Source organism: Rattus rattus, chromosome 4 (assembly GCF_011064425.1).
Source record: "Rattus rattus isolate New Zealand chromosome 4, Rrattus_CSIRO_v1, whole genome shotgun sequence".
Lineage (NCBI taxonomy): Eukaryota > Metazoa > Chordata > Mammalia > Rodentia > Muridae > Rattus > Rattus rattus.
Window position 1 is genome coordinate 42,998,666 of NC_046157.1, and position 72,089 is coordinate 43,070,754.

At 37.4% G+C, this 72,089-nt stretch overlaps 4 protein-coding genes and 1 pseudogene across 4 annotated transcripts; 1 reads left to right on the top strand and 4 right to left on the bottom strand.

The window, feature by feature from the left end:
- Positions 1 to 2,070: 2,070 nt before the first annotated feature.
- Positions 2,071 to 2,991, bottom strand: LOC116897942 (olfactory receptor 5AC1-like). Its single transcript, XM_032899342.1, has one exon. The coding sequence runs from the start codon at positions 2,989 to 2,991 to the stop codon at positions 2,071 to 2,073; it is 921 nt and encodes a 306-aa protein (XP_032755233.1).
- A 5,196-nt stretch (positions 2,992 to 8,187) lies between these two features.
- LOC116898332 lies at positions 8,188 to 8,862 on the bottom strand (annotated as a pseudogene).
- Positions 8,863 to 29,742: 20,880 nt separating this feature from the next.
- On the top strand, positions 29,743 to 30,669 carry LOC116897943 (olfactory receptor 5K3-like). The gene has a single exon (XM_032899343.1). The coding sequence runs from the start codon at positions 29,743 to 29,745 to the stop codon at positions 30,667 to 30,669; it is 927 nt and encodes a 308-aa protein (XP_032755234.1).
- A 16,666-nt stretch (positions 30,670 to 47,335) lies between these two features.
- LOC116897944 (olfactory receptor 187-like) lies at positions 47,336 to 48,271 on the bottom strand. Its single transcript, XM_032899344.1, has one exon. The coding sequence runs from the start codon at positions 48,263 to 48,265 to the stop codon at positions 47,336 to 47,338; it is 930 nt and encodes a 309-aa protein (XP_032755235.1). The 5' UTR covers positions 48,266 to 48,271.
- A 20,899-nt stretch (positions 48,272 to 69,170) lies between these two features.
- On the bottom strand, positions 69,171 to 70,091 carry LOC116897946 (olfactory receptor 5AC1-like). The gene has a single exon (XM_032899345.1). The coding sequence runs from the start codon at positions 70,089 to 70,091 to the stop codon at positions 69,171 to 69,173; it is 921 nt and encodes a 306-aa protein (XP_032755236.1).
- Between the last annotated feature and the right edge of the window lie 1,998 nt (positions 70,092 to 72,089).

The window sequence follows — 72,089 nt, forward strand, 5'->3', positions numbered from 1 at the left end:
ACCAGTGAAGATAAGCCAACATTGCAAGGCCAACCAAAGTAAGGACATTGTCAGTGAAGATCAGTGAAGTATTACAAGGTAAACCAATGCAAGAAAATCCTTATATTGTCTGTGGGGATGTGTGTTTGTGTGTGTGTGTGTGTGTGTGTGTGTGTGTGTGTGTGTGTGTGTGTGTGTGTGTGTGTGTGTATTCTTTCAAAACATCAAGTATCCTCTCAAATATTAGCAAAACATCATATGCCCTTTTACAAGACAGCCTCCAAGGGGAAAAAAAAAACACTTGTTTTTTCAACAAAACATCCTCTCACATGCCTGCTTCTGCAAAGCATCCCCTCATAACACAGCTTCCAAAAAATAATATTATACAACTGAGTCTCCAAAGAAACCAGAAATTTCCACTTAATATTTCTCTTTCTTTGACAACAGGGCTTTTCTCTAACATTACCAATTTACATACAATAGAAATAATTATAAGAACCATAAAGCTAGAACTTTACATTACATTTTAAATAAACTACTTGTGTATATTATAGTCAAACAAAACAATCTTAAATTTCTACCAATATAGAATAATTCAAATGAAGCAACATTAAATTTCTATCAATATATAACAATTAAACAAAATAATCTTAAAGTTCTATCAATTCTTGATCATAACCAATAACAACCTACTACCCTAGATAACAAACTATAACACAACAACCAATTCATCGACCCCAATTTAAGGGAATGGGACATAGCTTCTTATAATTGCTTCCTGATGAATTGGACCAAAGAATTTCTATTTGGGGCCAAAGGAGGAAAACGTCTGAAAAAGGTAGCTATAGCATTTGTTGTCCAGTCTTTGGGTTGTCCAGTCTTTGGGTTGTCTGTTCAGTTTTTGTGCTGTCCACTCTCCGTTTTCTGTCCAATCTATGTGTTGTCCAATCTTTTTGTAGTCAATCATTTGGGCTATCCCTTTTGAAGTCGATTTGCATTCACATTTTGGAGAAATCGGTAACTGAGACAATCTAGGGAAGTGAATTACTTGGGCTATTTGTTTTATGAAGACATTCATGTCTCCACTGATAAAAGGGTTTCCCAAGTCAGATCTAATCTTAATAAATTGTGGTGGTAGCCATATATTTTCATTTCCTGTAGATACATAAGCATAATGACATTTCCATTTTAAAACTATTGCAGCTTTCCATTTTAATGTTGTCACACCCTTATACTATATTGGTTGGCCTGGTTCCTTGGTTATGTCAATAACCCAGTGTTTCTCTGATGCTGCTGTTCCTTTTTCACCAACATTAAGAAAATTTGGAGTTAACAAACCATTATTTAGTCTGTTCCTGGGGGTTTTACACTTCCTTTTTGCTTAATAAATATCACTTTTAAAATATGATATATCTTTCTGTAACTACCTATTCTGTAGCATTGTGTGGTATATCAGTAACATGTTTTATTTTGCACTATGCAAAGAATTGTTTCATCTTATTAGATATATATTCAGGAGCATTATCAGTTTCAACTTGCGCAGGTATCCCCACAATTGCCATCATTTACAATTAAATGTATAACTACACAATCAGCCTTTCCAGAATTTGAAGCAGCTGACCATTGAAGCCCTGAGTACATGACAATGGGATGTTGAATATATCTCTGTTTTCCATGTTCTGCAAAATGAAAAACATTTATCTGCCAGATATCATTTATTTTGATATGCTTGGTGTTGCTACCAGCAGGTAGTTATAGAAACACAGAATTTCTTAAGGGAATAAATATTCAATGCACTATTAAAAATTGCATATTATATATAAAATATATCTGAAAAGACCATAGTTTGTTTATGTTATGGATATTTAATTTGCTGATCTAATTTTAGTATATCGTTATGGGTTTGGAATAACAAGTAATTGAAAACCGCCTTCAAAGTGCACATTTATGATTTGAAAATCTATGAAAATTATACAAACTAAAGATTATACTTCATCATTTAGCAATATATCAGTTTCCTATATTTGATAACTCAAGATCGGAAATTTTGATGTATATAATAAATGAGCACCAAAATTTTCTGAAAAACATTTATGACTTTATGATTTTTCTCAGAGCACCTAAAACTTCCTTGTTTCTTAAGCTGTAAATGAAGGGGTTTAGCAGAGGAATCACAATGGTGTAAAACAGAGAATACATTTTATTCTTATATTTACTTGGTCCAGACCCAGGGCTCACGTACATGAAGAAGAGAGTTCCATAGAACAAAGAGACAGAGAGCAGGTGGGCACTGCAGGTGGAGAAGGCTTTTCTTCTGCTCTTCTGAGACTTTGTTTTCAGGATGGAAAAGAGGACATGGGCATAGGAGACTGCAATACTCATGAAGGTAATGGCTTGTATCACGGCAGAAAAAATAAAAACCACGAATGCATTAACAGATGGGTCAGTGCAAGAAATTGTATAGAGAGGCAGAATCTCACAGTAAAAGTGATCTATTACATTGGACTTGCAAAAGGTTAATCTAAATAATAATCCTACATGAACAAGTGGATGCAGAAAACCGATTATATATGAACCACTTATGAGGCAAGTGCACACTCTGTTGGACATCACCACAAGATAGAGCAGAGGGTTGCATATGGCTACATAGCGGTCGTAGGCCATGGCTACCAGGAGGAAGCATTCTGTGGTTGCACTGGATCCAAAAACATAATATTGGGCCATGCATTCAAAGAGGGAAATCATTTTACCATTGTCTAAGATGTTGACAAGCATCCTGGGAGTCACTGAGGATGAAGTGCAGGCATCAGCAAAGGCTAAACTTCCAAGGAAATAGTACATGGGAGTGTGAAGATGGGAATCCTTCCAGATGAGTAAGATTAAGCCAAGGTTGCCCACCATGGTGGTGACATAGATGATGAAGAACACGAGGAACAGAGGGACTTGCAGCTCTGTACGATCTGTTATTCCTCTGAGAGCAAACTCAGTTATCTGGCTTCTGTTCACCTCCATAACATCTCTTCAAGCTGCTCACTGAAAAGAAAATTAGGTGAAGAAAACATTACCAAGGTTCAAACGAGATGAATGAATGTTAATATCACATCTTCTCTCTTATATGCACATTAATCAATACTTAAGAATATAGAATGTTACTATTTTTATAACTATACCTAGCATACAAAGAATTTTAGAAAGGTTTTGAGATATAAAAATTTTAATATTTTTTATGAGAAATATTGAAGAATACTCTAAAGACACCACTAAGGTCTTACAGTATGTCATAGTAACTCTAAGTTGCATAGTTAGCTATATTTTGTTCACCAGTAAGAGTCAAAATTATTTAATGCATTATACGTCACAGCTATTTTAAATAATACTGATAATATTAATTACTAATCAATCTCTCAACCATTTTTTATGTTGTTTATACTGAACAGTGTAAACATGGAAAACTATAATATGTCATTAATTTTTCCTAAAACAAACAAAATGATAATAAATCAAATTCATATTTCAAGTAAATATTTTTAATTTCCTCAATAAAATTATTCTGAGTAGTCACTACTTCACTTTGAAAACTAATAATTTGCTATCTTCTATATTATGACACTGCCATTCTGAGCTTATGACATAAAAATGATAACTGAGATAATGTAACCAAGATGTTAGAGTAACTGTGATAAGAGGAAACAGACATGCTCACATGTATACTGTTGATTTGTTTGCATATTAAAGGTCAATACAAGAGCTCTCCTTACACTTGACATTTCCAAAAGGTATTCAGGTGACAATATCTTTTAACAGTTCAATAACATATGCTTCTAAAGAGGTTGTAGCAATTCTCCTGTTGTTCCTATAGTGGTGACTACAAGGGATATTATGAAAGTTAGAATATAGTAATAAAAAAATCCACAATCCTGCAAAAACAATCTCATGTAAATAAGGAATGCTAAGTGGGAAAAAGTCTTCCACAAGAAAGAACACACCCATTGATTATCCAATACTAAATGGTCAGCTGTGAAAACACATACCTACAAGTAACAATATATGGACTGAGAAGATTCTTTTTATGCACCTAGGAATATAAATATGTTTTATATATATTATATATGTGTGTGTATGTGTGTGCATACACACACACACATACACACACACACACACACGAGCATAGCATCAGTTAATGAAAAAGCAATGAATTTGAAAAAGAGCAGAAAGTATATAGGAAGAGTTGGAGAGAGAAATGGGTAAATACATAATAATTATATATTTTTATATATATTATATAATATATAGTCTCAAAAATAAAAGTTAGGATTAAAAAAATAAAAACACATTAGGAAGAATTCCCAGTATCATCAGTGTCATTATTATCTGGATTCCATTTAAGTGTTCCCATGCTAAATTTTTTAATAGAAAATTAGACTACAATGAAGCAAATTAATAGATAGCTATATTTTATTCACCAGTAAGAGTCAAAATTATTTAATGCATTATCCACCACAGTTATTTCAAATAATTCTAATAATTCTAATTGATAATCAATCTCTCCACCATTTCTTATGTTCTTTATACTGAATAACAAAGATAAACAAAGCAATATGGTTTGTCATAAAGTATTTGAAAGTTTCATAAACTACAACATAGTGGAAAGGATATATTTTGTTGAAATTTCTTTTGAGAAAGGGAAGTCCTAGTGGCATCACAACCCATCACTTAGTCATAGACATATTATGCATGATTATGAACATAAAATATTCTTCAGATCTTGAAATCCTGTGCCAATTATCTACAACAAAAAGAACAGCCCTAAGTGTCTAACTTTCCATGACTGCATGGACAATTCTTGGATTCACAGGACTCTGGTTCCTATGAAAAAAGCAGTGACCTGGTCATCCTACCTTTTGCTTCTATGTCATTTTTTTTCAGTTCTTTATCAAGTTAGTGATATATTCCACAGCATAATCTGTGACTAACAGAAATATGTTTTCTCAAACTGCCCCATCCTAAAACATACAATATGGAAAACTGAAAGGGGAGTTAGTAAAAATAAAAAGATGAATAAATCTTGAGACAGAAAAAATATATGCATGCCCAAAATTTTTTCTGAAAAAATATACATTATAAAATTTATTCTTTTTTTCTGTTGAGAATTTGAATAGAATGGAGGTTCATTGGGCATAGTAGCATATTCACTAGACAGAGAAGCTGATAGTAAATTTAATAATTATATATGATATCCTACAATAAATCTCCAAAGACATCCGATTATCCCCATTTAGTATTTTCAATGTATTCAGCAGTAAAACTGACCCTTTAGATAGTGATTTCACACCTTCTGCATATTTCCAGCAGTGCTATCCGAATGATGAACTAGGTGAGAGCAGAAATGGGAGAGCTGAGGTGTCACTCACTTCTGTGATTCTCGGCAGTTGGACAAAATATTTCTGATATCAGAAGACTTGAAATATTAGTATCAGAATATATTTAGTTAATAAAATATTCAGCATATTTGCTCTGTAGCATCTTCTAACATAAGCCTTTTTTACATGTTACATAAGCCTTTATTTAACTGACAGAATTAATAACAGATTATGAGGTAAGTGTGACCGAATAAGAACAAGTAGCCTTCTGTCTAGAATGGACTGCAGGTGGGAGCGGGATATATGGCCAGTATGTAAGCATGCACTTTATTATTATTTTTACAAAAGCCTTTTTTTTATTTTCAAAAATTTTGAGTCTCAATTATATCTCTGAATTACTGGGTTATCTGCTTTGTCCAATTAATGAATCTTGTCTTACATTTTTCTCTGCGAAGTATTGGACTCATCAAGGTGCATAACCTCAGCAGTCCATAAGCCTACATTTTGTTATTGATGTCAATAAGCAGCGTAACTGAGAGGCTAATCATAGAGGCCTTCCTAGCGTCACCTGACTGAGCTCAAATTTCTGGCCTATGTATACCTACGTGTGTTTTCATAAGACTGAGAGAAACAGACAAGATATTTCATTTCTTTTCAAACCAGTACCGCTTTTTACTACACTTTAAAGATAAATCCTTTCAATAGATATATTCCTTGCATATTAGCACTTTTATGAAAAAATAGTATTAAAAGATTGCACCTTTTTTAAAAAAAATTACATTCAAATAAAATACAGTATCCTCACCTAATCCCGGTACAGAGATGCATGGATGGGAATGCTGTGAAAATTAAATCATCATGAAGAACTCTTAAGATGGACGACAAAGAGCACAGACAATTGCTCTCTTCAAGGTGATCTTCCTTAAGAGGAGTTGGGACAGAAAGATATTCTTTTCACATCTTAAATGCTACCTGTGATGTTAACAATGAAATTCCCTCAATGCTCCTAGAAATATCCCAGTAGAATAGCCAGTCCCCAGGTAGTTTGCAAAAATTAAGAAGTCACTGCTAGGGAGTCTATTATAACAATTGCTTCTCCTGTTTTCTTTCTTTTGAAAACAAAAGCATTACAAATTAATAATAATAAAAAATCTATTCCACTGAGATCCTTCTGAACTTTTAAATAAAACTGGCTTTCCAGGTAAATTTGGTTTAGGATAAAACAATTACTACAATTTCTGGAGGGAGTTTGGGACAAAGGGAACCCTCATTCACTATTGATGAGGTTGCACACTTGTCCAGCCTGTGTGTAACTATGCATGTAGAGTTTAAATGAATATTTTCCATCTGAGATTTTAATACTCCCTCCAAGAACCAAAGACTAACAGAAACCTCAACATCAGGGAGGAGAAGCCTTCATTTGAGTTATTGGTTAGCCTTCTCTAAAATTTTCCTAAAGAATTGATAAACATTGTAGGCTATTGCTGTTGCCCTTGGTAGCATCCAAGAGGGAGAAGATAAGGCCCTATCATTGAAGGTATCATGATTAACTAGAACTGACCTGAAAGCCTCCTCACGGACAGGATTTCATGATTTCAGAAGGTCCTAAGTTAGCTTACAATAATCCTACCTAAGAATGATGCCTATGAACCACCACAATGACCAACAGGATACAATAAGATATAAGGATGCAGTTGGAGAATGTGTACCTTGACAGTACCTAACATTTCTCTAGTTGGACATAAGACATGTACAGCAATCGGGAAACCATGCTTAATACTGGAAACCTAGATAAATACCTAGAGCTAGTGAAGTCAGAGTTCTTGAAGAACCTACAACTGCCACTTTATTAAATGAGCAGAATACCTAACTAAACTCTAAACATTTGCCAGCATACCCGCAGGTAGCCCTCATGAACTCCTATTTGCAATAGACAGAAACCACTACAGAAAACCACAACCAATCAAAGGGCAGCTGTGATGACCAGCCCACAACCCCAGCTAGGGCTCAGGAAACATTGTAGAAGAGGGGGCCAAAAGATTGTAAGCAGGAGTGTGCTGTGAGAGTGTGTCTCCTAGTAACATCAGAAGTTACTGCCATAAAGTCTCAGCAACATGACTGCCCTAAACAAGGACAAGGACAGGCATTCCAAAGTGGATGGAGGAAAGCCCATGAGGTCTCAAACCCACACAAAGCATTACAGCAAATAAGGAATGCTGAGCATAGATGAAATCATCTTTCCTATTGATATCAATTAGTGAAAACAGAGGGCATAGATCTGAATAAAGGCAAAGATGGGTTTATAGGAGGATTCAGAGGGAGGAGAGGGAAAGAGAGATGATACAATTATATTATGATTTTGAAAGTAAAGGGGAAAAGAATGAAGGAGAAATAGAATCAGAGTAGAAGAAATGAAATCTTTCTATTCCTATTATTTGTAGGTTTGTTATTTTCATAGTGCCCCACATTTCTTGCATGCTTTGTGTCTGAAAACTTTTAAATTTAACATTTTCTTGGACCAATATATTGATTTTTTTTCAGTCCTATCTTCTATGTCTGAGATTTTTTTCTTCCATCTCTTGTATTCTGTTGGTGATGCTTGCTTCTGTAGTTCCTGTACTCTTCCCTGAGTTTTCCATCTCCAGGATTCCCTTGTTTGCGTTTTCCGTATTGCTTCTATGTCCATTTTTCAGGTCTTGAACAGTTTTTTTCTCAATGGTTTGATTGTATTTTCCTGTATCCTTTAAGTGATTTATTCATTTAGATTTTAAAATACCATGTTACCTTTATAAGATTGAATTTAAGGTCATCTTCATGTGCTTTGGCCATGCTAGGATACTCAGGGTGTTCAGTAGCTGCTGTCTGCAGGGTGCTGCCTGCCATGGACAACACACCATCTGAATCCAATGGTTCATGGCAGAAAGGAAAGGCCTCTATAGAAGTGGGAAGACGACAGTGATTCACAGACATTGACTGAGCAGCTCTCAGTCAGTTCTTCCTCAGGTTGCAAATGTGGACCCCTGAGGTGAAGTTAGAATTTCCAGTATACCATTCTCCTGCTTTGGCAGCTGCACGGAAGCCCAATTCCTCTGAAAGTGATCTTGGGTTTCTTGGGACACAGCTTCATTCTGGCCTCATGAAAGGTGTTGGGAATATAACATTCTTGTTTATAATATGAATGTCTTCGAAGTCTCAAACAAACCTCAACTTTCTTGCCATTCGTACTCAAGTTATGATAATGACAGCACTCCCAAAGAGTGCTCCAGGACACATCATTAATAGGAGGCAAGGTAGCTGAGAGACAAGTGCTTGGTATGGTTCTTGTTGGGTGTTGATTTTCTTATGCCTCTCCAGAGAACAGACTGGTGGTTTGCCTTCTATGGTTGAAGAAACATTTGATTTCATAGGATATTCTGTGTTTGGCTCCTCAGTAAATGGGACAAGTGTTAACAACCACACTTTCTTCATCCAAAACTTCCTCAGATTGGTTCTTGTTGTAAATCTCCTGGCCGAAGTATGACATTTTCAGGCAGGCTCGGGAGAAGACTAGCCTTGAGACTTCTGTCTGTCCCTGGTGTTGACTGGATGTTCCTGATATCAGCAGAATTCTTCCAGGAAGCAGGCAGAGCCATGCCTAAACATGAAGCTCAGAGAACTGAGCACTGCTCAACTCTTCTGTCTGTGTCCCTGGTGGACCTGAATGTTTCTGAGGGCTCTTTGGGAAGGAAGAGCTCTGGGCCTGATAGATCTCAGGGGATAGAACTCAGTTCACTGCTACTGGCTATGTCCCTAGAGGAACTCAGCAGGTAGTGAATTGACTTAGAGAGGGTCTCACATGGATGTACCTGGGGCCTAGCAGGTCTCCTTGGAAAGGCAGGCAGAGCCATGGCCTGGAAGATGGAACTCAGGGGATATCCTGCAGCTCAGCTCTGCTAACTGTACCCCATGAGTACCCTTCACTATGTTTTCAATATTGTTATGGTGTCAATGCATGAGTCGTTCAGGGTTCTGCTTCTCCCTTAGAGTATCCAGGTGCCACCATACACCAGGCTGAAAGAATGAAGTGGAGTTTGGAATGTTTGGGGTCTGCAGAATCCCAGTCTTGCTGGGAGTGAGGGCCAAGGGTAGTGGGGGTAGGGAAGACCTTCTCCAAGGATTTTAGCATTCTGCTTCTTTTAGATGAAGGACTTCTCTGACAATCTTCAGTGAAACTGTGTTGGGAGCGATGCCCTTGAAGCCCTCCATTGTTGATGTTATTATTATGGTTAGAATTAAGTATGACTGGGTTCATTGAAAAATCCCCAGCCAGCTGCAGAAGACTAATATAAATCTGGTGGTCAAGATAAATAATAATATGATAAAATTCTCCTGCTGACTAATAATATGACAAACCTGTGACCTTTCTAACATCCTGTCAACATCAGCCGATTCCCTAACCACACAAATACTGTGTCCTTGGCCTGTGTAAATCTTTCACACTTCCCCCCTCCCTCTGTTACCCATGTTATGGTATAAATTCAACCTTGGGAAAAAATAAAATTGTCGCCTTGATCAGACTCTTGTCTTGGCGTCCTTCTTCATGTCTCTTGTCCCCCATTCTCTTCCAGGTAACCCCCCACCCACCCTTCGAGTACAAAACTGCTTGTACACAAACACTTTAATCAGGGTGAACAAAGGCTGTAAATGAACCTTGGAGAGTAGGAATTTGTCTTCAGGGTGAATCTAATTCATTGACTAGAGTTTAATAGGAATGCTTCATTTGCATAGGGAGGCCTTCCAGGAATCTTGGTGCTTTATGATCAAGTTCTTATCAGGAGAAAGGAAGTTGATCCTGTAATCTAACCAAAGCCATGGGATATTCAACAGGTAAAGAGTATGGGGTTTTCGAACTCCGAAGACAAGTTCAAAGGAGAAACCATCTATTTTGCGCCAAGCTCAGAAGGCTGTGCTGGCAATGGAAGACTTTGGCCTTAATTATCAGGTTTTCTGCCCTGTTTTAAGTTTTAATGGAGAAATGTCACCAAAGAGTTTAACCTGTGTTATGGGATAGCTTTGTACTGAACCAGAACCTGATTACCAGTATTTATATTTTTTATATCTCTACTATCTACTATTTTAAAAACTGTATGAGTATCAAATAAAACATAACACAAAACAGAGAGTTGAATGGGTGGAGTAGCCAGAAAGACAGGGGATTATTGAACCAATTTAATTGCTTGGTGGATTGAAGTCTTGAGTGCAAGTCTGCCAGGGTATATTGGTCTCAAACAACATTTCATTTACATAGACATAACTTTTTTTTTCTTAATACTATGTAAGTTCTCCCAAGCTTATCAGTCATTAGTCCCTAGAAAGAGAGTTCATCTGTTGCTGGAGGGACCCAAGGCTGTTATCTGTGGATGCCATCACCAATTAAGCTTGTCTTGAAGGTCTCCAGTCAACTGGGTTGTCTGGACAAAGGCAGGTTCATAGCCCCAGTGTTGTTGTAAAATTATAGAAATGGCTGTCTTTTCCCCCCACTAGATCCAGTACTGCAGTACCCCAAGAGACCTGGTAAATATCTTGCCAGAAACATCATAACTCTGTGGCAGACCAATGTCTCTGACAACACACACTCTCCCAAACTCAATTCTCCACAAGAAAGAAACACACAACACAATAACTTTTGATCAATTGATGAGATATAATGCCCATCTAAACATACAAAGCCCTGTACACATCCATCCCTTAAGAATATTCATGTTCGGTCCCCAGCTCCGAAAAAAAGAAAAAAAAAAGAATATTCACATCAAGCTGTGAATACACAGAGTAGAATCTTAACATCAGCCTCTATGTTCTCTCTATGGCTTCTTCTGCAGTCTCCCCCAGTCTCCTGTTTCCTCCTGTTCCAATCTCCTCCTCCTCCCTCAAACTTTTCTCCCTCCCATCCTTCCTTCTTGTCCAATGATAGGCCTCATCCTATCTTCTACCTGCCTCACCTGTATGACATCATCCTACATTTTACCCTTTTTGTCTAATTAAGCAAAAACTTTTCTCTCAAATATAAGCTGAGCTCAACTATTATCATTTTGTTATTAAAAGTATAAAATATATCTAACACCCAGTCGAACACTTTATCAGTTAAATAGAACATTTAGTTATCCATTCCAGCTTAAGAAAAGCTTAAAATCGAGTTGGGATTTAGCTCCAGTGGTGAGCGCTTGCCTAGGAAGCGCAAGGCCCTGGGTTGGTCCCCAGCTCCAAAAAAAAAAAAAAAAAAAGAAAAGAAAAGCTTAAAATCTATGTTATATTCTGGCTAGCTTGTATACTATCTGATAACTATGTAATAAAATATGTATTTTCAGAATTAAACTGCCTAATAGGCTATGAGACTATAATCAGTCTGCAACCCTGTCAGAAATCTGAGAATGACCAACTATCTATACATATAGGAAGCCTAACATAGCTTCCAGAACTGAGAAGTTGTAGAGACAAATCTCCACTAGCACACTCCTCTGTTAGCAAAATGTGAGAGCAAGTCTTCAGCCTTCTGGCCCCAAATCAACTGACAGATTCTTGAAATACAGAAATCTTGAGGGGCTGATAATTTTGGTGTGGCACAATTATCAGTCAAGTATTCTGCATAAGGTGTCCCTTTTGGACAGTATTAGTCTGTAGATGAAACAGGCAGTTTCTGCCCAATGACTGCCTAGTCACAAAGTATTATCTCACCTGGAGGTAGACATAGATGTTCAATTTCTTCATTAAATCCACTAAAGGGGAACTGTTGGGAGCAGATACGTCCCAACAAAAGATAAATAACTTTAAATCTCATATTTTGTGGATTTCTGACTTTTTTGAAAAACATCTACCTATATAAAGTAATCTAGACTTTTGTCTTCATACCTTAAATATTATCTTTGAAAGTACTTTCTACAAACTAAGAGCCATTAATTTTGCTATTTGGCCCCAACTCACATGCCCTAATCAACAAGTTTCTAATGACATCAATGGAAGGACTGGCTTAAACCCTGTACTTTTAAACGTTTTGACAAATAAATTCTATACCAAAGCAAAAAGATATGATTTTATCTTATTACCAAATGAGACTATGACTGTACAACTCAATCTAGCTAATTCCTAATGTAATGTAATGGTTAAATTACAACCATTTCTAGATTTCTCATAAAACAACCTTAGAATAACCACTTTCAGCCCCCCAAAAGTCCAGGGAATTGGGGTGATGACTCTTCTATAACTTCTTCAAGCTGTACATGGGCGTTGAGATATCCTTGGGGGTAAGAGGTAGGAAGAATGAAGCAAATGTTGTAGCCAGATGTATACTGATTGAACCCAGCTGAAAGGCCTTGAGACCAGGAATCTAAGTAGGCACACTCTATAAAATACAACTCTCAAGACGAATGTTTAGAATCTTTTTGTTTGATTCTCTTGAATCTAGTTTTTCAGGCAGTCTCCCTCTCTCAAATCTGACCAGTATGACTCTTGAGGTTTCCAAAGACTAATCATACTTTTTCAAAACACTAAAACAAAACCTTTTCCCCAGAATACTGTGATCCTTAGTCTGTAATGAGAAAAGCTTGTATCTTGCACTCTCTCCCAGAATAATAATATAACCATAAAACTCAAAGACACACCTATTATGAAGATTAAACAATTTTTAAAAAGGAAGTAAGCTAAACAATAGTGTTAAACAATGAGCCTGATAGGCCTTTGTACTCTGTCATATCAGGAAATTAACCCAAAATTCCCGTGGAACCCATGTTAAGAGAAACTGTTGTGGTAAATATAAAAATTAACGACAAACCCTCGCTCATCGCTTAGCTTACATCAACGAGCCATATGGCCTTTAGCAGTATAATTCATAAAACAAACTAAATAATTTCTATCAATTCAATATCAATAAGCAATTTATCAAACCAGGACTTTAGCCTCAAAATATATCATTCTGTTAAGCTCTCTACCTGGAGCCACAGATTTTTACTTAACCCAACAACTTCAAATATCACAATTTCACTTGGAGTCATGATAACTCTCCCTATCTAAGTTTTGAACCGACGGTGAAAAATCCTAATGATTCGGGTAATCTCTTGTACTCTCTTCTTAAAAATAAACAAATCACCTTTTAATAATACATGTCATTAAGAAGTAGCTTGTCTAAGTAGGATTTCAACCCAAAATTCCCATGGAGCACATGTTAGAAGGAATATGAGTATCCTGAAAGACTTTCTTTAAAAAGCAGCTTTTATCTCTAACTCTCTGAGCTATATATAACTACTTATCACTCAGCAGGGGACCTACAGCCTGCCAGCCCAGGCTGTTGCTGTTTTTTGCTTAAATTCACGCCAGAGACATCAGAATGACTCAACATGGCGGGGCCTCCTCTTACTTAGAAATTAAACTTTCTCAACACTTAGGATTACTAGTGGGATTCTTGCCCCGTTAGGTGCCATCAATTGTTGTAAAATTATAGAAATGGCTGTCTTTCCCCCCCCACTAGATCTGGCACCACAGTGCCCCAAGATACCTGGTAGATATCTTGCCAGAAACACACATCCCAACTCCGTGGCGGTCCAGTATCTCTGCCACCACACACTCTCCCAAACTCAATTCTCCACAAGTAAGAACACACAACACAATAACCTTTGATCCAATTGATGAGATATAATTGCCCACCTAAACATACAAAGCCCTGTACACATCCATCCCTTAAGAATATTCAAAACAACCTGTAAATACACAGAGTGGAATCTTAACGTCAGCCTCCATGTTCTTTCATTGTCCTCTATCACTCAGTCTCCTCCTCCTCCTTCTCTCTAAAACTTTTCTCCCACCCATTTTTCCTTCTTGCCCAATAACAGGCCTCATTCTGTCTTGCACCTGCCTCACCTGTATGACATCATCCTACGCCTCAGCATATCCACGAAAGATGGTGGGTGAATCTCCATCTGACCTGCAACAACAGTGCTGCCTTCCTTTTATCATAGAGATAACCCTGGGGAGTAGTCACAGCAGGGGTACAGAACCATGACAGGAGGTCTGTGTGGGGATACACACACACACACACACACACACACACACACACACACACACATACACACACTGCTTTTACACCAAAAGAAGATAGGGATAATGCATACATTGCTTCTGTAATAGTTTGACAGCACATTGGTGATGGATTATTATAGACCTAAGGGAAAGGTAGGTAATGAGTAGGCATTAGAGGAAGCTTAATCCTAGTCTGGCATCCTTTAAGTGGAAAGTCACCTGTGTTACATTAAGGAAAACAGAGGAAAGGATCATTTATCACTTTTACTTAAGGTAGCTAAGAAGGCAAATGCCATTATGTATACAGAGTAGTCAGTAACAGGTTGTCTGTGAAAAAATAATGGCCTAAACATATTCTTATTTTTATTAATTAAAGATTAAACAGTAGCTATTAATGTAGTTTGTTTGACTGGTGAGGGGTGGCCCCAAGATGATTCTCTAAAGTTTAAGAGAATTTTCAAAAGCAGTAGATATATATATCTTTGTGTCCTTGTAGAGTCTCAAGAAAAAAATCTTGGGTTAAAAGCATGAACATTCTTTTAGTTGTTTTTGTTATTAGGGAAGAAAATACTGTTATTCCTTATTTAATACTGTTATTAAAAGAAACAAGGATTCAAAACTTTTAGTTATTCCTATTATTAGGGAGAAACAAGCATCCAAATAGAACTTTTCTTTAGTTGTTCCTCTTGTTAGGGAGGAATAAGCATCTTTTAAAAATTCATTTATTTATTCACCTTACATTATAGTATCAAACCCTCTCCTCCCAGTACCCAATCAGGCAGATCCTCCCCCATGACCCTTCCCCTTCTCCTTAGAGAATGGGAGCCCCCTCACAGGCCCCTAACTTCCCTTTCCCCTATGCATGTCAAGTCATTTCAGTACTAGGGGCACCATCTCCCACTCAGGCCAGACAAGACAGCCTAGTTAGAAAAGCAGGATCCATAGGCAGGCAACATACTCCCTTAAGGATAGCCCCCATTCCAGCCTCCATTCCAGTTGTTGAGAGAACTACATGAAGACCAACTTGCACGTTTGCTGCATTTGTGGGGGTGGGGGTCTAGGTTCAGCCTGTACTCAAATTTTGTTTGCTGGTTTAGTCTCTGGGAGCCCCCATGTGTTCAGGTTAATGACTCTGTTGGTCTTCCTGTGAAATCCCTGTTATTTTCAGGTCCCTCATTCTTTCCAATTCTCTAAGAAGACTCCTTGAGCTCCATCTAATGTTTGGCTGTGGGTCTCTACATCTCTTTCCATTAGTTGATAGGTGGAGTCTCTCAGAGGACAGTTATGCTAGACTTCTTTCTGTCTGCAAGGATAACAGAGTATCATTAACAGTGTCAAGGATTGGTTCTTGCTCATCAGATGGGTCTCGATTTGGGCCAGTCATTGACTAGCCATCCCTTCCATCTAGGCTCTATCTTTGTTCCTGCAAATCTAGTAGGCAGGACACATTTTGTGGGTAGGTTGCTGTCCTTATCCTTCCACTGGGGGTCCTGCCTGGCTACAGAAAGTGACCAAATGAGGATCTATATCCTCAGCTGCTAGGAATCTCAGTTAGAGTCACCTCCATAGACACCCTGGGGTCTCCCCCATCCCAGGTCTCTGTCATGTCCTAGAGATGGTTCCTCCACCACAGATTTATGTTCTCTCTTCTCTGTTCTCCTTACACCTGCTCTCCCTGCCCTCCTCCCCTTCCTATCCACTTTCCTACACAGTTCCCTCTTTCCATTCACCTCTCATATCTGTTTTATTCCCTTGAGAGAGACTCTACCACCCCCTCACTTGTTATTTGGCTTCTATGGGTCTGTGTATTATAACATGATTATCCTGTGTTTTATGGCTAATATCCACATATAAATGAGTACATACCATGCATATCCTTTGGGTCTGAGTTATATCACTCAGAATGATTTTTTTGTTTGTTTAGGATGATCTTTTCTAGATCTATCCATTTGCCTGCAAAATTCATGATGTCCTTGCTTTTAATAGCAAAGTAGTATTCCATTATGTAAATGAACCACATTTCTTTATCCATGTTTTCAGTTGAGGGACATCTAGGTTGTTTCCAGTTTCTGACTATTATGAGTAAAGCTTCTATGAACAGAGTTGATTGAGTATCCTTTTGGGATGTAGCATCTTACAGATATAGCTGGGTCTTGAGTTAGAACTATTCTCAGTTGTGGCAGTTAGACCAAAACCATTTTTGACAATTCTTTCTTTTTTCTATTGTATGGTTTTGATTTTTTTGTTGAAAATCAAGTGTCAGTAGGTAAATGAGTATATTTCAGGGACATTGATTTGATTGCATTGATCAACCTGTCTGTTCCTACACCAATACCATGCAGGGTTTTTGTTTGTTTGTTTGTTTTCGTTTTTTTTTTAATTACATTTTATTTCAATCTGTCAATATATTGACTTCTATGTTTAATTTTCTACTTATAGAAATTAGTGAAATAGTAAGCAGCATCAATTTTTTCTCCATCTTTATTAAATTGAGTATTTCTTATTTACACTTCAATTGTTATTACCTTTTCCGGTTTCCAGGCAAATATCCCCCAGCCCCTCCCCCTCCCCGTCTATATGGGTGTTCCCCTCCCCATCCTCCTCCCATTACCACCCTCTCCCCAACAATCCCATTCATTAGGGGTTCAATCTTGGCAGGACCAAGGGCTTCCCCTTCCACTGGTGCCCTTACTAGGCTATTCATTGCTACCTATGAGGTTGGAGCCCAGTGTCAGTCCATGTATAGTCTTTGGGTAGTAGCTTAGTCCCTGGAAGCTCTGGTTGGTTGGCATTGTTGTTCATATGGGGTCTCAAGCCCTTTCAAGCTCTTTCAGTCCTTTCTCTGATTCCTTCAACAGAGGTCCCGTTCTCAGTTCAGTGGTTTGCTGCTGTCATTTGCCTATGTATTTGCTGTATTCTGGCTGTGTCTCTCAGGTGAGATCTACATCCACGTCCTGTCAGCTTGCACTTCTTTGCTTCATCCATTTATTATTATTGATCTATAGTATAGCTTGAGCTCAGGGATGGTGTTGCCTCCAGAAGACCGTTTAGTATTCAGCATTGTTTTAGCTATCCTGTTTTTCTCCATATGAAGTTGAGAATTGTTATTTCAAGGTCTGTAAAGAATTGTGTTGGAATTGTGATGGGAATGACATTGAATCTCTAGATTGCTTTTGGTAAGGTGGTCATTTTACTATGTTAATCCTACCAATCCATGAGCATGAGAGATCTTTCTGTCTTCTGATATCTTCTTCAATTTCTTTTTTTCAGAGACTTAAAGTTTCTGTCATACAGGTCTTTCAGTTGCTTGGTTACATTAGGTTACAGCAAGATATTATATATTATTTGTGGCTATTATAAATGGTATCGTATCTCCTTCTTCTATTCTTTGAGTTAATTTTGTAGCCAACCACTTTGCTGAAGCTGTTTATGAGCTGTAGGAGTTCTCTGGCGAGTTTTGGAGGTCACTTATGTATACTATCATACATATCATTTGCAAATAATGATTCTTTTTACTTTCCAGTTTGTACCCCCAATTTTCTTTAGTTGTCATATTGATCTAGCTAGAACTTCAAATACTAAATTGAAGAGATAGGAAGAGTGAACAGCGTTGTCTTGTTCCTGATATTAGTGGAATTGCTTTATGTTTCTCTACATTTAATGTGTTGTTGGCTATTGGCTTGCTGTATATTGCCTTTATTGGACATAAATATGTATCTACTATCCATGATCTCTCTAAGATTTTTAACATGAAGGGGTGTTGGATTTTGTCAAAATCTTTTTTCAGCATCTAATGAGATGATCGTGTGATTTTTTTCTTTCAGTTTGTTAATATAGTGGATTGCATTTATGTATTTTTATGTATTGAATCACCCATGTATTTTCATATATTTAACCAACTAGGATGAAGCCTACTTGATCATGGTGGATGATGTCTTTGATGTGTTCTTGCAATCAGTTTGTACTTTATTGAATATTTTTGTATCAATGTTCCTAAGAGAAATTGGTATGAAATTCTCTTTTGCTGTTGACTCTGTGTGACTTAGGTGTCAGGGTGACTGTGACCTCATAGAATGAGTTTGGCAATGTCCTTTCTATTTTTACTGTGTGGACTAGTTTGTTGAGTATTGGTATTAATTCTTCTTTGAATGTCTGGTAGGTAGAGTTCCTCACTAAAAGCATCTGCTTTTTTTTTGTTGAGAGACTTTGAATGAGTGCTTCTATTTCCTTAGAATTTATAGGATTATTCACATAGTTTAACTGATCTTTATTTACCTTTAGTAATTCCTATCTGTCTACAAAATCATTCATTTCATTTAGATTTTACAGTGTCATGAAGTAGAGGCTTTTGAAGTAAGACCTAATAATTCTTTGTATTTTCTTAGTGTCTCTTGTTATGTGCCTGACCTTTTTTATTTTTGATTTTGTTAAATTGGGTTCTCTATTTATCCACTGCTTTTAGTTAGTTTGGCTAAAGTTTTGTCTATCTTGCTGATTTTCTCAAAAAAAAAGCTGTTGGTTTTCTTTATTCTTTATATTGTTCTTTTTTATTCTAACTGATTTTAGCCCTGAGTTCAGTTATTTCCTGCTGTCTAATTTTAGTCGTTTGCATCTTTTTTTTTTCTAGAGCTTCCATATGTACTTTTAACTTGTAGTATGTAGTATGAGAGCACTCCAGTTTCTTTATGAAGGCACTTACTGCTATAAACTTGATTCTTAACACTACTTTCATCATGCCCCATAAGTTTGGTTAAAAGTCTATTTTATTGGATATAGAATGGCTATTCCAGCTGGTTTCTTGATCCAATTGCTTGGAACACCTTGTTGTTCCCCTTTATTCTTAAGTAATGTTAAGTAATGTTCTTTGTTGCTGAAATGTGTTTCTTGTGTAAAACAGAATGATGGATTCTATGTTGGATTCTGTTTATGCACCCACTCTAGCCTGTGTCTTTTTATTGGGGAATTGAGTTCATTGATGTTGAGAAATATTAATGACCAATGATTTTTAAGTCCTGTTTTTTTGGTATTTTTGTGGTAATGTGTGTGTGTGTGTGTGTGTGTGTGTGTGTGTTTTCTCTCAGTTTTAAAGGTGTGAAATTATTTCTTGTGTTTTCTTGAGTGTAGTTTGCCTCATTGGGATGGAATTTTCCTTTCAGAAGCCCCTGTAGGGTGGCTAGTGGAAAGACATTGTTTAAGTTTGGTTTTGTCATGGAATATCTTGGTTTCTCCATGGAGGGTGATTATTTTGTTCCACCTTCTAAGTGGGATTGAAGCATCCTCACTTGGGCCTTCCTTGTTAAACTTCACAAGGTCTGTGAGTTGTGTCATGAATGTTCTGTACATTTTGATTAATATCAATGTATTATCAGTGAGGACATACCATGCATGTCTTTTGGGTCTGGGTTATCTTGCTCAGGATGATATTTTCTAGTTCTTCCATTTGCCTGCAAAATTCATGATGTCCTTATTTTTAATAGCTGAATAGTATCCCATTGTGTATATGTGATGACGTTCTAGGATTTGGGGGAAGGAAGTAGTAATATCCAGGGTGGGGAGAGATCATTAGCTGAAGGCTAAGGTGCTGAGATGCCTCACTAGCATAGCAGCCTGATCCAGTTCTTATCAGGAAAAAAAGTAGCTGAACCTGTAATTTAACCAAAACAACTTGACATTAATGGGTAAAGTGTTGGAGGTTTAGTTCTCCACAGACAAGTTCAAATAAAGATAAGCCCTGCTGATAAAGGGAGTGTGTCATTTTGCACTGAGCTTAGAAGGCATTCTAGACAATGGTAATTAGCAGAATTTCTCCACACCAAACTAACCAAAAAGCAGAGAGAGAATAATCAAATTAATAAACCAAGAATGAAAAGGGGTACATAAAATACACTGAGGAATTCCAGAGAACCATAGGACATACTTTAAAAAGCAGTACTCCCTAAAATTGAAAAAGAAATAGATAATTTTCTAGGTAGATACCACTTATCAAAAGAAAGTCAAGGTCAGGTAAACAATTTAAATAGTCCAAGTGTAATAGAAGCATTAAGTCTGTCAACCAGGAAAAACCCAGGGTCAGACAGATTTTAAGCAGAATTCTACCAACTTTCAAAGAAAAGTTAATGCTAATATTCATCAAATTATTTAAAATAACAAAAATAGAAGGGATATTGACTAATTAATTTCATGAAGCCACAGTTACTCTGATAACCACACCAATAAAGATTCAACAAAAAGAATTTTAGACCAATTTCTCTTATGAATATGAATGAAAAAATACTCAATAAAATACTCAAACATTGAATCTAAGAACACAACAAAAAGGCCATCTATCATGATCAAGTAGGTTTCTATCCTAGAGAGAGGACTGGCTTAACATGTGAAAATTAGTAAATCTAATCCACTATATAAATAAAATGAAAGGAAAAACATATAATCATTTCATTAGATATCAAAAAAGACTTTGAAAAAATCCAACACCCCCTCATAATAAAAGTCCTTGAGAGTTTAGGGATATAAGGGACATTCTTTAACATGACAAAGATAATTTCCAGCAAGAATAAAACCAATATTAAATTAAATGGAGAGAAACTCAAAGCAATTCTACTAAAATCAGGAGTAAGACAAGGTCATCTCCTCTCTCAATACCTATTCAATATAGTACTTGAAATTTTAGCTAGAGAAGTAATAGAACTGTAAGGTATACAAATTAGAAAGGAAAAGCTGTTTGTGATTTGAATTCACACTCAAAAATAGAGATCCACATGGTTAAATGTCTGGCTATGTTGCAAAAGGAAATGGAATGTATGTCTATTTTGGGATTAGTGGCTAGTGGGGTGGCAAAGGTGAGAGAGACCAACTATGTGTGGTTATGGATGAGGGTACTGGCACAGACCAATATGACCAAAACATATAAGAAGCATACAGAATTCCAAATAGATTGGACCAGAAAAGAAAATCCTCCTATCACATAATAGTCAAAATACCAAATGCACAAAACAAAGAAAGAATATTAAAAGCAGTAAGGGAATAAAGTCAAGTAATTTATAAAGGCAAACCTATCAGAATTATACCAGACTTCTCAACGAAGACTATGAGAGCCAGAAGATCCTGGCAGATGTCATACAGATCCTAAGAGAACACAAATGCCAGTCCAGTCTACTGTATCCAGCAACACTAACAATTAAGATAGATTGAGAATGCAAGATTTTCCATGACAAAATCAAATTTACACAATATCTTTCCACAAATCCAGCCCTATAAAAGATAATAGATGGAAAACTCCAACACAAGGAGAAAAACTACACCATAGAAAAAGCAAGGAAGTAATCTTGCAACAATCCCAAAAGAAGAGAGTCACATAACATAATTCCACCTCTCACAACAAAAATAACAGGAAACAACAATCACTATTCCTTAATATCTCTTAACAGCAATGGACTCGATTCTCCAATAAAAGGCAGAATGTATACATAAAGAGGACCCAGCATTTTGCTGCACACAGGAGACATATTTCAGTGACAAAGACAGACACTACCTCAGAGTGAAAAGCTGAAAACAACTTCTCAATCAAATGGTCCAAGAAACAAGCTGGGGTAACCATACTAATATCAAATAAAATTGATTTTCAATCAAAAGTTATAAAAAAGATAAGGAAGGGCACTTCATATTCATCAAAGGAAAAACCCACCAGAATGAACTCTTAGTCCTGAATATCTATGTTCCAAATGCAAGGGCACCTACGTTCATAAACGAAGCCTTACTAAAGCTCAAAACACACATTGTATTGAACACACTGATAGTGGGAGACTTCAACACCACACTCTCAGCAATGGACAGATCATGGACACAGAAAGTAAACAGAGAGAAAGAGAAACTAACAGAAGTTATGGACCAAATGGTTTAACAGATATCCTAGAACATTTTATCCTAAAAAACAAAAGAACATAGCTTCTTCTCAGAACCTCATGGTACCTTTTCCAAAACTGACCATATAATTGATCACAAAACATGCCTCAACAAATACAAGAAGATTGAAATAATACCATGCATCCAAACAGACCACTGGAGAATAAGGTTGATCTTCAATAACAGCAAATAGGACAAAAAGCCCACATAGATGTGGAAGCTGAACAATGCTCTACTCAGTGAAAACTTGGTCAGGAAAGAAATAAAGAAAGAAATTAAAGACTTTGTTAGAATTTAATAAAAACAGAGGCAAAACATACCCAAACTTATGGAACACAATGAAAGCAGTGCTAAGAGAAAAACTCATAGCTCTAAGTGCCTCCAAGAAGAAACTGGAGAGAGCATACACTAGCAGCTTGACAGCACACCTGAAAGCTCTAGAACAAAAAGAAGCAAATACACCCAAGAGTAGTAGAGGGCAAAAAATAATCAACTCGGTACTGAAATTAACCAAGCAGAAACAAAAGAACTATACAAAGAATCAACAAAACCAGGAGCTGGTTGTTTGAAAAATCTACAGGATAGATAAACTTTTAGGCAAACTAACCAGAAGGCACACAGAGAGTATCCAAATTAACAAAATCAGAAATGAAAAGGGAGACATAACAACAGAATCTGAGGAAATTCAGAAAAATCATCAGATCCTACTAAAAAAGTCTACACTCAACAAAACTAGAAAATCTGAATGAAATGGTCAATTGTCTAGACAGATACCATGTATCAAGTTAAATCAGGATCAGATAAACCATCTAAACAGTCCCATAACTCCTAAAGAAATACAAGCAGTTATTAAAAGTCTTCAAACCAAAATAAGGCCAGGACCACAAGGGTTTAGTGCAAAATTCTACCAGATTTTCATTGAAAACCTAATACCAGTACTCTCCAAAATATTCCACAAAATAGAAACAGAAGGAACACTACCCAATTCCTCCATGAAGTCACAATTATGCAAATCTAAACTACACAATGAACCAACAAAGAAATAGAACTTCAGACCAGTTTCCCTTATGAATATTTATGGAAAAAAATACTCAATAAATTTCTCCCAAACTGAATCTAAGAAGACATCAAAAGAATCATCCATCTTGTTCAAGTAGGCTTCATCCCAGGGATGCAGAGATGGTTCAATATACGGAAATCCAACAATGTAATCCACTAAATACACACACTCTAGAAAACAACAACATGATCATCTCATTTGACAAAATTCAACGCCCCTTCATGTTAAAAGTCTTGGAAAGATAAGGATTTCAAGGCCCATACCTAAACATAGTAAAAGCAATATACAGTAAATCAGTAGCCAACATCAAACTAAATAAGAAAAATTTGAAGCAACCCCACTAAAATCAGGGTCTAGACAAGGCTACCCACTCTCTCCCTACTTATTCAACATAGTAAACTGAAGTCCGACCCAGAGCAATCAGACAATAAAAGGAGGTCAAAGGGATACAAATTGGAAAGGAAGAAATCAAAATATCACTATTTGCAGATGATAAGATAGTATACTTAAGTGACCTCAAAAGGTCACTTAGTAGTATGAACTACTAAGCCTGATAAACAACTTCAGCAAAGTGTTTGGGTATAAAATTAACTTAAACAAATAAGTAGCCTTCCTGTACTCAAAGGATAAACAAGCTGAGAAGAAATTAGGGAAATGACACCCTTCACAATAGTCCCAAATAATATAAAATACCTCAGTGTGACTTTAACCAAGCAAGAAAAAGATCAGGATGGCAAGAAGTTCATGTCTCTGAGGAAAGAAATTGAAAAGATCTCGAAGATGGAAAGACCTCCCATGCTCATGGATTGGCAGGATTAATATAGTAAAAATGACCATTTGCCAAAAGCAATCTACAGATTCAATGCAATCCCCACCAAAATTCCAACTCTATTCTTCATAGAGTTAGAAATTTGCAAATTCATTTGGAATAACAAAAAACAAAAACAAAACAAAAAACAAAACAAACAAACAAACAAAAAAACAGGGTAGCAAAAATTATCCTCAACAGTAAAAGAACTTCTGGGGGAATCACTATCCCTGACTTCAAGCAGTATTACAGAGCAATAGTGAGAAATACTGTATGGTATTGGTAGAGAAACTGGCAGGTAGATCAATGGAATAGAATTGAAGAGCCAGAAATGAACCTACACATGTATGGTCACTTGATCTTTGACAAAGGAGATAAAACCATCCAGTGGATAAAAGATAGCATTTTCAACAATGGCGCTGGTTCAACTGGAGGTCAGCATGAAGAAAGAATGCAAATTGACCCATTCATATCGCCTGTACAAAGCTTCAGTCTAAAGTACCAACGACCTCCACATCAAACTAAATACCCTTAAACTAGTAGAAGAAAGAGTGGGGAAGAGCCTCAATCATATGGACAGTGGGGAAAATTTCCTGAACAAAACACCAATGGCTTGTGCTCTAAGATCAAGAATCAACAAGTGGGACCTCATAAAACTGCAAAGCTTCTGTAAGGCAAAGGACACTGTAATTAGGACAAAAGGACAACCAACAACTTGGGAAAAGATATTTACCAATCCTATATCCGATAGAGAAAGGGCTAACATCCAAAATATACAAAGAACTAAATAAGTTAGACTCCAGAGAGCCAATGACCCTATTAAAAATGTGGTATAGATCTAAATAAAGAATTCTTAGCTGAGGAATATTGAATAGCTCAGAAGTACCTAAAGAAATTTTCAACATCCTTAGTCATCAAGGAAACACAAATAAAAAAAAAACCCGAGATTCCACCTCACACCAGTCAGAATGGCTAAGATTAAAAACTCAGGTGACAACAGAGGCTGGTGAGAATGTGGAGAAAGAGGAACACTCCTCCATTGTTGGAGGGATTCCAAGCTGTTACAACCACTCTGGAAATCAGTCTGAAGGTTCCTAAGAAAATTGGACATTATACTACCTGAGAACCCAGCTATACCACTCCTGGTCATATACCCAAAAGTTGTTCAAAGTGGACCATGTTTCACTATGTTCACAGCAGCCTTATTTGTAATAGCCTGAAGCTTATAAGAACCCAGATGTCTTTCACCAGAGGAATGGATACAGAAAATGTGGTACATCTTAGCTATTAAAAATGATGACTTCATGAAACTCATAGGCAAATTGATGGAATTAGAAAATATCATCCTGAATTAGGTAAGCCAAGCATAAAAACCCACACATCATATGCACTCACTGATAAGTGGATATTAGCCCAAAAGTTCAGATTATGGAAGATACAATCCACAGACCACACAAAACTCAAGAGGCAGGATGACTAAAGTGTGTATGCTTCAGACCTTCTTAGAAGAGGAAACAAAAATATTCATAGGAGGAGATATGGAGACAATAGTTGGAGCAGAGATTAAAGTAATGGCCATTTGGTGAGTGCCCCACCTGGGGATCCAGCCCATATACATACAACCACCAAATTCAGACAACATTGCTGATGCCATGAGGTACATCCTGACAGGAGCCTGATGTAGCTGTCTCCTGAGTGACTCTGCCAGAACATGACAAATAAAGAAGCTAATGCTTACAGCCAACCATTGAACTGAGAATGGGATCCCCATTGGAGGAGTCAGAGAAAGGATTGAAGGACCTGAAGGGGTTTGCAACCCCATAAGAACAATTCTGCCAACCAGACCTTGCAGGGACTAAACCACTACCAAAAGACTACACTTGGACAGACCCATGGCTTCAGCTGCATATGTAGCAGAGGATGGCCTTGTGGGCACAAGTAGAAGGAGAAGCCTTTGGTATTGTCAAGGCTAGACTCCCCAGTGTTGGGGAATGTCAGGGCAGGGAGCTGGGAACAGGTGGCTGAATGGTTGAGGAACAACCTCATAGAAGAACGAGGAGGAGGGTGGGATAGGGGATTTATGGACAGGAAGCTGGCAAAGTGGATAATATTTGAAATGTAAATTTAAAAAAATACAATAATAGTAGGTAATTCTCAAAATCAATGGCTTCCCACATTACCTGGTTGGCTAAGTTCACTTTTTGAATAAATATTTTAACATTTTCCATTTGCATTTATATCATTTCCCCAGTTATTTTAATGCCTTCACACCATATTATATTCTGTCTTCACCTTGTTTCATTGCTTCTTTTCTTAATATTGGCATCATATTTCTTATTAATTTTTATATTTCTCTATGTGTGAATGTGCATATACTTGTATATGCATGTACATTAGGACCCTAGGCCACCTCAAATATCATTCTTCAGGTTATCTTCCACCTCTTTATTTGGGGTACAGGTTCTGTCACTCTCCTGGAGTTCAGTGACTATACTAGATTAAGTAGCCTCTCTCCTTTATCCATTCTCCCTCTTCCTCTCCCTCCCTTTCCCCCTCCCCCTCCCCCTCCCCTTCCCCTCTCCCTCTCTTGTTCTCTCTCCTCCCCTCCCCTTACCTTCTCCCTTTCCTCCTCCTCCCCTCTTCCTCCCTCCCCCTCTCTCTCTCTCTCTCTCTCTCTCCAGCTGTACTCCTGTTCATATCTCTTTTCCTATTCCTACACCTATTCTTCTCTCTCTGTGTGTCTGTCTCCATCCCTCAATCTACCTCTATATAAGATGTGTTTGGTGTATGAAAACATATATGTATGAGAGTACTTGTATATGTTTAAGCACACAGAGGAAATAGAAGAACATTGGTTGCCCCATTCTATCACTCTCCATTTTATATGCTTGAGACAAAGTTTTTTCTTAAACATGAAGCTAGGCTGATGGGCCAGCAAGTTCTAGCAATACTCTTGTTTCCATTCCTCACCAACAATACTAGGATTAGTGCATAAGGCCACTCCCAACTTTTTTAATGTGGGTGCTGGAGATTTTATCTCAAATTCTCATACTCGGACAATACACAGCCTTTTCTGCTGAGCCAACTCTTTGGCACAATGCTAATTGTTTTTATAACTCATTAATTTTACATCCACCACTAAGGTATTAAACTAGCTTGAAACTATTAGACTATTTTCTGTTTTAAATTGTTTGTGCAAACGGTGAAGAGGATTTTAAGAGTTAGATCAATTGCAGCCAAATTACCAAGGTAATCTTCAAGTTGACTTCAGTAAAGAACATGTTCTCATTGGGAAGTTTTAATCAATTTCAAATATTTCATATTTGTTAGGACTTAAAATCTCTGTAGAACCATATTGATGTCAGAGTTGGGAAATCCTCTTAGGATTTGGCCAATGTCTTTAAGATTGTACTGCAAAGGCCATAGCTAATATCACCTGTGATAGCCTGTGATCTTCATTTCTTCCTCCCACTTGAGATCAAGGGACATAGTTATTCTTAAATTCTGAGACCTTCACTATAAAGCAAATATGAACTTTCAGAAAGCACAACTCAGTGAAATGCTGGTAAGAAAATTAACTTTTTAACCTTAAGTATAAGGATGATAAATGTTTACTTTTCTGATTTTTTTTTTTAGTTCTTTTTTTTTTCTTCGGAGCTGGGGACCGAACCCAGGGCCTTGAGCTTCCTAGACAAGCGCTCTACCACTGAGCTAAATCCCCAACCCCACTTTTCTGATTTTTAAATGAATGATCTTTTTTCCTAAATTTTACTCCTCTCTTGACAATCTATTCCATCTCAAATTCATAGATATGTGGGACAAAGTGAAGCTTAATGCTGTAGTTAAGATCACTTTATGATTGTAAGGTAGAATTCCCATATATATATATATATATATATATATACATATATATGTGTGTGTGTGTGTGTGTGTGTGTGTGTGTAAGAACACAAATGGATTAATTAAAGGCATGTGTTAAAAGTACGTTTTTAATAAGGTCTTATATATATCATCAGGTAAATACTTTTAAAAAGTGAGTTTCTATTAACATCTCTCAATGTTTTGATGGCCAGAGAATAAAACCACTTTGGCCATAGAATTTATATTACTCAGTTTGTCAGCCAATGTGTTCCAGAGAATCACTAAGTATTGACAGTAACATTCTAAAACAAAATGAAACTTAAATTCAAAACTTTACAATTTAAACTTTTTTTTAAGGTTTAAAAACATAAGTAAAGAAGCAAACCTATCTTCCTGGGGCTCTAATGTGCCATGCACACTTTAGAGAGCATAATTTTCTAAAGAAATAAAATCATAAAAGTCAAGTTAATTTTTTAGAGAAATCTTCGTAAGGTAGTGATATTAAAATTTCCTTTGTAGATACTTCCTCACATTACAGACTGTGCAGAAACAATGAACTGATAAAGGGTTCATAAAGATGCTGAAGGCAAGATTGCCCATCCCAGGTCATCAAGATGAAGGTAGGAGCATATTCCTATCTCTCCTCAGAACACTTGATGACATGTTTCACAGAAGTAGAATACACCTAAGCCCAGAATGCATTCAACGTAGTAAAAGTATTCAAATACATATAGAAAAATAAAGTAATGTAGATCGTAGACAAGAAATTGTGACTTTTAGGTAATCACTGGTCCTGGTGTATAATCCTTGCTATTTAGAAGACTAAAACATGGGGATTAAAAATTGAAAGTTTATCTGAACTTCAGAAAATCCTGAAGAAAGAGTGATTAATAATAAGATTGTCTTAAAATCAAAAAGTTTTTTTTTAAAAAAAATGGACGGGGAGATCAGCTCAGTAATAGATAAGACAGGCAAAACCATAATTAACAGCATACATTAATTAACCTTGCAAAGCAGAGGAAGGATTTAGATATTTTTAAAAAATTAATATGTTTAATAGAATAGAATTGGTATTTACAAAACTGTGTGTGAAAAGGGATGAAAGAAGTTAAAATCATTATTCTTTAATTTTATTTTATGTAGAAATTTAGATATCTAAATTTAAACAATGAAATATCTTCAATTTTATTTAGATATATGTATGCACACATTGGTCCATAGTAATTCTTTGTGCAATTCATAGAAATAAATTTAATCTATAGACAAAATATTTTCAAGACAGTATTTCTCTTTCTCACTGAATACATTAAAAAGTATGTGAAATAAACACACATTTATAGAAAATGTTATTCTAAATTTATTTTGATGATCTTCAAGTAACCTGGCATGAGAAGTTATTTTGCAACAATAAAAGTCAAATATGTGTGCAATAATTTTTTATGATATGGTTACATAAATGCATAAAAAACTTTTTCTATGAAAAGAAGTTACTGTTTACAACTATAAAAGTACTCCTATAAATTTTGAGTTAAAGAGCATAGATTCCAAAATTTTAGGAAATAAATACTCTTAACTAGCATAGTTAGCTTCATTCCTGAGACAAGAGCAGGTGCACTAAGAAATTTTCCTTTTATACCAAAAAACAAAAAAAAATAAGTAGGAAATTATATTCTCACCATCACAGTTTTTTATATCTTTGTGATTTCAGTGGCAACAGACCAAGTGAGATGGCTGAGGACAACTACTCCTTGACAACAGAGTTCATCCTGGTGGGATTCTCAGATCACCCAGACCTAAAAACACTTCTCTTCCTGGTGTTCTCTGTCATCTATCTGGTCACCATGGTGGGGAATCTGGGGCTGGTGGCCTTGATCTACATGGAGCCTCGTCTTCACACACCCATGTACATCTTTCTGGGCAACCTGGCCCTGATGGACTCTTGCTGCTCCTGTGCCATCACTCCCAAGATGCTAGAGAACTTCTTTTCTGTGGACAGAAGGATCTCTCTCTATGAATGCATGGCACAGTTCTATTTCCTCTGTCTTGCTGAAACTACAGACTGCTTTCTTCTGGCAGCCATGGCCTATGACCGCTATGTGGCCATATGCAACCCACTACAGTACCACACCATGATGTCCAAGAAGCTCTGTGTTCAGATGACCACAGGAGCCTACATAGCAGGAAACCTGCATCCTATGATTGAAGTAGGGCTTTTGTTGAGGTTAACTTTCTGTAGGTCTCATGTAATCAAGCACTTCTTCTGTGATGTCCTTCCATTATATGGAATCTCCTGTACTGATCCACATATCAATGAACTGATATTACTTGTCTTGGCAGGGTCAATTCAAGTCTTTACTATTACCATAGTTTTAGTGTCTTACTCCTGTATCCTTTTCACTATATTTAGCATGAAATCTAAAGAGGGTAGAGGCAAAGCTTTATCAACTTGCGCTTCCCACTTTCTGTCTGTGTCAATATTCTATGGCTCTCTTCTTTTTATGTATGCTCAACCACATTCAGTCAATGAAGGAGATAAAGACATGCCTGTAGCTATTTTTTATACCCTTGTAATTCCTTTATTAAACCCTTTCATTTATAGTCTAAGAAATAAGGAAGTAATAAATGCAATGAAAAGAACTATGAGAAAGAGATGATTCTGCAACATTACAAAACGAGGATTACCTGATTTGGACAACTTTTAAAATAACTTTTTCTAAACCCACAAATAAGAGAAAGTGGTGAAATGAAAGTAAAATTTTGCTTAAGTTTATAAAGCACAAGAACACGTGAATAAAATTAGTTCGTAATGAAGAAACATGTTTGCAATTCTCAGGAATAAATTAAAGAACTGTTGAAGTATTGGAATGTATCGAGCCACAGTTAACAACACATCTAATTAATTTTGGGAATAAAGTTAGTACTTCTAATGGTAATTTTCATTTAATATCATTAGCAACTTTATCAATTTCAGATAATAAAATTTTAAGCAAATTATAAGCTTTTATTTATAATCTTATAAGCATTACCATCAAAGGAAGTTGTACTTTATGGTTAAATTTGAATTTCAATTTGACATCTGATTTCAAGAGATTATGTTTTAACATGTACTCATACAAAGTATTTACTTTCTAACAAGAATGTTTTCACTTTTATTATTATTCATTTTTACTGTTACATTTTCTGAACTATAGTATATGTACAAAGTTTATCAATCTGTATTTAAAATGATGCTATTACAATGTAATATCTATATTTTTAATTTTTTCCTTTATTTGATTATTTGTCCATCATATATGGTACTGCAACAGCCAAATGTACCCATTAAATCATTTGTTTCTTCTCAGTCATATTATCATTGTTTGTTGACTATAAGGAATAACACCCTCACCAATTCATATGAAAATCATTGATATGTTCATCATTTAAAAAACAGTGCAATGTCATTCAAGCCAGATGAGTTTAAAAAAAACTGGTGAAAACTCTAAATATTTAAAATGTGTAAATAAAACTCATCAAAATACAAAAAGAATTTCCCAGCAACCTACAATTTACTGTGCTAAGTTTTTGGTATTTATCTCTTATTGACTAATTAGGAATTTTTTTTGTTTTCCTCAAATAAAAAGTCTTATACACTGAAACACTCAGTAGTATTCCACTTTTCCTCTGATTCTGACAAGAGTTTGAATTAATAATACCTTTTCTCTAGATGATTGAAAGCTGGGGAAATAGAAACTATCTTTTAAATTCTTCAATCCTATACAAATAACTATAAAAAATTTTGAGAAATTCTAAGGACAAAAGAACTGTCTTCCCCACAGAAGAAGATTTAACTTGGTTACCCAGTAGCAAATAGTCACCTCAAAAAATTTATCTTTGAAGATATTTATGAAGATATTTTACTGTCTCTGTGAAGATATGTCTTTGTGAAGATATATGTATATATATATATGTATATATATATACACACACACACAATAAATAGACTAAGCAGGTTATATTATATAGTTAAGAATATATATTCTTATATATTCTACTTAATAAATAATATATTTATGAGTATACACAATCTATTTACATAAATAGAATGTATAGAAGGTATATTCTATTTAAGTGAATAGAATATATATATAAGTATATACAGAGAGAATATATAGTCACAATTTTCAACAGATATATATGTAGAAATAGATGATAGACTGACTAATAGATTAGTAGATGATAGACTGATAAATAAGAATAAAGATAGATGATAGAAATAACGTAATAATATAATCTCAAAAATATTTTTAAAAAAGACTTGGTCTTTATGTAACATCAGACATAAAATATAAGTTCAAGTTAGTCTTTTAGGAAATGAATGCCTCAGTGGGAATGGATCCTGTGTGTGAGCCATGGGACAAAACATATGTAGTAGGCCTCTGTCTAGAGGACAAGCATGCAAAGTCACAAGCCATGTTTCCTTTAGCAATTGCTTTCCATTCTGGTTTTTATTCCACTGTCTCCATGAAGATATTGGGGAATTTCATCTCTGCTGTGCCTTATGAAATCACAGATAGTATTTTTTGATATTTTTCATTATTTACTTACACATTCTATATCCCAATTGCAGTCCCCCTCCCTCCTCTACTCCAAGCTCCACCTTCACAAGCCCCTTCCCTCATTATTCCCTCCCCTTTTCCTCACAGAAGGGAGCCCACCCCCACCCCACGGTATCACCCCGATCTGGGACATCAAGTCATAACAAGACTAAATGCATCCTTTCCCTCTGAGGCCCTACAAGGCAGAGAAGCTAGGAGAAAGCGATCTTATGGCAGGAAAAGTCAGATACAGCCCCTGCTCCAATTGTTAGGGGACCCACGTGAAGACCAAGTTGTGCATCTGTAAAAAAAAAAAAATGAAACGTGTACAGGCCTAGGTCCAGTCCATGCATGCTCTTTGGTTGCGGTTCGTGCCTGTGAGCCTGGTGGGCTCAGGAGAGTTCGCTCTGTAGGTCTTCTTGTGATGTCCTTGACCACTCTGGCTCAATCTAACCACTCACTCCTCCACATGACTCCCTGACCTCTGCCTAATGTTTGGTCTGTGGTTTTTCATCAGCTGCTGGATGAAGCTTCTCAGAAGAGAGTTATGCTAGGCTTCTGTCTGCAAGCATAGCAGAGAATCATTAATAGTTTCAGGGATTGGCTCTCTCTCTTGAGATGGGTCTCAATTTAGACCAGTCATTGGTTGGCCATCCCCACAATCTCTGCTCCATATTGATCTCCCTGCACCTGATAGGCAGTACAAATTATGGGTTGAAGGTTTTGTGGGTAGGTTAATGTCCCCTCCTCCCTCCACTGGAAGTCCTAATTGGCTATAGGAAGTGGCCAATTCAGTCTCTACATCCTCCACTGCAGGGAGTCTCAACTAAGGTCACCCCCATAGACTGCCAGGAGTCTTCCTCTTCCCAGGTCTCAGACTAGTTCAGAAATGCACCCTACCTCAATTTCTATTCTCTCTCCCCATCTCTCACCCCCTCAATGCACCTGAACCCCATCCCGCTTTGCCTCCTCACTCCCACTCCTACAGAGTTTACTCCCTCCGTCCACCTCTGATATCCATTTTATGTCCCCTTCTGAGTGATTTTTTTATCCCATTTTTTCTAGATTATGATAAATTCATCTTCCTCCTTCTGCACTCTTTGGTTTTTTCTCTACCTTCCATCTCCCACTTTTTCCCTTCTTTGCCTCCATTGTCTCCCATTGTCCTCACAGAAGAGCTCCCTTGGTTCCTTCCTCTTTTTCTCCCCTCAACTTCTTCCCCTCCTTCACCTCTCCCCCTTTCCATTTCCTCATCTGGCCTCTGTTTTACTAATCTTCTGTTCCTCTTCTCCGTTCTCTCCTCATCTCTCTTCCTGGCTTGCCTTCCTTCTACTTCCCCTTCCCTTCTATACCTTACATGAGGAAGAGCTTGCAGGTATAAAACATACACAACTCAACTAGAAACACAGACTCTATCAAGTTTATTCTAATTTTTGGAACATTATTTGAACATTATTACATTTTTGAAAAATATCTCTGTAAATTCCTGAAACTTAACATATATTATTACTTTAAGTAGTACCTAATTATGATTCTTCAGCTAATATAAACTCAACTGGAGAATATCAAGGTTGTTACTGAATCACTCTGCTATATCAGTAGTTTTTGAAACACTTCCAGCTGTCAGTCATGAGAATCTGGTACTAGGGTATTTTTTTCCTTCCCAAGAACAAGAATTGGGCATTTCCCAAAGAGCTTATTCAAATGACATTTTTTTTTATTTTCCAGTCATCATTTTATGTGCATATTTAAAAACAAACAAACAAGCTGTTTATAAAAACACTCACATTCAGGGAATGGATGTAGTTTATCTGGTAAAGGTACCTGTCTCAAAATCAAGTGATGTAAGTGTGATTCAGAAGGTGCACACACATGGTACCTTCTGAAGAGAACAGACTACAGCAGATCTCAACTATGGCATGAACACGTACCCACATGCACAAAGCACAGGTAAGTAAGTATGTAGATAAGTAAGTATGTAGGTAAGTAGGTAAGTAGGTAAGTAGGTTAGTGTAAAATATTTAAGGCTCACAGTTGTATACACTCTTCTATCTTTTGCCAATAGTCACATTCCAAATTTTGTTGAAATTTACAATATTACTTTGTACTCTTTCTATATTTGTATGTAGGAATATATGAATTGCATTGCTCCATTTTAAAAATATTTTCATATAACTTTTTTCTGTGTGTTGAACTAGTGTATGATAGATAGTGAACCATTTGACCACACACTTTAGCTCCTGTATCTCTATAGATCATTTATTTATTTTTGTTTATTATTATTAATTTTATTAATTTACACTTCAAACATGTATGGGCCTCTCCATAAATCTTCCCCATCTAGTCCCCACTCCCCCCTACCCTTTGCCTTTATGAGGGTGCTCCTCTACCAATACCCAACTCCTGCCTCACCACTCTAGCATCGCCCTATGCTAGGTCATCAAGCCTCCACAGGACCAAGTGCCTCCCCTTCTATTGATATCAGATAAAGCTATTTTCTGCACCATATGTATCTGGAGCAAAGAATTCCTCCATGTGTATTCTTTGTTTGGTGGTTAGGTCCTGGGAGCTCTGGGTTGTCCAGTTAGTTGAAATTGTTCTTCCTATAGGGTTGCAATTTCCTTCAGCTCCTTCAGTCTTTCTCCTAGATCTTCAATTGGAGTCCCCAGACTTAGTCCAATGGTTGGTTGTGACTATCTGAATCTCTATTGGTCAGGTGCTGGTAGAACCTCTCAAAGAAAAGCCATACCATGTTTCTGTCTGCAAGGTTTTGGTGTCTGCAAATGGGATGGATATCTAGGTGGAGCAGTCTCTGAATGGACTTTCCTTGAGTCACTGTTCCATTTTTGTCTCTGTCTTTCTTTTGTACAGGGACACTTCTGGGTTAAAAATTTTGAGATGGGTGCATGGCTTTGTCCCTCAACTGGGGCCATGTTTGTCTATTGGAGGAGTTCTCTATAGCATAGGGTCTCTGGGAACCAGAAGATAGGGGAAATCAAGGGGCAGGTCCCCTGCAGTCCAGACACCGCCCGGATGTGAAGGAACCCAAACAAAAGCTCCCTGCACCCAAATCCCGTGGGAGGGAGAGCTAAACCTTCAGAGGGGCAGACACACTTGAGAAACCAGAAGAGACTACACTCTGCCGACATTTCTGACTCCAGAGGAAAATACCTAATGCCATCTGGGACCCCAGTGAAGGGGGCCTGGGAAAAAGGCAACACAGGCCCTCCTGGTTGCTATCCTAACGGAGAGCTCAAAATCAGCTCCCCACAGCAACTTCAGCTGGGGGACCACAAGTAAGACCAACTTTTCTACTCCAAGTGACCTGCCTGGTGGACACAGGACACATGTCCACAGGAACAGCTGAAGACCAGTAGACAGGAAAGACTACACGCCCAAAAGCAGAACACTCTGTTACCATAACTGGCTGAAAGAAAACAGGAAAACAGGTCTACAGCACTCCTGACACACAGGCATATAGGACAGTCTAGCCACTGTTAGAAATAGCAGAACAAGGTAACACCAGAGACAACCTGATGGCAAGAGGCAATCGCAGGAAACCGAGCAACAGAAACCAAGATTGCATGGCATCATCGGAGCCCAATTCTCCCACCAAAGAAAACACTGACTATCCAAACACACCAGAAAAGCAAGATCTATATTTAAAATCACATTTGATCATGGTGATGGAGGACTTCAAGAAAGACATAAAGAACTCCCTTACAGAAAAGGAGGAAAACATAAATAAACAAGTAGAAGCCTATAGAGAGGAATCACAAAAATCCCTGAAAGAAATCCAGGAAAACAAAATCAAACAGGTGAAGGAATTAAAAATGGAAATAGAAGCAATCAAGAAAGCACAAAGGGAGACAACCCTGGATATAGAAAACCAAAGGCAGAGACAAGGAGCCATAGATACAAGCATCACCAACAGAATACAAGAGATAAAAGAGAGAATCTCAGGAGCAGAAGATTCCAGAGAAATTGTCGATACAACAGTCAAAGATAATGTAAAAAGGAAAAAGCTGCTGGTCCAAAACATACAGGAAATCCAAGACTCAATGAGAAGATCAAACCTAAGGATAATAGGGATAGAAGAGAGTGAAGACTCCCAGCTCAAAGGACCAGTAAATATCTTCAACAAAATCATAGAAGAAAACTTCCCTAACCTAAAGAAAGAGATGCCCATAAACATACAAGAAGCCTACAGAACTCCAAATAGATTGGACCAGAAAAGAAACTCCTCCCGTCACATAAGAGTCAAAACACCAAATGCACAAAATAAAGAAAGAATATTAAAAGCAGTAAGCGAAAATGATCAAGTAACATATAAAGGCAGACCTATCAGAATCACACCAGACTTCTCGCCAGAGACTATGAAAACCAGAAGATCCTGGACAGATGTCATGCAGACACTAAGAGAACACAAATGCAAGCACAGGATACTGTATCCAGCAAAACTCAATTTACATAGATGGAGAAACCAAGATATTCCATGACAAAACCAAATTTACACAATATCTTTCTACAAATCCAGCCCTACAAATGATAATAAATGGTAAAGCACAACATAAGGAGGCAAGCTACACCCTAGAAAAAGCAAGAAACTAATTGTCTTGGCAACAAAAAAATGAGAAGAAAAGCACACAATCATAATCTCACATCCAAATACAAATAAAACAGGAAGCAAGAATCACTATTCCTTATTATCTCTCAACATCAATGAACTCAACTCCCCAATAAAAAACATAGATTAACAAACTGGATACGCAATGAGGACCCTGCATTCTGCTGCCTACAGGAAAAACACCTCAGAGACAAAGACAGAACCTACCTCAGGGTGAAAGGCTGGAAAACAACTTTCCAAGCAAATGGTCTGAAGAAGCAAGCTGGAGTAGCCATTCTAATATCGAATAAAATCGATTTTCAAAAAAGATAAGGAAAGACACTTCATATTCATCAAAGGAAAAATCCACCAAGATGAACTCTCAATTCTAAATATCTATGTGCCAAATACAAGGGCACCTACATACAAAAAGTAAGCCTTACTAAAGCAGAAAGCACACATTGCACCTCACACAATACTAGTAGGAGATTTCAACACCCCACTCTCATCAATGGACAGATCATGGAAACAGAAATTAAACAGAGACATAGACAGACTTAGAGAAGTCATGAACCAAATGGACTTAACAGATATTTATAGAACATTCTATCCTAAAGCAAAAGGATATACCTTCTTCTCACCAACTCATGGTACTTTCTCCAAAATTGACCATATAATTGGTCATAAAACAGGACTCAACAGATACAGAAAGATAGAAATAATCCCATGCGTCCTATCAGACCACGATGGGCTAAAGCTGGTCTTCAAAAACAATAAGGACAGAATGCCCACATATACATGGAAGATGAACAATGCTCTACTCAATAAAAACCTGGTCAAGGAAGAAATAAAGAAAGAAATTAAAGACTTCATAGAATTTAAGGAAAATGAAGGTACAACATACCCAAACTTATGGGACACAATGAAAGCTGTGCTAAGAAGAAAACTCATAGCTCTGAGTGCCTGCAGAAACAGGAGAGAGCATATGTCAGTAGCTCAACAGCACACCTAAAAGCTCTAGAACAAAAAGAAGCAAATACACCCAGGAGGAGTAGAAGGCAGGAAATAATCAAACTCAGAGCTGAAATCAACCAAGTAGAAACAAATAGGACCATACTAAGAATCAACAGAAGCAACAGTTGGCTCTTTGAGAAAATCAACAAAATAGATAAACCCTTAGCCAGACTAATGAGAGGACACAGAGAGTGTGTCCAAATTAACAAAATCAGAAATGAAAAGGGAGACATAACTACAGAGTCAGAGGAAATTCAAAAAATCATCAGATCTTACTATAAAAGCATATATTCAACAAAACTTGAAAATCTGCGGGAAATGAACAATTTCCTAGACAGATACCAGGTACCGAAGTTAAATCAGGAGCAGATAAACCATTTAAACAACCCCATAACTCCTAAGGAAATAGAAGCAGTCATTAAAGGTCTCCCAACAAAAAGAGCCCTGGTCCAGATGGGTTTAGTGCAGAATTCTACCAGACCTTCATAGAAGACATCATACCAATACTATCCAAATTATTTCACAAAATTGAAACAGATGGAGCACTACCGAATTCCTTCTATGAAGCCACAATTACTCTTATAACTAAACCACAACAAAGACCCAACAAAGGAAGAGAACTTCAGACCAATTTCCCTCATGAATATCGACACAAAAATACTCAATAAAATTCTGGCAAACCAAATCCAAGAGCACATCAAAACAATCATCCAACATGATCAAGTAGGCTTCATCCCAGGCATGCAGTGATGGTTTAATATACGGAAAACCATCAACGTAATAGGCTATATAAACAAACTGAAATATAAAAATCACATGATCATTTCATTAGATGCTGAGGAAGCATTTGACAAAATTAAACACCCCTTTAAATGGGGAAAAATAATACCCTTTGCAGGGAATAGGGAGCCAAAGTTTAGAACAGAGGAAGAAGGAACACCAATTCAGAGCCTGCCCCACATGTGGCCCATACTTATACAGCCACCCAATTAAACAAGATGGATGGAGCAAAGAATTGCAGGCCGACAGGAACCAGATTTAGGTCTCTCCTGAGAGACACAGCCAGAATACGGCAAATACATAGGCAAATTCCAGCAGTAAACCACTGAACTGAGAACAGGACCCCCGTTGAAGGAATCAGAGAAAGGACTAAAAGAGCTTGAAGGGGCTCGAGACCCCATATGAAAAACAATGCCAACCAACCAGAGCTTCCAGGGACTAAGCCTCTACCCAAAGTCTATACATGGACTGACCTGGGTTCCAACCTCATATGTAGCAATGAATAGCCTAATAAGAGCACCAGTGGAAGGGGAAGCCCTTGGGCCTGCCAAGACTGAACCCCCAGTGAACGTGATTGCTCGGGGAGGGCAGTAATGGGGGGAGGATGGGAGGGGAACACCCATAGAGAAGGGGATATGTAGGGGTTAGGGGGATGTTGGCCCAGAAACCAGGAAGGGGAATAACAATCGAAATGTAAATAAGAAATACTCACGTTAATAAAGATGGGGGGGACAAAAAACAAACAAACAAACAAACAAAAAACCCGACAGGATCATTTCATTAGATGCCGAGGAAGGATTTGACAAAATTCAATACCCCTTCATGATAAAAGTCCTTGAAAGAATAGGAATTCAAGGCCCATACCTAAACAGAGTAAAAGCCATATTCAGCAAACCAGTTGCTAACATTAAACTAAATGGAGAGAAACTTGAAGCAATCCCACTAAAATCAGGGACTAGACAAGGCTGCCCACTCTCTCCCTACTTATTCAATATAGTTCTTGAAGGTCTAGCCAGAGCAATCAGACAACAAAAGGAGATCAAAGGGATACAGATTGGAAAAGAAGAAGACAAAATATCACTATTTGCAGATGATATGATAGTATATTTAGGTGATCCCAAAAGTTCCACCAGAGAACTACTAAACCTGATAAACAACTTCAGCAAAGTGGCTGGGTATAAAATTAACTCAAATAAATCAGTAGCCTTCCTCTACACAAAAGAAAAACAAGCCAAGAAAGAAATTAGGGAAATGATACCCTTCATAATAGTCCCAAATAATATAAAATACCTCGGTGTGACTTTAACCATGCAAGTGAAAGATCTGTATGATAAGAAGTTCAAGCCTCTGAAGAAAGAAATTGAAGAAGGCCTCAGAAGATGGAAAGATCTCCCATACTCATGGGTAAGCAGGATTAATATAGTAAAAGTGGTCATTTTACCAAAAGCGATTCAATGCAATCCCCACCACAATACTAATCCAATTCTTCAAAGAGTTAGACAGAACAATTTTCAAATTCATCTGGAATAACAAAAAACCCATGATAACTAAAACTATCCTCAACAATAAAAGGACTTCTGGGGCAATCACTATCCCTGAACTCAAGCAGTATTACACAGCAATAGTGATAAAAACTGCATGGTATTGGTACAGAGACAGACAGATAGACCAGTGGAATAGAATTGAAGACCCAGAAATGAACCCACATACCTATGGGCACTTGATTTTTGACAAAGGAGCCAAAACCATCCAATGGAAAAAAGATAGGATTTTCAGCAAATGGTGCTTGTTCAACTGGAGGTCAGCATGTAGAAGAATGCAGATTGATTCATTTGTATTGTCCTGTAAAACTTTAAGTGCAAGTGGATCAAGGACCTCCACATAAAACCAGATACACTCAAATTAATAAAAGACAAAGTGGGGAAGCATCTCGAACATATGGGCACTGGAGAAAATTTCCTGAACAAAACACCAATGGCTTATGCTCTAAGATCAAGAATTGACAATTGGGATCTCATAAAACTGCAAAGCTTCTGTAAGGCAAAGGACACTGTTGTTAGGACAAAGTGACAACCAACATATTGGGAAAAGATCTTTACCAATCCTACAACTGATAGAGGGCTTATATCCAAAATATACAAACAATTCAAGAAGTTAGACTGCAGGGAGACAAATAACCCCATTAAAAATGGGGTTCGGAGCCAAACAAAGAATTCACAGCTGAGGAATGCCGAATGGCTGAGAAACACCTAAAGAAATGTTCAACATCTTTAGTCATAAGGGAAATGCAAATCAAAACAACCCTGAGATTTCACCTCAGACCAGTGAGAATGGCTAAGATCAAAAACTCAGGTGACAGCAAATGCTGGCAAGGATGTGGAGAAAGAGAAACACTCCTCTATTGTTGGTGGGATTGCAGACTGGTACAACCATCCTGGAAATCAGTTTGGAGGTTCCTCAGAAAATTGGACATCAAACTACCTGAAGACCCAGCTATACCTCTCTTGGCTGTATACCCAAAAGATGCTCCAACATATAAAAAAGACACATGTTCCACTATGTTCATAGCAGCCTTATTTATAATAGCCAGAAGCTGGAAAGAACTCAGATGCCCTTCAACAGAGGAATGGATACAGAAAATGTGGTACATCTACACAAGGGAATATTACTCAGCTATCAAAAACAATGACTTTATGAAATTCATAGGCAAATGGATGGAACGGGAAAATATCATCCTGAGTGAGGTAACCCAATCACAGAAAAACACACATGGTACGCACTCATTGATAAGTGGCTATTAGCCCAAATGCTTGAATTACCCTAGATGCACAGAATACATGAAACTCTAGAAGGATGACCTAAGTGCGAATGCTTCACTCCTTCTTTAAAAGGGGAATAAGAATACCCTTGGTAGGGAATAGGGAGGCAAAGTTTAGAACAGAGGCAGAAGGAACACCCATTCAGAGCCTGCCCCACATGTGACCCATACATATACAGCCACCAAACTAGATAAGATGGATGAAGCAAAGAAGTGCAGGCCAACAGGAACCAGATGTAGATCTCTCCTGAGAGACACAGCCAGAATACAGCAAATACATAGGCGAATGCCAGCAGCAAACCACAGAACTGAGAACGGGACCCCTGTTGGAGGAATCAGAGAAAGGACTGAAAGAGCTTGAAGTGGCTTGAGACCCCATATGAACAACAATGCCAAGCAATCAGAGCTTCCAGGGACTAAGCCACTACCCAAAGACTATACATGGACTGACCCTGGGCTCCAACTGCATAAGTAGCAATGAATAGCCTAATAAGAGCACCAGTGGAAGGGGGAAGCCCTTGGTTCTGCCAAGACTGAATCCCCAGTGAATGTGATTGTTGGGGGGAGGGCAGTAATGTGGGAGGATTGGGAGGGAAGCACCCATAGAGAAGTGGGGGGTAGGGATTAGGGGGATGTTGGCCTGGAAACCGGGAAGGGGAATAACAATCGAAATGTAAATAAGAAATACTCAAGTCAATAAAGATGAAAAAAAGAATTGCAAATCATAATTTCTCAATAAAATTTAATCAAAGACTTTTTCCATTTTCTAGCAATATGCTCTAAGTTTGTATTTGTTTACAGAAACATAGCACTTCCTCATCCTAAAATATAAACATGCTGTGTCTCTATGGTGTCAATTAAATCATATTCATGTCTTTTTCATGGGTATTATACTACTACAACAGCTAATATATGTATAATCTCATAATGAGTAACATATGAACCCCTATTAAATTGTTTTTTTTATTTCTACTACTTTTATTTTATTATACTAGAACATTTTATTAAAACTCTTTTGATGTGTCTTAGGGTTTTAGAGCTGTGAGAAGACGCTATGATAACGGCATCTCTTGTACTGACAACCATTCAATTGGAGCCAGCTAACAGTTTCAAAGGTTGAGTCCATTATCATCATGGCAAGAGGCATGGCAGCGTGTAGGCAGAGATGGTGTTAAAGAAGGAGCTGAGATGTCTACGTCTTGATCTGAAGGCAGCCAGGAGACTGACTCTTCCTCACTGGACAGGGCTTAAGTACTAGGAGCCCTCAAAGCCCTTCCCACAGTGACCTACGTCCTCCAACAAGGTCACACATCCTAGTAGAACATTCCATGAGCCAAGCATGTTCAAACCATCACATTCTAGTCCCTGACTGCCGTGGGTTTGTTTATATACATGAGACTATGGAGGCCTAACCTAGCCATAGCATAATGCAAAGTATATTTAGTCCAACTTCAAAAGACTCATAGTCTATAACATTCTAACAAAGTTAAAAGTCCAAATTCATCCATTTGCCTGCAAACTAGAAAATACCATCCAGAGTGAGGTAACCCAGATGCAAAAGAACAGACATGGAATGTACTTACTAATAAGTGGATATCAGCCCAAAAGCTCAGAGTACCCACTATACAACTCAAAGATTAGATTAAGCTTAAGAAGCCGGAATACCAAAGTGTGGATGCTTCAGTCCTCGTTGGGGGATGGGTCTGTAAAATAATCATGGTAGATAGAGGGAACGAGAAACCTGGAAGGGAGAGAGGAAGGGGAGGGGAAACAGGGGGAGATGTAGGATCAGGTATGGGAAGAGAAAAGAGAGAAGTACAGAGGGTCAGGAAGATGAATAGAGATATGTAGCAGTGTGGGGTGGGGAACTAGGGGAAGCCACTAGAAAGTTTCAGATACCAGGGAAGCGAGGGCCCAAAGGGGATGACTTTAGCCAAAATACCTAAAAGGGGTGAGAGAGAACCTAAGGAGACCACCTCCATTAAATAGGGACATTCCCCAGTTGAGGGGTGGTGTCACCCACCTTCTCAAATTTTTTAACCCAGAATTATTCTTGTCTAAAGGAAACACAGGAACAAAAAAAAAAAGGAGCAGAGACTGAATGAAAGGCCATCAAGAGACCACCCCACCTAAGGAACTATCCTATTTACAGACACCAAACCCCAACACTATTGCTGATTCCAAGAAGCACTTGCTGACAGGAGCCTGGTGTAGCTGCCCCCTGAGAGGCTATGCCAGCACCTGGCAAAAACAGATGCACATACTCACAACAAACCAACAGGCTGAGCAAGGGATCACAATGGAAGAGTTAGGAGAAGGAAGAACAATAATAACAACAACCTGGACCTTCCAGAGCTCCACAGCCAAAGAGTATACATGGAGGGATTCATAACTCCAGCTACATATGTAGCAGAGGATTGCCTTATCAGGCATCAATGGGAGGAGAGGCCCTTGGTCCTGCAGAGGCTTGATTCCCAGGTGTAGGGGGATGCTAGAGCAGTGAGGCAGGAGTGGGTGGGTAAGTAGAAGAAAACCTTCATATAGGTAAAGGGGTCAGGAAATGGGAGGTTTGCGGGGGGACACTGAAATATAATGTAAATAATGTAAATAAATAAAATAACCAATAAGAAAGCAGTCCAAGTTCAAAGTCTCTTCTGAGATTCATCCAATCACTTAAATGTAATCCCCCATAAAATCAAAATAACAAAAGCAGATAACAAACCTCCAACATCACAAGACATACATTACATTGGTAATCCCAAAACTTCATAGTGAGGCAATATTGGACCAAAGCAAGACCCAAACCCAGATGGGCAAACTCCAAACTTTGTATCTTCAATGCCTGATGTCAAAGCACTCTCTTCAGATCTCCAACTCCTTTCATCTTTGTTGACTGAAACAAACTTCTTCCTCTTAGGCTATTTCATTCCCTATTAGCAGCTTTTCTTGGCAGGGAGACATTCTGGCTTCTCTAAAATCTTAGGATCTCTAAAGCAACATAAATTTTATACCTTCTTGTTCCAATACCTAAGATCCACACAAGATATTCTGGGGTCCTCGAAAGGGATTGGATCATATCCTGCTTTGCCCTCTGTAGCACTCTAGTCACAGGTTGACTCCATTGCACTGCTACTGTGGGTCTGCGTTCTTGGTGGTCATCCCATGGAACTGGCATCTCCAACATGGTAGCATCTTCTACTGTAACTAGGCTTCACCAGTAGTCTTTCATAAGCTCTCTTCATGATATCAAGCCTTCTCAACTTTTTTGCATGAGCCCTCAGTCCTGGGCCATCCACTACAACTAGGGCTGTATCTTCACCAATGGCCTTTCCTGGCCTCTCACAATGCCAAGCTTCAGATGATCTCTCTGACCCCCTTATGCCAACTGACTTGGGTGATTTTTACATATTATCAAGACCAATTGCAGCATGAAGTACAATCTTGGCTATCTCTGAAACACAGCTTCTTTGTGCTCTCAGAAAACACATCCTAGAAGATTTTACTGGTGATGATTTTTTCCCAATCACCACAAATTTCTTAGTTCTAGCTAATTAGCATCAACTGTCCCAGTAACCTCTTGATTCCCTGACTTTAGGTGCCAAGTTCTGCTGCTGCCTGGGGTTGGAACATGGCCCCTTTGCCCTATTACATTATCATCAGCTTTTTCTTTCCAAACTTCTTCACAACCTATGCTTGGGAGTCCTGGAACTTCTCTGTAGACTAAATTTGAACTCAGAGACTACATGGCAATTTCTCCTGATTCTGGGATTAAAGACATTTACCACCACCTCTGGACTGAAGCATTTTTTTCTGCTTGAAATTGGCACTGTCATAGGCTAGCCATGAAGTCAGAAATCAGTTTGTTTCTGTCTACTGGGATAAAAGGTATGTACCACCATGCCTAGACATAAATTTTTCATGTCAACTATGCCTCAAGATCTGGATCAAAGCCTATGTCTTCCAACCTCAAATTCTAGATCACATATGTGCCCCACATTCTGGGATTGTAGTTCATTTCAGATTTAAAGTCCAAATGAAAATAATAGCAAGGTAATAATTTCTAAGGTGATATAACTATCCCTGTTCAATTGTAAAAACATAAACAATGAATTTATCTGAGTGCAATCTTGCCCTTGGGTCACCACTCCCTTAATTCCATTTAATATTCTTAAATGAGGGATTTAGCTCTGTGGCACCTCCCAATGTCCTTTTACTACTTGAACCATACATTTTGTATTTCTCTGTTCTAAGTCTGCTATGCTTGTTCAAAACATTATTCATGAGAATAAAGCAGATGTCGAAGTCTATGCCAAGGTTTTTTGAGTATTCCTCTGTCAATGCAATTAATTTGAACCTCTTCACCTTAGTCTTAGGCATACTCTTCAGTCAAGAGCAAAAAGAAGCAACATTTTTCACCAAAATATTATAAGAATGATCTCCAAAATTCAAATCATCCTTAGTATCACTGTCTTCCATATTTCTACTAGCATGATGCATTAAATCCCACTTCAATCATTCCATTACTTTCCAAATTCAAGGTCTCCAATCCACATTCCTTGCAACAAAAACATGGTCAGGTTTATCATAGCAAAACTCTAGTCACAGATACAAACTTCTGTCTTAGAGTTTTATTGATGTGAAGAGATACCATGACTAAGGCAACTCTTATAAAGGCAAACATTTAATTGGGGCTGGCTTACAGTTTCAGTCCATTTTCATCATGGTGAGAAGCATGATATTATGCAGGTAGATGTGCTGCTAAAGAAGAAGTTGAAAGTTCTACATCTTGGTCTGAAGGCAGCCAGAAGGAGACTGACTCTTCATCTTATGGCAGAGTTTGAGCATTAGGACCTCTCAAAGACTTCCTAAACAGTGACGCACTTCCTCCAACAAGACCACACCTCCTAATAGTAGTACTTTCCATGTTACAAGCATATTCAAAACACCACAATATAATTTAAAATTTAATTTAAATATTTTAAGGAAATGGATATATACACAAGAGTTCATTTAAGTTCCAGCTCTTGAGAAGTGGGATATGTTCAGAAGGTAAGAGCATTTACTGCAGAAGATGAATATGAATAACTGTGTTTACATCCCCAGCAGTACATCATACAAATGCCAGTAGAAAAAGACTTCAGATTTCACTGTTGGTAAGATCAGGACTTCACATATAGCATTATTGGTGTTGGGAATATAGAAAGGAGGATTTCTGGGGTTAGCAGAATATGAACCTAGATCTGGAGAAGGATGTCTTTCAAGAAAATAAGGTGATTGAGCAGGATACCCGGTAAATTCCATTAGCCTTCCCATATGTGTGCATGGTCAAATGTAACTATGTACATAAGTATACATACACTCTACATATATACTCCATACATTCATATGCATACAAGACAGCAACAAAAACATTCTAGGGTAAGTGCAATGCAAATATTTTTATCAAGTAAACAAAATCTAGCTACATACAGCCACATGATTTCTGTGGTATTTTAATAACAATATACCTGATAATAATATGAAACTTAAGTGTTTCTCTTTAGGAATTTTTGCAGTGATTTTTTTACTTGCTTATTTCTCAAACTGTAAATAATTGGATTCAGTACAGGAATTAAAACAGTGTAAAATACAGAGTCCATCATATCTTGATCATCTACATGTGGAGATGCAGGACGCAAATACATGAAGAGAAGAGAGCCATAGTATAAAGATACAGAGAGGAGATGGGCTCCGCAGGTGGAGAAAGCTTTCTTTATGCCTTTGATAGATTTCTGCTTTAGGATTGAGAACAGAACAAGTGTATAAGAGACAAGAATAGTCAAAATACTGAATACTTGAATTGAGCCAGAGAAAATAAAAATCATCAGGTAATTGATAGAAGGGTCACTACAGGAAATCTTTAACAGTGGCACAATATCACAATAAAAGTGATATATTATGTTAGAATCACAGAATGTTAGTCTGAATAAAAAGACTGCATGAATCAAAGTATGAATAAATCCACCTATAAAGGACATTGTTAGAAGACGTACACAGAGCCTATTTGTCATGATGACTGGGTAGAGTAAAGGTTTGCATATAGCTACATAACGGTCATAGGCCATTGCTGCCAAGAGAAAACATTCTGTGGTCCCACTGATTCCAAATGAAAAAAACTGTATCATGCATTCAGAGAAAGAGATCAGTTTACTCTTGGTGAAAAAATCTAATAGCATCTTTGGTGTCACTGTGGATGATAACCAAGTATCCACAAATGCTAAACTCGCAAGGAATAAGTACATGGGGATGTGAAGGTGAGGGTCATTCCAGATGAGAGTGATCAGACCAAGGTTCCCCACAACGGTGATGAGATAGATGACCAAGAACAGCAGGAAGAGGGGGATTTTCCACTGGGGCAGATGACTGAGTCCTGTGAGAACAAATTCTGTCAGCAGTGTTGCATTCTCTATTCCCATGTCCTTACTGGATGTCCCTGAAATGAAAGGCACTAAATGTCACACATCATTTACTCTGTGTATGGAAGAGGAATTTCTCAATTGTATAATTTAAATCCAGCAAAATAATTATACTATTGCCCTCTTATATTATCTAATGTTATGATAATGATGGAAACTATCCTTGAAATTGGTAAATGATGTAAGTTTGAAATCCAAATTCTAAATGTGACTATACCAACAGATTCCTGGAAAACAAAATCTCTTCCAATGTTTGTAAAATGTGTAGAAGTCTCATTTGCTTGTGTAGAAATTTTCTTATCTAAGTTGTATATTATGAGCCTAGATAAAAAAAGTTTTATGTACCTGCATTATAAAGTAGACAAAAAGGAATGTTTTCCACCAATTAGAATTATAGTGACTCACTTGCTGGTGATTATTAAGAATAAATAGTCAGAGGCAAAATGCTTCAAAATTAGTTCTAAAGTAATTACACAGTAGTGAAACAAAACAGGTTTCTTGGAGGAAAAACTCTAAACAACAGTATTAGAACGCCCTTACTATATTCAGAGACTCCAAAGCAGAGCGTATATCAGGATTTTCTGGGAACATTTGTGAGAAATGGAACATAGAAATTGATGCATTAGTATAAAAAGGGATTAAGAGTCTACCTTTAAACAACATCCCTAAATGGCTTTAAATTGTGAAAAATCAAATGTACTTGTGGTAGGATACTCAGGGAAATTAGACAGAAGAATGGAAAATCACAAAACATTCACAATACAGACCTACTACTAAGCAGTGATGTATGGGATGCTAAGTAGATGTTCAATGAAAAAAGGAAACAGTAAACTATTTGTGAACTTTGTAATGAGTCTCTTAAACTTGAGCTTGATAGATTACATGAGATACTCTGCCATTTTTATCATCAACAAGAGAGTTGATCCACCAAGGCTTAAGAGTAACCCATGACCTGGTCTTTTCCCTCTTGTTCAATCAGTCACTCTACTTGCCACCAGAATTTATATTTTAGAACCAATATCATTTCTAAGAAATAGTTCTTGTTGCAATGAAGAGCCTGGTACTCCAGTGAAAATATACAAATATACCCTGGGCAGAACATAAATGGATAATTAAGGTTTTAATCCCTAAGAAAGAAAAGGTAATAGGAGTAAAATGGTGAAGTTCAATTGACTATGGATCCCTTCATGTAAACACATAAGGATTTTAAATGTCTTTTGTGAAAAGTTTTCTGCACATGATAGAGTCAATGTTGGAAAATAGGAGAAATATGGGAAAAATAAGAAGGAAATGGGGTACAGGAATGCTAAAATTAGCCTAAGAAATGTAGAGGACAGTTGGCATTTGTCAACCACGTATTTGTCAAGGCTGTAGAGCGCTAATTCTAACTAAGGATAGATGAGTGAGACTACAAGGAGAGGGCACTGTGGTAAGGAAAAGCATGAGAAAGATAAGTAAAAATAAACAAATGAATAAGAAAGAAGGGGAGGGAGGGAGGGAGAAAGGGAGAAAGGGAGAAAGAAAGGGAGAAAGGGAGAAAGGGAGAAAGGGAGAAAGACAGTAGACTGTAAAAGAAAATTTAATGTAGTTTCCCTATAGTAGAGAGTGCACAAAGCCCTAAACAGACATCTTATACCAGCAAATAAAAACTGCAGTGCTATGAAAGGTTACCTTTCCTTTGCTTGTTTGCCACTAAGGTCACATAGAGGACACCCCATCTCACCTCCACCAAGCATTCAACCTACTCCTATTACTCTTAGCTACCCTCCAGAACCTGATAACAAGATTCTGTTTTCACATAAATCACATACTTTAGTCACAGACCATGGAGAAATCAATTAAATACTAGCTTCAACAGATCTTAAAGGTCATTATGCTAAAATTAAAACATTTTTAAAAGCACCTTTAAATAAAACAATTCATGTTATTTTGATTATTCATATTTAGTAATAAGGTTAAAATATCCAGGTAATTCTTTGCTATCATCTTTATTTATATATAGCTGTAGGAATCAAACCCAAATAAACTATAATGGAATAAAAAGAATTCTCGAATATTTATGGAAAACATGATGGATATTATAAAATTCATTTCTCACTTACGCGTATCTTGAAAGAAACCACTGAGATCTTTAAAATGTGCTGGCCTCTCTTAACCAGAAAAGAATACAATATCACAGGAAGGCAGTAATGTTTGTAGCAATTCTTTTCACCGTGAGGCATTTTGGAAATTTAACTACCGATACATAAATATAATATTTTGTTTACATGAACTCTGCCCTTCAACACAAGAATCAATTGTACCCTTGCTAGCTTTTCATAGAAGAGGATGTATTGGAGAATTAAAATTCCCATTTGGCTTAACTGTTCTCTGGAGAAGAAAGTAAGGCTGCTCTACTGGGCACCATTGTTTGGACCTCAATGAAATGTCCAAATTGGTCCCACAGAGTACCACAAACTTTAACATTATAAATTTCTAATGCTTTAAGAGTCTTGGATATTAAATATTGAAATTTCAGAGACATCCTACTTCCTTCTCAAGGGCATAGGGTGGTAAGAGTGATTCTTCCTTGTCAACAAGGGGGTACAGAGTACCTGGAAGAGAATGGGAGACAAGAGACGTGAAGAAGGATGCCAAGACAAGAGTCTGATCAAGGCAACAATTTTATTTTTCCCCAAAGCTGAATTTATACCATAACAGGGGTAACAGAGGGAAAGGGGAAGTAAGAAACATTTACACAGGCCAATGACACAATATTCGTGTGGTCAGGGAATCGACAGATGTTGACAGGATGTCAGAAAGGTCACAAATTTTTCATATCTATTAGTCAGCAGGATGTTGGTTTTTTAGAAAGGTTATAGGTCATCACATTAGGTATCTTAACGTCAGATGCATTTCTCAGCAACATCAGAGCTTTATCATATTATTATTCATTTTGACCAACAGATTTGTATTAGTCTTCTGCAGCTGGCTGGAGATTTTCCATGAACCCAGTCATACTTAATTCTAACCATAATAATAATATTAATAATGGAGACTTCCATACATATACAGCCACAAAACTAGATAAGATGGGTGAAGCAAAGAAGTGCAGGGCAACAGGAACTGGATGTAGATCGCTCCTGAGAGACACAGCCAGAATACAGCAAATACATAGGCGAATGCCAGCAGCAAACCATTGAACTGAGAACGGGACCCCCGTTGAAGGAATCAGAGAAAGGACTGGAAGAGCTTGAAGGGGCTCAAGACCCCATATGAAGGACAATGCCAACCAACCAGAGCTTCCAGGGACTAAGCCACTACCCAAAGACTATACATGGACTAACTCTGGGCTCCAACCTCATAGGTAGCAATGAATATCCTAGTAAGGGCACCAGTGGAAGGGGAAGCCCTTGGTCCTGCCAAGACTGAACACCTAGTGAACGTGATTGTTGGGGGGAGGGTGGTAATGGGGGGAGGATGGGGAGGGGAACATCAATAGAGAAGGGGAAGGGGATGTTGGTCTGGAAACTAGGAAGGGAATAACAATTGAAATGTAAATAAGAAATACTCAAGTTAATAAAGATAAAATAAATAATGGAGGGCTTCAAGGGCATCGCTCCCACACTTCCTTACCTCCATTTCCATACTTCTTGGCAGCCCACAAATCTATCCTGGATCCCACATCCAGTGGCCAAACTTAGTCTGGCCACTCCCCCTGCATCCCATCAAGTCTGTTCTGGACCTACCCTACATACCACTTCTTTTCTATATTCTACCTCTCCATCCAGACATAAATCTCACAACCTTCTCCAGTGTTTAGACTGGACTCAGTGTATCTGTCATGATAAACTTCTCTGTATACAAAGTCTATACCTGGTCATATACTCCATAACCTTCTCCAGTGTCTCTCTCAGACCCACTATACCTGCTATAGTTCCCTTGTGTTACTTATATGACTTTGATCCTTTCTTTTATGTAGGCACTTAGTGCTGTAAACTTGCCTCTTAGGACCACCTTCTTAAGGTTTCTATTGCTCTGAAGAGACACCATCACCACAGTAACTCTTATAAATGAAAACATATAATTTGGAACAGTTTACAGTTTCAGAGGTTTAGTCCATTATCATCATAGTGGGACATAGCAATGTTCAGGCAGACATGGTACTCAGAGTTCTACATCTTGAGGCACAGGCAACAGAGGAGACTGTGATGGTTTTCATATGCTTGGCCCAGGAAGTGGCACTATTAGAAGGTATTGTCTTGTTGGAGGAAGTATGTTACTGTGGGAGTGGGCTTGGACACCCTCCTCCTATCTGCTGGGGGATGCTCAGACTGTTCCATGCTTCCTTTGGGCAAAGATGTAGAACTCAACTCCTCCTGCACCATATCTGCCTACATGCTGCCAAGCTCCAGCCTTGATGATAAAAGACTGAATCTCTGAACCTGTAAGCTAGCCCTAATTAAATGTTGTCCTTTATAAAACTTATATTGGTCTTGGTGTCTGTCCACAGCAATAAGACCCTAAGTAAGACAGAAGTTGGTACCAGGAGTGGGGTATTTCTGTGATAGGCCTGACCATGCTTTTGTTTGAAAGAATGTGTATTTTGGGACTTTGGATTTGTAAAGCACTCAAATTCTTTAAATGGAGCTTAATGGGCTATCTTCGTAGAAATGCAGAAGACTTTGTTACTGAGAGTAATTTGAACTGTTTGGACCTGGCCCAAGATGGTTCAGTGAAGAATTTCAGTATGTGGCCTAAAGACTGTTTTTGTGGCATTTTGGGGAAAAATGTGACTGGTTTTTTTTGTTTGTTTGTTTTGGGTTTTTTTTGCCATTGTCCAAAGACTGTTCCTGAGGTTAAGGTGAAAAGATTTAGATGAATTGCTTTGAAAGAGGAAATCTCAAAACAGCCTGGTGTAGATTCTGTTGTGCTGTTACTAAAATTCACTCTCATCAAGAGCATTTTAATGAGAAAAGGTTAATTGAGAAAGGAAAAATACAAACTATGTTGTCAGAGTATTAAAGAGATACCCAGAAGGGAAATAGAGCTGAATCCTGTGTTCATGGATATTAAATTTAATTAAGGGAGTAATGACCTTTGGGCAAGATCCCACCCAGCTAAGTTAGCTCCAGGCAACTTAGTACAAACCTTTAATGCCAGGAAACACACATACAGATCCCTAAATTCAATGTCAATCTACAGAGCAAGATCCAGGACAGCAAGCTTAGGCAGTGAAGGAGTTATAAAAGAGGAAGTTAGTGATAATATAATAGAACAAGGGGGCCATGGTCCAGCTCCTGCAAGAAGCAGAACTTAGCAGCTTCAGCCATGTGTCTCTGGCTTTATATTGAAGAGGAGAAGGAGACTACTGAGACAATTGATGCTGGTCAGCTGGAGCTAAGAAAGAGATCAGCATCACTGAGGTGAAATCTTCTAGGAAGGGTTTTTGAGAGCTGTGTTCCAAAGATGCCAAGGTTGTACCTTGTGCTGTGGCTTGACTTGATAATGTGTAAGAGTCACCCAGGTGGCACAGGTTTCGAAGGCATGAAGGGGTCACAAGAGCAGCTGATGCTGAGCACTGTGAGAAGTCATGGAAGGCCACTGGTGAAGGTGTACCCTCAGTTGCAATGATGCCCCAGGACTAAAGGGGTCAGTCAGGCAAAGGAATTGAGGCTTAGCATCATGAAGAGAGCCTAAGAGAGGCTATTGGTGAAGCCTAGATGCAATGGAAGACCCCAGTGTATTAGAGATGGGATGATCCCCAAGAACAACAGCAGCAGTGTAGTGTGGATCAACCTGAAGCTAAACTGCTACAGAGTACAGAGCTGGAGAAGTGAAGCCAGCCCTTTGTAGGATCATGTATGGATCCAAGACATTATAACAAGCTGTAACATTGAAGCTGCCTTGGAGACCCAAAGATGTTAAAGATACCAGAGCCACAGGATATCTGCTGAGAAAACTGCTAACAGGGAGTGGAACCAACTCAGAAGAGAGAAGTTTGTTGTAGTCAAAAAAGATAAAAAAGGAGTGGAAGATCTGAAGACCGCTTTGACATCAGACATGGAGATGACAGGGTTTGAAGTTTGCCTAGCTGCTTGCTTTCTTAATTCGGGGATTACAGTTAAGTGATTGGATGAATCTCAGAAGAGACTGAACTTTGGACTTTTAACATTGTTGATATTGCTAATTATAGACTATGGGGACTTTGAAAGTTGGACTAAGTGTACTTTTTTACTATGCTAAGTTTAGGTATGCCTCCATAGACTCATGTGTTTACCCAAGCCTACGTAGGCCAGAGAGTGGAATGTGATGCTTTGCATATGCTTGGCCCAGGGAGTGGCACTATTAGAAGGTGTGGCCTTGTTTGGAGGAAGTGTGTCATTGTGGGAGTGGGCTTGGAGACCCTCCTCCTAACTCCCTGGGGATGTTCTGACTTTTTCTGGCTTCCTTTGGGTGAAGATGTAGTACTCAGGTCCTCCTGCACCATGCCTGCCTACATGTTGTCATGTTCCTGCCTTGATAATGAACTGAACTTCTGAGCCATCCCCAATTAAATGTTGTCCTTTATAAAACTTATATTGGTCATGATGTCTGTTCATATCAATAAGACCCTAACTAAGACAGAAACTGTGTGCAACACTGGGCATAGCTTGAACATATATAACCTAAAAGCCACTTCCATTGCAACACACTTCTTCCAACAAGGCAACATATCCTCATACTGATACTCCCTATGGCCAAGCATTCAAACACATGATTCTATGGGGGCCATACCTTCAGATAATCACAACCACATTCATTGTACCCCCATAGGTTTGGGTATGCTATGTTTTCACTTCTATTTCATCCTTTAAATGTTTTTAATATTCTTAATTTCTTTCTTAATCCATATTTTATTCAATAATGAGTATGATTTCCACAAGTTTGTATTTGTTGTTGTTGTTGTTGTTGTAGTTGTTGTTGTTGTTGTTAATAGGTAGCTTCAATATGTGTTGGTCAGATAAGTTTCAAGATGGATTCAAATAGGATTTCCATTGTCTTATATGGGTTGAGACTTACTTTGTGTCCAAATTTGTAGTCAATTTGGGGTAAAGTTTCATGAACTGCTGAGGATAAACTATATTGTCTTATGTTTGGTTGAGATGTTCTTTAGATACCTACCAGATCCATTTTATCTATGGCATTATTTAACTTTAGCATGACTGTTTAATTTTTGTCTGAATGACCAGTCTACTGACAAAAATGGGGTATTGAAGTCTCCCAATACCCACTATCACTGTGTGATGATCATGATGTGATTTTAGTTTTAGTAGGGTTTCTTTTATGAATTTATGTGTCTTAGTGATTGGTGCATAAGTGTTTTCCTCACATCAAATTTTTTCTTTTGATGAGCAGGTAGTGTCCTTTCATATCCCCATTGGTTAGTTTTCATTTTAACTCTATTTAATCAAATATTAAAATTACTACACCTGTTCGCTTCTTGGGTCCATTTTTTTTGAAATTCTTTTTATATCCTTTTACTCTGATGTAAGATCCATTATGATAAGGTGAATTTTGGATGCAGTAGAAAAATAGATACCTTTTTTCTAATCTAATCAGTTTGTGTCGTTTTATTGGGCAGTTTGCTGATACTATAAATAGTGATGAACAGTGTTTAATGATTCCTATTACCTTGTTGTTATGGTGTGGGTCTTCCCCCTCCTTTGATTTACTCATTTGGGATTATTTCTTCACATGTGTGGTTAACCACTTGTGACTTAAGTTTTTCTTCTAGTACATTCTGTAGGAGTGGGTTAGAAACTAGAGATGGTATAAATTTGATTTTATCAAGAAATGTCTTTCTCTGTGGTTTTTTATTGATAGTTTTACTGGGTATAGTAGTTTAGGTTGGCAACCATGATCTCTTGGTGTTTATAAAAAGTCCATACATCCCCCTCTGGTTTTTAGACCTTCCACTGAAACTAATAGGAAGCTGCATTTATATGACTTAGTCATTTTTCTATACAGATTTTAATATCCTATATTTATTTTGGAAATTTAATGTTTTGGTTGTTGTGTGTCATGGAAAATCTTTTCCGGTCCTGACTACATGATGTTCTACTTCTTGTACTTTGATAGGCACTTCATTCTTCCAATTAGAAAATATTTTCCTTTATGATTTTGTTAATATTTTCTGTGCCTTCGAGTTGCAGACTTATCTAGCCCTATTCTTGAGTGTAGATTTTGTCTTTGCATGATATACCTAATTTCCTGGAAGTTTTGTGTCTGGTTGTTGTTGTTGCTGTTGTTATTGTTGTTGTTGTTGTTGTTGTTGTGATCTAAAATTTTCTTTGACAAAACTATCCAATTCTTCTATCTTGTCTTCAGCACCTGAGATTTTCGACTCGGCCTCTGGTAAAGGATGGCAAGGCTTACCTCTTTGGTTTTTGTTTGACTTCCTAAATTTTTCATTTCCAGTTTCCTTTCAGTTTGGATTTTCTTTAGTGAATCTATTAGTACTTTCATATTTTGAACACTTTTTATTATCTCATTCATATGCTTCCTTGTGTCTTCAGTGTCTTCATTAAAGGATTTATCCATAACATCATTGAGGTTCTTAAACATATACATAGTTGTAATTTTTAAATTCACATCATGTGCTTCAGTTTTACTGTATTTCTCATGGGTTACTGTAATAGGAATTCTGGGTTCTGGTAGAGGCATATTGTCTAATGTGTTTATGTTTGTGTTTTGTTCTTGGCGCCAGGCATCTAATATGATGTTTCATGGATTTCTTGGCATTAATATCTGGTCTTGTCTTTGCTAAGTGGGTGTCCTAGGCAAGTGTGGTGGCTATGTTGCCCCCAGAAGATAGTGTTTCTAGAGTCAGTTGAGAGTGCAAAAGAATGTAGATTTTTCTAAGAAGAAAAAGTAAGAGAGTCTGTGGCAAAGAGCTATGGAGTATAAGTATGCACTAAAAGATGAAATCCTCAGGGAATAGCAGTATGGTGGAAAACATAGGTAATTTTCTGTGTCCACTTGCCTGGTACCTAGGGTGTCTAATAAAACATCATTTCTAGGTGTGTCTGGGTTTCTTTGCTGAGGGTGTTAATATTTGGATTGGTAGAATAACTAGATATGTAGCTTCGTCTTCATGTGGGTCCCAAATGAATAGAATGGGGAATATTCCAAAAGCTGTTATCTGTGTATGGCATATGCCCTAGCAGTTGGGCTGCCTTGTCTGGCCTCAGTAGTTATTAGTTGTTAGTCATTTAACTTTCTCCGAATATGTGGGGCCATTGTTATGTTAATTTACATCCTCAGTAAAATGAAACTTAGAGAAAAGTTGAGTTTATTTTTCACAAATCTCAATCATTGATATTCTCCCTATAGGAACACAGCAATTCCAGGCCTTCAGATTCAGAATGGATAACACCATTAGTTATTATACTATGTAAACTTTGAATTAAGCATGGAGTTAAATCTTTTAGCTAGGAAGTTGACAGCAAATATGGAACTTGTAAGCTTTTATAACCATAATTAATACAGCATTCACTTCATATTTGGTAATTTTTTCTCAATCAAAGAAGGAAATATCATTACATAATTGCAAGTTATTGCCTTCAAATAAATTTCACATAAAATGAACCTTATCAAAGAAGTAAAAACAATATTTTTGAGCAAGATATTTATTATACATAAATGTTGAGAACTACAGTCCAGAATGGATTTACTTGCTAAATAATATTTTTGTAATTAATGTAAGCCTGACTCACACTAACTAAACTTAAATAATGCCATAGGTTTGACTAGATATTATCACTTTCAACATCAGACCTAGAGAGAAAATTAACAAATACCCTTCGTACTTCAAGTTTTGAAACAAATGCTATATTATATGATTTATCTACGTTGCTAAGTATGGGCTGGGGAAACATGGTATACATCTTACTATTGCCTTTCTCACGTTTCAATAATTAATGTTAAATGTGTAGCCACTTCACTATGTCTTACATAGAGATACTTCATATAGAATTTTTACAAAACATTATTTTAGAGCAGTAATTTTCTAAATATGATCATAATCATACTTTATTAGCAACATCACTGAATTAGAAAATATGAAGATATAACAAGTTCGGTTGCATTTTCACAAGCTGTCTTGGTGACTAAATATTTAAAGCCTGTTTTTCAAGACTCAACCAACAGTGAACTAAATCAGTGATACCCTTTAAAGAGTTCTTGACATATCCCTGAAAACATACTCAATACCATTCTGCTAGAGCTAGGAACCAACCCAAACTGATCATTATCTCTGTATGCCTTACTTGGTTTTCTGTTGCTGAGAGAGAATCCACGAGCAAAAGAATCTTTTAATAATTTAATTTCTTGTATTTATTCACTTTACATCCCACTTACTGCCCTATCCTGGTCACCCCCTCCCAAAATCCTCCATCCTCCTCCCTTCTTCTCTGAGCAGGTGGGGACCCCTTGGGTATCACTCAGATCCTGGCACTGAGAAGCTAAGCACTTCCTCTCTTACTGAGGCCAGACAAGGCAGCCCAAGTACTAGAACATATCCCATATACAGGTAACAGCTTTTGGAATAGTCCTCATTCCATTTGTTCAGGACCCACATGAAGACCAAGCTACATATCTGCTACATATGTGCAGGAAGGCTTAGGTCCAGGTTATTTGGTTGGTGCTTCAGACTCCGAGAGCCCCAAGGTACCAAGGTTAGTTGACTCTGTTAGTCTTCTAGTGGAGGTTTTATTTCCCTTGGGAACTGCAATCTTTCCTCCTATTTTTCCATAAAAGTCCCTAGGTTCTACCCACTTTTGGCTGTGGGTATTTGTATCTGAGTCAGCTGCTGGCTGAAGCCTATGAGATTACTGCATGCTCCTGTCTATAAGCATAACAGAGAATCACTAATAGTATTACGGATTGGTGTTGACCCATGGGATGGGTCTCAAGTTGGGCTGGTTATTGATTAGACATTCCATCAGTTGTTGCTCTGTGGCATGTACCTGCAGTTCTTGTAGATAGAACATATTTTGGGTTGAAAGTTTTGTGGGTAGGTTTAACACTCCACTGGAGTTCCTGTCTGGCTACAAGTGGTGGCCTCTTCAGGTTCCATATCCCTCATGTAGTGAATGACAGCTAACACCATCACCATTGATTCTTGGGTGCCTCCCTTATCCAAGGTCTCTGTCTCATCCTGCAGATTCCACCTACTTTCTCACCCATGTAAGTTGCAGATTTCCATTCATTTTCATGGCCACTTAGCCATCTTTTCTGTATTTCCCCACAATTGATCTCGAATCTCCCATTGCTTTTCCCACTCTCCCTCCCTCCCAGTTCTCCCCCTCTATCTGGCCCTCATGACTATTTTATTCCCCTTCTAAATGAGATTCAAGCTTCCTTCCTTGGGCCTCTCTTATTGGTTAGCTTCTTTGGGTCTATGGAGTATAATATGGTATCTGTATTTTATCTCTAATACCCACTTATAAAGTGAGAACATACCATGCATGTGCTTTTGGGGCTGAGTTATCTCACTCAGGATGAGCAGAAACTACTTAAATAAATATTCTAAGTCCTTATTTCTCATGGAAATGCAAATCAAAACAACCATGAGGTTTCACCTTACACATATTAGAATGGTTAAGATCAAAAACTCAAGAAATAGCAGATGCTGACAACGACATGGAGCAAGGTAAACACTTCTTAATTGCTGGTGGGAGTACAAATTTGTACAAGCATTTTGGAAATTAATTTTCACTTTTTCATAAATCTGGGAATAGTTCTACATCCAGACCCAGCTATACCATTCCTGGGCTTATACCAAAAATGTTCCAACATTCCACCAAACACTTGCTATAATATATTCATAGCAGCTTTGTTCATAGTAGACAGAAACTGGAAACAAACCAGGTGTCCCTCAACTGAAGAATGGATAAAGAAAAAGTGGTACAGCTACAAAATGGATTACTATTCAGCTATTAAAAAAAGACACAATTTTGCAGGCAAATGAACCAACCAAAAGAATAAGTCATAAGGGAAATGCAAATCAAAACAACCCTGAGAGTCCACCTCACACCATTCAGAATGGCTAAGATCAAAAACTCCAGCGACAATAGATGCTGGCAAGGATGTGGAGAAAGAGGAACACTCCTCCATTATTGGTGGGATTGCAGACTGGTACAACCATTCTGGAAATCAGTCTGGAGGTTCCTCAGAAAATTGGACATCGCACTACCTGAGGATCCAGCTATACCTCTCTTGGATGCACTTTTCTGATACAATAAAAAGAATTGGAAAAACTTTTTTCTAGAAGTTTTATGATGTTTCAATTTGAACTATTATTTGAGAAGACATACATCACCAATTTTTAGATAAATTTGTATAGATACTTCTCCTTCTCTACAATCACAATCATAGCAAGGAAAACCAATAGCTTGGCATATAGGTCATAAATGAAATAATAAAAGTATGAAAAAAGTTGTGAGAAATACTTCCTGTGTGTTTCTTATGTTGATATATATGCATATCAAAATATTTGATGAAGAATATTCCACACATATTCTCTGCCATGTATATATTAATATATTATGTAAAGCTTGTGAATTGCCTAAAAAAGGAGTAAATACTTTCATTACTCCCCTTAAATGATTTAGTCAGAGAATGTGATTAAACAGAACACAGTCCATCCTTATCCTAGAAATCATCAGAACCATTGTTTATTTGGCAATCATTGTTACATGGATCTTTGAGTTTAGAGTTGAACCTCTACTTCATGGGAACTTAAAGTCTAATAGTTAAAGCCCAATAATTAGTTTAAAAGTTGAAAGAGAACATTTGAGAGAACAATCCTAACCACTTTACTTATTCATATTTAGCCATGAAGTTAAGATATACAAAAAAATTGTTGTTGCTGCTGCCTTCATTTATACCAAGCTGTGTAGGGATCCAAAACCAAATATAAGATTATTATAAAAAAATTCTTAATTCTCTAGGGAAAGTGCAGTGCATGATGTAGAACAGTTTTGTATCCACATCTCCATCGACATTGCTATGATCTTCAGAAAGACTGGGTTTTCTCAAGCAGAATGGAGCACAGAAGGCAGTTACCATACCTAGAAATTCTTTTGCTGGTAACACATTTGGAAGTCTCATTGCCCAAGCACAGGCAAATTTGTTTATATGAATTTCCCCTCAACAACAATAACAAAAAAAGAGTCCCACCAATTCTGTCCTTGAATTATTTTTCCAGAAGAAGGGCTAGAGAACTAAAATTCTCAATAGGCCAGGTTCTCTGGGGGACCATGTGACGGATTCTACTGGGCACTGTGGGTTTGGATGTCTATAAGAAGTCTAAATTGGTCCCTTAGGGTATCACACAGTTTATACTAGTAAATATCCAATTCAGTAAGATAATATAATTTAATTATCAAGTTCTATATACTATTGTTTCCCATAGTACTGTTTCCTATTGTTTGATATACTGTGCCAAAATGGCAATATTGATAAGCTTAAACAAACTGTACATATGAAATTTCACACTCTGAAGCCTTTACTACGAGACTTTTGTCTGACCTAATTTTAAATGTAAACTTATGGCCAGAGATCAAAAGCCCAGTTGTTTAGACTATGGGATTTGAGTCCCTGTGGGATTATGGCATAGTTAGCAAGTGAAAAAGTATTCAAATAACAAAAATGTATGTTTTTTTACCTCAAACAAGTAGTGAACCTGAGATCCTTCTGGCAGTGCTGCTCAGTTGCAGTGGAACTTCATGTGGGTCTGCATATTGAACCCAAAAGTAGAACTATAGACAACCAAGGAATGTGAGAGTGGCAGAAATAGTCCTCACCAGGGAAGCACACACTGATTATCCAACACCAAATGGTTATTGCTAAAAATATACAGACAGGTAACATTATGCAGACAAAGTTGAATGTTCTTATGTACTTCGGATTGTATATATAGACAATTTTTAAAAAGAGGTTGCATTTGAAAGAGAACATGCCAGAGTACATGGGAGGCTTAAGAGAGGAAATGAAAGGGAAAAATGATGTAATTATAGTGTCAAAAATTAAAGGAAATGATTGGTTTTCAAAGTATACATTCACCGTTACAAGGAAAACCAATAAACTCATTGTGAAAACAGCTTCATTCAGATTCCAGATTATTGTATGTCATTGTATTGTGATGTTTGTATGGTGAATGCATAGTTTCTACTCTTACAGAAACATAATGATTTAGTTCTAGAGATTAAAGGCATCTTGGGTTTTTTCTCATCACATAAAAGTCTGAAATAGAAAATGTTAAGAAGTCCTAATACATATTTTCTTCAGCTATTAATCTGCAAAGGGCTGCCATGTTGCTGTAAGGTGAAGTTAACAAAGACATATACAGCACTGAGGTTCTCCAACCTAAGCTAAAAATCTGATGGGAAATATTGGAAGGCAATAGGAGAAAAGTAAACACAAAAATTGTTAAGTGTGGATTGCCTTTAGAGAAAGAAGCCTTGGGGTTGGGGAAGCAGATGTGGCTAAGGAGGTAGGAGATATGAGTTTATACAGAAGTTAAAGGCATGGACAGAGACTATGTCCGTGCACTTAAAAAATGGCTCCAGAGGAGTTCTGACACACAGGAGCTTGGATAACACTAGAACAAATATGCATTCAGGAAAACAGCTTCATTTATTTATGTGTGGCATCTATGTGTGTCAACTGAATAAAAGAATGCAGCTAAAAGTACAGTGAATGTCTGGGTTGTTTGTTTCCTACTTTGACATGTTTTTCTGGACTACAGGTTGACCCATTATGCAGATTTTTGTAATTTTGAAAGTGACAAAGAAGTAAGTAAAAAAAAAATAATATAAGAAAGTAGAGTCTGTGCCAGGCATAGTGAGTTCATGGCTAACCTAATCTACATAGTAAGACCCTGACAAAGATGAAAAAGAATTAAGAAACCAAGAAGACTGTACAGAAAATTTGCTACAAAGGAATAGCTAATGATTATTAACAACTAGACTTAAATTGACTGCTCCTTTAAATTTCCTGAAATTATCTCTGAATAACAAAATTAACTAATTTTGACTACAAAAAGTCTGTTATCACTTTCTACAAGGACAGTTTCCAAATACATTCATTGTAATCCATGTGTAGTGTCATTTTGCTGAATTTTTATTTCCACGATTTATAGTGTTCAGCACGTTTTCCTGATGCTAGTTGCCATGTAGCTGTAGTCTCAGTGAATTTCCTCACCCACGTCTTTGTCCATTTTTGACTTGGCTGGGGAATTTCTTTTAAACATGGTATTTTTGAGAGATTTTCACGTATCCTAAACAAACACATACAATTTTTCAAATGGAAATGATTGAGTGGGTGATTCACTAGAAGAAGAATCTGCAGAGAAAACATCTAAGAAAAAAGTATGTGGCTGAAAGATGTCTAAAACGCAGTTCACTAATGTATTCTGGCTGCAACACCAGTTAAGCAGATTCCACAAGAATACTTCACAGAATTCTCTGTAGGTAGAGATGAAAGAACATTTATGTACAATGAAACACACATGTACACACACACACACTCACACACACAGAGAGAGAGAGACACACAGAGAGACACACACACGCTCATGAATTGTAATTTATACTTATGTTTACATTTATATGTATGTATTTGTATTATGACAGCGGCAGCTTGCTAAAAGGTATTAAATAAGATGATTATGAAATCATATACTCGTATGAACTAGTCTCTGGCAGCAGTGTTGGGAAAGAGATGTATCTACCAAGTGCTAGAAGAGCTGTAACTGAGTGTTGCACAGTGAGTACTTTCTGTGAAGGTATTTATTGGTGTTCAGTAGGGGTTTATATTAAATATCAGTGAAAGGAAGGTTGGAATGGAAATAAACATGGATGTCTCATTTTCCTTTTTTCTTCTTCTTTTAACATCCAAACCATGCTTTTTCTATTAACTTATTTATTTACACCATTTGTCAATATCAGCCACCACTTTCATTCTAATGCTTTCCACAGTTCCTTCCTTCATCCTATCCTCCCTCTCTCCTCTCAGAAGGGGGAGCACCTTGAACCCTGTAATACCCCACCACGGTACATTAACACAATGCAGAAACAGGCACCCTCCCCCACCAAGGCAAACAAGGCAGTCCAGCAAAAGGAACAGGATTCACAGGCAGGCAACAGGTTCAATGACAGTTCCCTCGCTCCAGTTATTGGAGAGGGGAGCTCAGGAAGACCAAGCTGCATGTCTGCTACTCACATTCAAGTCCACTCCATGCTCACTCTTTGGTTGATGGTTCAGTCTCTGGGAGTCCCCAAGGGTCTCCCAAACCAAGCAGACTCTTTCTGTGATGTCCCTATCCCTGTTCTCTTCTGGCCCCCAAGTTCTTCCATCAACACACTGATGATGTATTAGTGTCATTAATAGCACCAGGGATTGGTTCCTACCCATCGGATGAGTGCCTACCTGTGCCAGTCATTGGTCAGACATTACCTCTACCTCAACCCTATCACTGTCCTGAACATCCCGCAGACAGAACACCTCCTGGGTCAAAGGTTTTGATGGGATGTCACCCCATCCCTACATGGGAGTCCTGCTTGGCCACAGAGAGCAGCCACTTCAGGTGCCATATTTCTCACTGCTAAGAGTTTCAGTTAGAGTCACCTCATAGACTCCCCTATGGTCTGCCCCTACCCAGGTCTTTACCATGGCCTTGAGATGCCCCCATCCCTACCCAACACCGCTTTCTCTTCTCTTTCTCTCTTGCTCTCTCTACAGATGATCCCTCCATACCCCATTCTCCTTGCTATCCCCTCTTCCGTCCAGTCCTCTCCATCCATCTGTCTCCAATATCTGTTTGATTTCCCTTCTGAGACAGATTCAAGCATCCTCCTTTGGACTCTGCTTGTTATTTGGCTTCTTTGGGTATATGGGTGGTTATCCTACTTATAAGTGGGTACACAGCATGCATGTTTGGATTACCTCACTCAGGATGACATTTACTTCCATCCATTTGTCTGAAAAATTCAATCATGTCCTTTTTTGTAATGACTGAGTTGTATTCCATTGTGTCCATGAACTACACTTTTGTACACCATTCTTCAGTTGAGAGACATCTGGGTTATTTCCAGTTCCTGGCTATTATGAATAATTTTGCTATGAACATAGTGGAGCATGTGTCCTTGGTGGATGGTGGATCATCTTTTGGGTATATGCCCAGGTGTAGTATAGCTGGGTCTTGAGATAGAACTATTCCAACTTTTCACCAAATTGATTTCTGGAATGGTTTTACAAGTTTGCAACCCCACCATAATGGAGGAGTGTTCCCCTTTCTCCATATTCTTACCAGCATGTACTATTAATTGAGTTTTTTATCTTGACTATTCTTATAGGAATAAAATGGAGTTATTTTGATTGGCATTTCCTTTATGACATAGATGTTAAACATTTAAGTGTTTCTTGGCTATTAAAAATTCCTCTGTTGAAAAGTCCCTGTTTAGCTCTATACCCCATGGTTTAATTTAGTTATTTAGATTGTTGGTGACTAACTTCTTGAGTTCTTTACATATTTTGGATATTAGCCTTCTGTCGGATATGTGGTTAGTAAAGAGCTTTTCCCAATTGATAGACTGTCCAATTGAGCTTTATCCAATTGACAGTAGCCTTTGACTTGCAAAAGACTTTCAGTCTCATGATGTCCCATTTATTAATTGCTGATTTAATGCCTGAACTATGGGTGTTCTATACAGAAAATTGTCTCCTTTACCAATGAGTTCAAAACTATACCTCTCATTGTGTCATTTTAGATTTAGTGTATCCACTTTTAAGTTAAGGTTTTTGGTCCACTAGAACTTGAGTTTTGTGCATAGTGATAAATATTGATCTATTTGCATTCTTCTACATGAAGAATTCTAGAGAAATCAGTACCTTTTGTTGAAAATGCTTTTCGTTGAAGATGCTATGGTTTTAGCTTCTTTGTCAAAAATCAAGTGTCCTAGGTATGTGGGTTTATTTTTAAGTCTCTAATTTAATTCCATTGATCAATCTCTTTGTTTCTATGCCAGTACAATGCAGTTTTTATTATTATTGCCTTGTAGTACAGCTTGAGATCAGCTCTGATTGCTCCAGAAATTCTTTTATTCTTCAGGATTCTTTTAGGTATCATTGGTCCTTTCCCTGTGAAGTTGAGAATTGCTTTTTCAACTTCTATGAAAACTTATGTTGAAATTTTAATGAGAATTACATCAAATCTCTAGATTCCCTTGGTAACATGACCATTTTTACTATGTTAATTCTATGAATTTGTGAGCATAGAAGATCTTTTTATCTTCTGAGATCTTCAGGTTCTTCTCAGTCAGAAACTTGAAGTTCTTGTCATATAGGTCTTTCACTTGGTGAGAGTTACACCAAATAACTTTCTTGGTTAGAGTTACACCAAGATATTTTATATTATTTGTGCATATTTGTGCTGTTTCCCTGATTTGTTTCTTACAGCATTTATTATTGGTATGTTAATGTGGGTGTCCTTGCATTTGGGGCATAGATATTCAGAATTGAGACACCACGATTTTGGTGGAGTTTTCCTTTGGTGAGCATGAAGTGTCCTTTCCAGTCTCTTTTGATTGCTTTTGGTTGAAATTCTATTTTATAAGATATTCAAATGACTACTATAGCTTTTTTCTTGGGTCCGGTTGCTTGGAAAACTTTTTTCCAGCCCTTCATTCTTAGGTAATGCTTTTCTTTGTTGCTAAGGTGTGTTTCTCATGTGCAATAGAATGATGGATCCTGGTTTTGTATCCTCTCACTTAGCCTGTGTGCTCTTATTGGGGAATTGAGTCCATTAATGTTGAGAGATATTGATGACCAATGATTGCTAGTTCTTATTATATTGATGTTGATGGTATTTGTGTGTGTGTGCGTGAGCATGTGTGTGTTCCTTCTACTTTTGCTGATGTGAAATAATCAATTTCTTGCTTTTTCTTGTGTGTAGTTACCCTCTTTTTGTTGAGCCTTCTTTTCAATATCCTTTGTAGGGTTGGATTAGTCAAAAATACTGTTTAAATTTGGTTTTTGTCATGAAATATCTTGTCTTATCATTCTATAGCAATTGAAAATTTTGTTTGCTGAGTATAGTAGTCTGGGTTGGCATCTGTGATCTCTTAGATATTATAAGATATCTGTCTGGGCCCTCTGGCTTTTAAAATCTCTTTTGAGATATCTGGTGTGATTCTAATAGCTTAATCTGTATATGTATTTGGATTTTATCACTTGCAGGTTTTAAAAAATTATTTGTTTGTTTGTTTGTGTTTTACACTCTAGATTTTATTTCCCTCCTGGTCCAATGAAGGAGTAGGATCACAATCATGCATCACATAAAAAGTATCCATGTGTGCTTGTTTTTATGTCTTTCATGGCTATACTAGGCAATATGATATTATGTCTTTTTTAAAAGCAATATTTTATCTTCATAAGCATATATTCGATTCAGTAGGAATGTTTTAATAACGTTGAGATAGTAATCTTTTCCTATTTACATTAGTTAATAGATAATTTATATTCGATTTTCTACTGTATACTTTTCTTCTTTAATACAGACTTTACATACAAATAAACCTGTAAAAGAGCTTTCAAAATAAACAGCAGCAAGTCACATCTCACCACTCTACATAGAATATTCTCTCTCTCTCTCTCTCTCTCTCTCTCTCTCCAGTTTTGTCCATTTTCCAATATAATATCTGAAATCATTTTCTACTACAGATATAATTTTCCACATCCCAATAAACAGGGTAAGTTTAAGAGTCTAGTACAGTTCCTGGTATTTCATCTGCTCAAACAAGTGTAAGCCCAGCAACATAAACCTTTAATGGCAGCTCTTATTTGAGTTAGTAATTAGATCCTGGTTATTTTTCAAACAACTGTCTGAAACAATGACTGTCATATTGTTGACTAGAAGCTGGATGTGTTCAGTAGTTGTCTCAGCTGTAGCCACCTGTATGCTGTCATGTTAACTCTTCAAGAAGTACAATGGCTAGCACCCAGGTGATTTCACTAGCCAGCCCAATATTTCTCATTACCAACCAGTAATTTCTTGGTGTTTGCTCTCTTGCTACCACTAGTTGAGAGAGCATTCACTGACACATATCAGCCTAGGAAATTCCTATAGCTCATATATGTTACTTCTCCCCTTACCTTCCGGTCAATATTGTTATCAGTAGCAAAGGCAACCAGAAAGACTGATATCTGACATTTATTTTACTATAGCAAAATATAAAATTTATAAGTTCTCGAATACATCACTACATGTAATATTAACATAAATATATGTTGAGTTATAAGCATATGTAATAATTTATTTTAATACTCTACCCTTTACATTCATTCCAGATTACGTTTATCTTTCTAAGATACTCCAATATTGTTTTAAATTCTTCTAATACTTGTCCTTACATTCTACATTTCTTCAGAATGTATTGTACCAAGAGACAGAGATTCAGATTTATATTTATTATTTTACAAACATCGAAAAACTAAAAAAGGTACATTAACATTCTGGGCTAGGGTCATTCGAAAATAACTTTGTATTCATGCCTCAATTGGGAGCATTTTTATTAATCATTTCTCACTAATTGTAAGTAGTATTTCCATTTACTCCTCATAAAAAATGGAATTTCCTAGGAGACATTTAGTCTATAGGAGCCAGATGCCCAAATGCAAAGAAGCATAGTGTTTCTGGATGCAGTAACTCTGGGTTACATTGCCAAACCTCACTAGGAAACATGATGAGAGGCTCACTGCCTTCAAAGGGAGCTCATGAGCATCTGGTAACCTGGAATAACAGATTCCAATCCATAATTCTAGAGATTGCCTGCCTCACTTTAAGAAGGAAGAAATGGCCTGAAAATTATCTGGAAACTATTTATTTCTTTTTTCTTCTCAGGGCAGCTGTTACCTCTTTGTTCCTCAGGCTGTATATAAAAGGATTTAGAAAGGGAATAATTATTGTGTAAAATAAAGAATACATCCTGTCCTTATCTTCACCTGATCCAGACCCAGGACGCACATACATAAGGAAAAGTGTGCCATAGAACAAAGACACAGAGAGCAGGTGGGCACTGCAGGTGGAGAAGGCTTTCCTTCTGCCTTTCTCAGACTTTGTTTTCAGGATGGCAAAAAGGACAGAGAAGTAGGAGATGATAATAGACATAAAAGTAAAGCCTTCTATAAAAGCTGAAAGTATTAAAACCAGAAGGACATTAACTGTAGGATCAGTGCAAGAAATTTTGAATAATTGCAAAATTTCACAGTAGAAAGAGTCTATGATGTTGGATTTGCAAAAATGTAATCTCACTAACAAACCCACATTAATTGCTGTACATAGAAAACCTATAATATAAGAAACATGTATAAAATGCATACAGAGGCTATTGGACATTATCACTGGATAAAGCAAAGGGTTGCATATGGCCACATAGCGGTCATAGGCCATCACTGACAGTAGGAAACATTCTGTCGTTGCACTGGAACCAAAGAAAAAAAACTGGGTGAAGCACTCAACCAACAATGTTTTGTGATCCTTAGATAAAATATTGACAAGCATCTTGGGAGTCATAGAGGATGAAGCACATGCATCTGCAAAAGCTAAGCTTCCCAGAAGTAAGTACATAGGAGTATGGAGGTGAGGGTCCTTCCAGATGAGAGCGATCAGGCCAAGGTTGCCCACCATGGTGATGAGGTAGATGGTGAAGAAAATCAGGAAGAGTGGAATCTGCAGCTCGGGACTCTCAGTGAGTCCGGTGAGAACAAATTCTGCCACCACGGTCTGGTTTTCTCCTGTCATGTCTGTCCCAAACAATCCTAGAATGAAAGGGCAAGGAAGGAACAGTCACAGAGAAAGGATTCCGTTGTCATGGCTTGTGCTGCTGACGAGTTCCTAAGGGGAGATTTCATTTCATTAATGTTTATCCATTTTTATCCTTATTTGTCTACTTTCAAAATTCATTAGTTTAATTAAAATGTAATTACATAATTTTTCCCTCATTCAAAATCTCCTATGTATCTTTCCTTGCTCTCTCTCAGATCCACAACCTCTTTTTCTTTGTTTATATACTATATATATAGTATATAGTATACAAAAAACACATATATATGTGTGTGTGTGTGTGTGTGTGTGTGTGTGTGTGTATTTAGGGATATATTACTATATACAATATGTTTAGTCCTTATAATATCTTCTTTAAATACACAGTATGTCTTCAAAATAATTCACTCAATATGGATAATTTAAGGAAGATTATTTTCAGTGTGATGAGGTTGCAATTATTCTCTTGTATAGTATACGTTTAGAATTCAAATGCTGTACCACTTTTAAAGAGATTTTTCTGTTATTTCTATATTATAATATTCTATTTGTTCCTGTATGTTTTGTCACCATTATGAAGGAAAATTTTACTATTTCCATGAAATCAAGGATTTATTCACAACCAACAGTATCTGAAGGACCTCAGGATTTTCTTAATTTTTTTCCCTTCTTGATATAAGGTCTTTCTTTGGTGGCCTGAAATTTGTTTGTAGATTAGTCTTGAACACATAGTGATCCTCCTGCTTCTGTCACCTTATGGCTGGGTTTGCAAATATGTGCTATGGTTTGATTAATATTTTTGAAACCGAAAAAATATTCTTGGAGGTATGGATATACATTACTATATTATTTCTACATGTGCTAACTTCCTTATTTATAGAATCATATTACTGAAGTTTAAGGAACATAAAATATTTTACCGTGAGAAAACAATATAAAAACAGACCTTATGCAATTTTAAAATATAAGTAGATGCTACTTTTCTTTTTTTTTTTTAATATCTCATAAGTTTTTATTAATTAGAAAATGTATGATTTATTTTTTCATTTACACTCAGGCTTAGAAATTTTCTTTTTTTCTTTTTTTTTGTATCTTGCTTTCTTTTTTTTTATTTTTTATTATTATTATTAACTTGAGTATTTCTTATATACATTTCGAGTGTTATTCCCTTTCCCGGTTTCCGGGCAAACATCCCCCTCCCCCCTCCCCTTCCTTATGGGTGTTCCCCTCCCAACCCTCCCCCCATTGCTGCCCTCTCCCCAACAGTCTAGTTCACTAGGGTTCAGTCTTAAAGGACCCAGGGCTTCCCCTTCCACTGGTGCTCTTACTAGGATATTCATTTGCAACCCTACGAGGTCAGAGTCCAGGGTCAGTCCATGTATAGTCTTTGGATAGTGGCTTAGTCCCTGAAGCTCTGGTTGGTTGGCATTGCTGTACATATGGGGTCTCGAGGTTCCTTCAAGCTCTTCCAGTTCTTTCTCTGATTCCTTCAACAGGGGTCCTGTTCTCAGTTCAGTGGTTTCCTGCTGGCATACGCCTCTGTATTTGCTGTATTCTGGCTGTGTCTCTCAGGAGCGATCTGCATTCACATTTTGATCATCCGTCTTGAGTTTCATTTGTTCTAGGCATCTAGGGTAATTCAAGCATTTGGGCTAATAGCCACTTATCAATGAGTACATACCATGTATGTCTTTCTGTGATTGGGTTAGCTCACTCAGGATGATAGTTTCCAGTTCCAACCATTTGCCTACGAATTTTACAAAGTCATTGTTTTTGATAGCTGAGTAATATTCCATTGTGTAGATGTACCACATTTTCTGTATCCATTCCTCTGTTGAAGGGCATCTGGGTTCTTTCAGCTTCTGGCTATTATAAATAAGGCTACGATGAACATAGTGGAGCACGTGTTTTTTTTATATGTTGGGGCATCTTTTGGGTATATGCCCAGGAGAGGTATAGCTGGATCCTCAGGCAGTT

Bases quoted from the DNA above. Each gene is read 5' to 3' on its own strand.
- LOC116897942 (XM_032899342.1), bottom strand. From the start codon at position 2,991: ATGGAGGTGAACAGAAGCCAGATAACTGAGTTTGCTCTCAGAGGAATA.
- LOC116897943 (XM_032899343.1), top strand. From the start codon at position 29,743: ATGGCTGAGGACAACTACTCCTTGACAACAGAGTTCATCCTGGTGGGA.
- LOC116897944 (XM_032899344.1), bottom strand. From the start codon at position 48,265: ATGGGAATAGAGAATGCAACACTGCTGACAGAATTTGTTCTCACAGGA.
- LOC116897946 (XM_032899345.1), bottom strand. From the start codon at position 70,091: ATGACAGGAGAAAACCAGACCGTGGTGGCAGAATTTGTTCTCACCGGA.